At 36.0% G+C, this 64,463-nt stretch overlaps 3 protein-coding genes across 3 annotated transcripts; all 3 read right to left on the minus strand.

Annotated features, from left to right (window-relative positions):
• Window positions 1–1,093: 1,093 nt before the first annotated feature.
• Window positions 1,094–7,022, minus strand: LOC123543517 (uncharacterized). Its single transcript, XM_045329592.2, has 2 exons — window positions 6,698–7,022; window positions 1,094–2,451 (listed from the first exon to the last, which is right to left on the minus strand). The coding sequence occupies exon 2, from the start codon at window positions 2,375–2,377 to the stop codon at window positions 1,217–1,219; it is 1,161 nt and encodes a 386-aa protein (XP_045185527.2). The 5' UTR covers window positions 2,378–2,451; window positions 6,698–7,022; the 3' UTR covers window positions 1,094–1,216.
• A 3,817-nt stretch (window positions 7,023–10,839) lies between these two features.
• Window positions 10,840–32,211, minus strand: LOC123543504 (BTB/POZ domain-containing protein 9-like). The gene is made up of 12 exons (XM_045329576.2): window positions 32,137–32,211; window positions 26,312–26,528; window positions 25,058–25,193; window positions 24,392–24,622; window positions 22,730–22,994; window positions 22,170–22,389; window positions 21,605–21,724; window positions 20,835–20,944; window positions 18,988–19,177; window positions 18,020–18,127; window positions 17,327–17,405; window positions 10,840–16,603 (listed from the first exon to the last, which is right to left on the minus strand). The coding sequence occupies exons 2-12, from the start codon at window positions 26,500–26,502 to the stop codon at window positions 16,283–16,285; spliced, it is 1,971 nt and encodes a 656-aa protein (XP_045185511.2). The 5' UTR covers window positions 26,503–26,528; window positions 32,137–32,211; the 3' UTR covers window positions 10,840–16,282.
• A 5,810-nt stretch (window positions 32,212–38,021) lies between these two features.
• LOC128556850 (equilibrative nucleoside transporter 3-like) lies at window positions 38,022–60,507 on the minus strand. Its single transcript, XM_053542587.1, has 12 exons — window positions 60,380–60,507; window positions 58,783–58,864; window positions 56,085–56,245; window positions 55,499–55,593; window positions 55,013–55,063; window positions 53,131–53,363; window positions 52,527–52,557; window positions 52,031–52,128; window positions 51,648–51,759; window positions 49,542–49,627; window positions 48,918–49,117; window positions 38,022–40,716 (listed from the first exon to the last, which is right to left on the minus strand). Exons 1-12 carry the CDS (start codon window positions 60,436–60,438, stop codon window positions 40,605–40,607), a joined length of 1,320 nt encoding a protein of 439 aa, XP_053398562.1. The 5' UTR covers window positions 60,439–60,507; the 3' UTR covers window positions 38,022–40,604.
• Between the last annotated feature and the right edge of the window lie 3,956 nt (window positions 60,508–64,463).

Raw genomic sequence — 64,463 nt, forward strand, 5'->3', positions numbered from 1 at the left:
ACCCGACATGACCAAGATTCAAACTTGTCCTAAAGATCATAAAGTTTAACATTTTGACTAAGTTTCATGAAGATACAGTCATAAATATGGCCTCTAGAGTGTTAACAAGCTTTCCCTTTGATTTGACCTGGTGACCTAGTTTTTGACCCCACCTGACCCAGATTTACATTTGACCTTAAGATCATCAAGATTAACATTCTAACCAAGTTTCATTATGATATGGTCATAAATGTGGCCTCTACAGTGTAAACTAGCTTTTCCTTTGATTTGACCGGGTGACCTAGTTTTTGATCCTACATGACCCAGATTCAAACTGGACCTTAAGATCATCAAGATTAACATTCTGGTCAAGTTTCATTAAGATTGGGCCAAAATTGTGACCTCTAGAGTGTTAACAAGCTTTTCCTTTGATTTGACCTGGTGACCTAGTTTTTGACCCCAGATGACCCAATATCGAACCCGTCCAAGATTTTATTGAGGGTAACATTCTGACCAAGTTTCATTAAGATTGGGCCAAAAATGTGACCTCTAGAGTGTTCACAAGCTTTTCCTTTGACTTGACCTGATGACCTAGTTTTTGACCCCAGATGACCCAATATCGAACTCGTCCAAGATTTTATTGAGGGTAACATTCTGACCAAGTTTCATTAAGATTGGGCCAAAAATGTGACCTCTAGAGTGTTATCAAGCTTTTCCTTTGATTTTACTTGATGACCTAGTTTTTGATCCCAGATGACCCAATATCGAACTCGTCCAAGATTTTATTGAGGGTAACTTTCGGACAAAGTTTCATTAAGATTTGGCCAAAATGTGACCTCTAGAGTGTTAACAAGCTTTTCCTTTGATTTGACCTGATGACCTAGTTTTTGATCCCAGATGACCCAATATCGAACTCGTCCAAGATTTTAATGAGGGTAACATTCTGACCAAGTTTCATTAAGATTGAGTCAAAAATGTAACCTCTAGATTGTTAACAGTCAAATTGTTGACGACGTACGGACGGACGGACGACGGACACAGGGCGATCACTTAAGCTCACCTTTGAGCACTTCGTGCTCAGGTGAGCTAAAAACACAAGAACTGTTCACAAGCACAAGTTTTCTGCATCTATTGTAAATACCACAGGTTTGACTTCACACTGTCACATAACCCGTAAATGAAATTACACATAAAGTTTTGCTTTAAGTACAAGGCAATTCATGTATCTAAAAACGCACTAGAACAAAACTGTCGTTGGGCATTTACACTTTTCCCAAAACGACTGTCTTTTAAATACATAAATATCACCACATAAATTATACTTTGTCAATTCCTGAGAACATATTGTGAAACCGGTTTCAAATATTGGAATGATTCTTAACTTTTTGAAAAGTGCGTTATTATAGTGGGCATGTTTATTCTTGAACCCCTCATAATTTCCGCCGTTTTTGGTTGTTTGGTGCACAGCAAGAACCGTTTCAGATAGATCAATGACGTCAATGCGCATGTTACATATCACGTGACCAACAATCCAATTATCGTAGGCTAAACGTCCTATAACGACGTCAATAATCTTTTTCCAAGGGAAAGCTGCATTGGTTATAAAATAATCTTCCGCATTTGGATAAAATAACTTGCCTCTTTCTTTTGAAATCTTTTCCAAACTTGAAAATGAATCGGTTTCATTTGGTAAAACATGTTCCACATTTATGCGACGTCCAACAAGAAATATAGGTTTTGACGTATTTTTTATTCGTAAAACTGCCTCTAGTGTATCTGTTAGTTTATTTGTAAACAGAATATCCGCATTTACATAGCCAAAAAGTTTGGAAGAAGGGTGTGTTTTCATAACAGTTAGAAACATCCACTTAAGAACTGGAGCACCACCACCTGCGTGACGCAGGATGGGCAACGTTCTAGCACCAAATGATTTTGCAAGTTTTTCGTCTTCTGTAGAATTTGTGAATACAACAACTTCCACTTTCGGTTTAAGGTTTGCCCAGTTTCGTAATGTTAACGTATGGATATGATCTTTGGAGGCATCTCGTGGCCATGTTGTAAACAGAATTATCACAGGATTTGAAATATTAGCAGCAGCGGTTTTACTACTTTTATTGGTCGATCTACAGAAATCGACCAGCTTTTTTACTGCAGTGTTAAACGATTCTTCTGTGTCCGTTTTGTCTTCAAACTTCCTACACGACTCCGGCAAAGTTTCTTCCAATGAGAGCGCGCCATTTTTGCGGATATACATCGCCGTACCATCTATCACATTGTCCACTGAGCATGCGTAGTACTGACTCTTCTTATGCCAGGTTATTCCAAAAAACGCCATATTGAGTATCGTCAGAACAGACAATATAACTATGAACTTGAACGTCACACTGCTCGAATACATAATATCCTAAAACTACACGTCAAATGACGCCACACTTTCCAGTGCCCTTTTTCTTCTGCACTTACGACATCAGTCTGCAAACAGTCAAAGAAACATTAAAAACATTTTAAAGAAAAGGTCATGGGTATGTAATGTCTGCAGTCTAAAGCAAATGACGAGGATTTATTCATATATATGGTATACCTGACTATAAATCAGACTGGTGCAAATAATTAGAATAATGAAATTGTTAGTCACATTCTTCTCCCTGATAAAAAGACTAAGTCATGAGATTTTAATCACAAACGCGTGATATAAATCGTGATAAAACATCAGACCCCCATGTAGTAGAATGACATAGTCGTGTATAACGAGCCTTATGACCTATACATTGTTCACATCTTCATATATACCTTCGTTATTTTTAGCACACATAGCTCTTAATATTACATCAAATAACGCATCGTCAGATAAGAAAAACGGGTCGAAATTTCATCTAAAAGTCATCAAACTGAACAGAGTAAGACTCTATATTACCTAACCCTTCTGTTCTGTTTGTTGTTTGTGCAAAACTATGTACAGTGTAGACCGCAAAATGAAAGGACAAATAGTGGTCTCCAGAAACACATGTTTTCTTAATAAAACAGATCTGTTCTTTTACTGATAAGGTGGTGTCTTAATGCACGTGGTCTCTTGATAGACGTGTTTTTTTTTTCACCAAGTTCGACCGTATTGTTAACAAATAAGTAGAAAAATGAAGGGTGCTGGTGATGTTGATGTGCTAAGCGGCTTGAATTCTGTTGTGTTCGGCAGTGATATCTTCGGCTATGGGCCATGGCAGTTGATTGTTTACAATTTTATTTCCAACGACAACACAATTGACAGATGCTGCAGTTTATAATTTACAGTTCTAAAGTTACATAACGTTATTTATAATTTCACACAGTTCACCACAGACTCTAACTATTCACAATGTTAGATTATACACTGCCGCGTACACTCCTTTTGCAGAATGACATTGTTGTTGTCAGGTTGCACGAAGTATTTTCCAATTAAAATATGTATCACAAAGTCATAGAAATTAACTTAACACCAATTATTTTCTATTAGAAATAGCACAAATCAATTATTCCTATTTTTCTAAGTTGATATATCACAAAGTAATTATTTTATGTCTTATTTTTTCTCTTTCATTTAAAAAAAATCTGGTTTATATACTGTTCTATTGAGTTAACTTCCTTTTATCTAAAATTGAAATAAGAAAAAGTGTGTTAATGTAACAACAATGGACATTTAGGGAAGAAAGTCATAAGTGACAGGGAAGAATAATTAAGCAATATTGTAAAATAATAATAAAAGTGATAATCATTACTCTAGTACTGGTATCAAACTTAGCAAAGCCAAAAGTTGGAAATATAGATCATAGGGGACACAATTACTTAAAAGGTAGAATTTACTTTTGCTGATTATAAGAAATGAAATATGTTGATGAAAAATAAGGTGTTTATTGAAATATTGGAATCAAATAAAATGTATCAAAATCACAGTCATCGATTCACATAACATGTACATAAATTACAAGATCCAAATAGGCCACATTTAGTTTTATAATTCACATTTAAAAATGTCCAGCTGTTAGGTGATATAACAAAAAAGGCAAAAATATTGATCACAATAGTATTGTAAAAGATAGACAACAGCATACTGAATCTAGTTTAGGCAAGAAAGACACCACAAATTGTCAAGAAACACAGTATATTATAAGCGCAAGAAACGCGTCAGAATTGCTATATGCCACGCAGTGTAATCATTTTACCATTAAAATCCTTAAAAAGTATGCAAATATTTGGTAGAACATTCTCGTTGAGCAATGTGGCTGAAGCTTCTGTGTAAAGAAAATATACGCTGGTATGAATGTTATCCAAATATTGTGCACGCTGGTACCAATGTTAGTATGAAAGTTAACCGGATACAAAGTACAATGGTATCAATATTATCCGGGTACGACGTAGGATGGTATGAATATTATCCGGGTACGACGTAGGATGGTATGAATATTATCCGGGTACGGTGTACGGTGGTATAAATGTCACCCGGGTACGATGTTGGATGGTATGAATATTATCCGGGTACGACATAGGGTATTATGAATGTTATCCGGGTACGATACACGCTGGTATTATGAATGTTATCCGAGTACGGTTCACGCTGGTATGAACGTTATCATGATACGCTGCACGCTTGTATGAATGAATGTTATCATGATAAGGTTATCGTATGGACGTTGTAAGGTTACTGTGCACGCTGGTATAATTGTTATCAAGATACGGTGCACGCTGGTATAATGAATGGTATCCAGGTACGGTTCACGCTGGTATGAACGTTATCCGGATACGGAGTACGCTGGTATGAATGTTATCATGATACGGTGCACGCTGGTATGAATGTTATCATGATACGGTGTACGCTTGTATGAAGGATATCAGGATACGGTGCACGCTGGTATGAATGTTATCATGATACGGTGCACGCTGGTATGAATGTTATCATGATACGGTGTACGCTTGTATGAAGGATATCAGGATAAGGTGCACGCTGGTATGAATATTTTCATGATACGGTGTACGCTTGTATGAATGTTATCATGATACGGTGCACGCTGGTATGAATGTTTTCATGATACGATGTACGCTTGTATGAATGTTATCATGATACGGTTCACGCTGGTATGAATGTTTTTATGATACGGTGTACGCTTGTATGAATGTTATCATGATACGGTACACGCTGGTATGAATGTTATCCGGATACGGTGCACGCTGGTATGAATGTTATCATGATACTGTGTACGCTTGTATGAAGGATATCAGGATAAGGTGCACGCTTGTATGAAGGATATCAGGATAAGATGCACGCTGGTATGAATGTTATCATGATACGGTGTACGCTTGTATGAAGGATATCAGGATACGGTGCACGCTGGTATGAATGTTATCATGATACGATGTGCGCTTGTATGAAGGATATCAGGATAAGGAGCACGCTGGTATGAATGTTTTCAGGATACGGTGCACGCTGGTAAGAATGTTATCATGATACGCTGCACGCTTGTATGAAGGATATCAGGATACGGTGCACGCTGGTATGAATGTTATCAGGATACGGTGCACGTTGGTATGAATGTTATCAGGAAACGGTGTACGCTTGTATGAAGGATATCAGGATAAGGTGCACGCTGGTTTGAATGTTTTCAGGATACGGTGCACGCTGGTAAGAATGTTATCATGATACGCTGCACGCTTGTATGAAGGATATCAGGATACGGTGCACGCTGGTATGAATGTTATCAGGATATGGTGCACGTTGGTATGAATGTTATCAGGAAACGGTGTACGTTGGTATGAATGTTATCAGGATACAGTGCGTGCTGGTATGAAGGTTATCAGAATATGGTGCACGATGGTATGAATGTTATCAGGAAACGGTGCACGATGGTATGACTGATCAGGTTACGGTGCACGCTGGTATGAAGGTTATCCGGTAAAATATCTATTTCATGTGAAAACAATTCCACGAATTCACAAACCAGTAATCAAAGTGACGTATGTTCCCAAATGGGTTGGTGCTTATTTGTATTGCAATTTATTGTACTATGAATGAATATTTCACCGTAATAAACGAATTTTTCTCATAATTATCCAAGAATAACGATAGCGCATTTATTACATGTTTTCAGAGAATTATCGAAATATTAGAATGAAATACCGGTATATCTGGTATTTTCACAGTGATATCAAATATATTTGTACAGGTTAGGAAAAAAAATACGTTCATTTAATCAAAACATGAAATAAAAGGAATTTTTGTTTGTTTTACATATAAGATATCTTTCCCTCATGAACACCATTTCTTAGGCACATTTTTTTTTTATTTCATGTAAATGTATTTTCTTAGGTTATTCCATTCGTGAAGGATATTCCAATGTTTCGCAAAACATTGGAATAAATAAATTTCCTCTATTTAATTAATCGTTTTAACACCACCCCACCAGTCTGGTGTACAATTTTTTTCAGATCTGCATGCGTACAATCAAAGCTCCGAAAGCATTATACCAGTAACTTAAGTTTCAGTGCGTGGGAACATGTTATTGTTCATGTACTTTTGTATTTAATATAAGCAGCGCACGTATTAACGTAGCAATAACATTTACATACTTCTGACAGGCGTAGGATTAAAGGAACAGATAAATTAATTTCAACATGTTGAATGTACATGTATAACGAAAAGCTGCTGTAAATACAGAAAGTATGCCTTATATTACAAAAAAAATACTCAACATACCTATTTTCCATTGTTCTATCATGTCAACAAGTCAAAATGCATTTCATAGTGGCCGCTCCCGCCAGGTAACTTTACTCCCATCCATCATTGTTGTCACAAAAACACACTTGTTGTTGTATAGTTAATTATAGTTAATCCATAGTGGTTCACACTAGTTTCAGAAATCGATTGGAAGCGATGTTGCTTATTGTAGTTTATTTATAGCAGAACTCAGACATCAACCAAGTCTCCTTCTAGCTGTAATCATGAATCATGTACGGAAAAAAATCGACGTAACACCAAGGAGATAAGATAACGTAGCCATTTAACGTTACATGATATTGGGTAAATAGAGTACAGGGGTCATCTCAAAGTCAAAAGTTTTGCGAATGCAGGTAGATCTCAAGTTTAAGCGCAAATAAAGCGCAAATAAAACAGTATCTTAATACTGACATTAAACTTTCGAAGAAACAACATCAACAACGTTTAATTAGCACAGAACTTGCCTTTGGCTAATAAACAGGAAAAACACACAGATAAAATAAAGATGTAATCATACATGACATATTATGTATATGTTATAAGTATATGGTATATCTGTATAGTAGTACGTACTTATTATATGGTGGCAGTATGAACAGAACAAAGTAATAATCAGTGTAAAGTAATGTGTACCGTTCTTAGGTCAGCTTATAGCATGCAACAGCCACGCTCCAAAAAGTTGCTCAGATTCTACTATACATGTTACGCGCAAATAAAGAAGACATATAATTCTGGACGTAGTCTTTCGAAGAAATCTCTGAACCAGTGTACAAAGTTTTAATAATGTAAAATTAATTGGAAAGACAGATTTTGTTCGTGTACTCTTCATTCCCTCTTATTGTTAAACTTAAATGGTAAAGTTATTCTTTTCAAAGTTCTGGGATGTACTGCACTTAAACAGCTTTTAAGAGATAAAGATTGAAATATACGGAAATTATTTCAAATTGCGTATTGTATTGTTTTCCTCCTGATATGACATAAAATCATGTCTTCACATAGCAATAGATCAACCACTAGAGCAACAGAGGTTGGTACTCAGCTGGCAAAATGGTCATAAATTACCCGAAAAAGCAGACTGTCAAGTGCAGCTGGGTTGTACCATTTGAAGATGCCATGCTTGAAGGCACCTTACTCTACTGCAGTGTAACATCTGTCAATGGCATATAAACATGTTGTATATACAATTTGTTATTGTATATACAATTTGTTATAACACAACACATTAAAATTTACATAAACAAAAACCTACAGTTGTTGATTGTTTCAATTCTGATATTTCGAAATTGGTGGGAAAATATGAGAAAAAATGTAAGAAAACATCATATTAAAGGGAGGTAATTGAAGAAAGTTTATATAAAAATATTTTACAGACAGGACAGGAAAATATCATTTTTGACCTTTGACCTTCATGTGTGACCTTGACCTTTGCACTAGTGGTCTGAATGTTGCACATTGCACATTGTCTGATTATGAGGAACACTTGTGTCATCCCTTAATGACATAGAAAGAAAAATAAACCCTATTGACATTTGACCTCTGACAGTGACCTTGACCTTTGAGCTAGGGATAAAGGGTTGCGTAAGACATATTGTCGCATTATGGAAAACATTTGTGCCAAGTAATATTAAAATCCCATTTTGGATGACAGAGTTATTGATCATAAAATAAACTATCGACCTTTAACCTCCAAGTGTGAGCTTGATTTTTCACTTAGTGGTCTGGGTGTTGCGCACGACACATCGTCTTTTCATTGGGTACATTTGTGCTTAGTAATATTAAAATCTTTGACTTCCAAGTGTGACCTTGAACTCTCAGCTAAGGGTTTTGGGCATGACATGTTGTCTCATCAAAGGGGAATATTTGTGCCAACTTATATTTAAATCCTGTTTTGCACGACAAAGTTATGAACCGGACAGGAAGAAAACACTATTTGTCTTTGATCTCCAAATGTGACATTGACCTTTAAGCTAGGATTCTGGGTATTGCGCATTACACGTCATCTGATTATGGGGGACATTTTTGCCAAATAATATTGTAATACTTTGATAGATGACAGACTTGAGCTCTGGACCGGGCACGAAACAGAGCTGTTCATGCCATGTAAACATTTGACTGCCAAGTGTGACTCTTGACCTTTGAGCTAGGGGTCTGAATGTTGTGCATGACACATCGTCTTATTATAGGGTACACTTGTGCCAAGTAATATAAAAAGCCCTTCATAGATGGCAGAGTTATCGAAACTTTGACCTCCAATTGTGACCTTGACATTTGAGTTAGGGGTCTGGGTTCTGTGCACGAAATTTCTCATCATGGGGAACATTTGTGCCATGTAATATTAAAATCCCTTAATCAATGACAGAGTTATGGACCAAACAGGAAATTGTGAACAGATGGACAGATGGAATGACGGACGGACGGAAATGTGAAATCCTATATTCCCTGAAACTGGTTTTCAACCAGTAGGGGACTAATAAACTTGACACATGTTCATATATGGTGCTGCAGACTGAAGACTTGTGAAGATCCATCAACTGGTTCGAATAAGCAGCTAACTACTTAATATGATTTTAGCTTTGGCAAGCCCTGTGGTTAACACATCTATTTGAACATACCAGACAGTTCATTTCTAGTATGTTCAAGACCAAATTCTGTGAAAATACCTTTGTTTTTTGTTGTTGTGTTTAGAGGGTCACGGACAAAATGTAGGTACTACGGCGACTTTTCATGGTGGATAAAACCCAGGTACATCTCACATAGGTAAGGGGCAAGTGATTCGAAGTCAGTGACCTTAAACACTCGACCACAGAGTCTATTGTGATGATTCATAGAGTGGTTCACAGGAGGAACATGTTTATTTTGACCCTAGCATCCACTATGTGTAGTGGTTAAGAAAAACAAGAGCACCGCCTTGCGGGTGCTGACGCTCATCTGATTTTTTTGTATAATAGAAAAATTGTCCTACCCATGATTTTCTAAGTCCAAAAAGGGCCATAATTCTTGCAAAAAGCAGGATGGAGTTATGTTTCTTGATGTACAGGGTCAGTTTATGATGGTGAACAATAGTTGCAAGTTTCAAAGCAATAGCTTTGATAGTTTAGGAGAAAAGTTTACCTAAACATAAAACTTAACCAATAAATCTGATATTTTCTGAGTCCAAAAGGGGCAGTATTTCTTGCAAAAAGCAGGACAGAGTAACGTTTCTTGCTGTACAGGGTCAGTTTATGATGGTGAACAAGTGTTGCAAGTTTTAAAGCAATAGCTTTGATAGTTTATGAGAAAAGCTGACCTAAACATAAAACTTAACCAAGAAATCTGATTTTCTAAGTCCAAAAGGGGCAATTATTCTTGCAAAAAGCAGGACAGAGTTATGTTTCTTAATGTACAGGGTCAGCTTATGATGGTGAACAACTGTTGCAAGTTTCAAAGCAATAGCTTTGATAGTTTAGGAGAAAAGTTAACCTAAACATAAAACTTAACCAAGAAATCTGATATTTTCTAAGTCCAAAAGGGGCCATAATTCTTGCAAAAAGCAGGATGGAGTTATGTTTCTTGCTGTACAGGGTCAGCTATTGATGGTGAACAAGTGTTGCAAGTTTCAAAGCAATACCTTTGATAGTTTTGGAGAAAAGCTGACCTAAACATAAAACTTAACCTGGCAACGCCAACGCCGATCAAGTGATGACAATAACTCATCATTTTTTTTTTCAAAAAATCAGATGAGCTAAAAATGAGATTTGCCAATTTATGGATACACTGGCCTCTTAAATTTGAACAGTGATGTTTGCTTCAAATGTTAAAGCATGTCGTCCTCTTCAAAACCAAGTGTCCAGTGCACAATTTCCACACTTCTTGACATATTTCTATGTTTTTTCTAATCATAAATCTGTATATCGAGGGCTGAGCGCGAAACTATTGTATCTTGTTCTTTATTTATATACAGTTACAATAGTTTCGCGCTCAGCCCACGATATATCAAATAGGGTACATGTATTTATGTGTAACTAAGGATTTCTAATTGACATGAGAATTCCCAGTGAGTGCAAGTCACAAAGCTAGTAATTTTACTTCAAAGCATGTGGCAGACAGTAGTATTACACATTCCAGAAAAAGACAAAAAAAGATGAAAACTTTCACTAAAATTCTTTTATTTTGATTTTTTTTCAACAGAGCAGAGAACCATCAAAATATCAACACAAAATAACAAACATGCTTTTATTTTTCCCAAGTTAGTCATATCGTAAAATACTTGCAAAAATCTCAAAATCACATTTTTTTTGACAGGCTGAATACTTTGAATTCTGAAATATGAGTGTATGATTGTTCATGTACAAGATTTAGGCCAAATAATAATGTTCAATTACAGAAAAAGGTCTGCCATTACTACATTTTCTAATTTCTCTGTTTATAACAGTATTTAGAAGTTGTTAATTCCCTGGTGTCCAGGATAATAGGTAATTGTGTAGAATATAGTGACCTATCAACTACATTTAATGTGACTGGCAAACTATTATAAAACCATATATGAGCTGTGCCATGAGAAAACCAACATAATGGGTTTGCGACCAGCATGGATCCAGACCAGCCTGCGCATCCGCGCAGTCTGGTCAGGATCCATGCTGTTCGCTAACAGTTTCTCCAATTCCAGTAGGCTTTAAAAGCGAACAGCATGGAGCCTGACCAGACTGCGCGGATGCGCAGGCTGGTCTGGATCCATGCTGGTCGCAAACCCACTATGTTGGTTTTCTCATGGCATGGCTCATATGTCTATATCCTACTGCATATAATATACCCTTGCAATTTATATCATCAGCATACTGGGTGAAAATGCAGCTTATTATATGACAATCAGCATAGTTTGGGGACAAATATAGCCACTAAATATACTGTACAACATACATATCACAGACAAAGGCAACAAAAATTGTTCAAATACTTCAGACAATATAAGTCAGACAGTTCAGTATAAAACAGAGACAAGACCTTGATTTTGTAAACTTAATCATTCCCTACAGTCTGATTAATTTTTTTCAACGGTGCAAAACTGATTAAGCAGTTGTTACACCATTTTAGGAAACTATTAAATTAAATTAATTAATTGCTAGATTATCATCAAATATTTTATTCAAATCGGGCAGATTTTGTTTGTTTGTTTTGGGTTTAACGTTGTTTTTCGACAGTATTTCAGTTATGTAACGGCAGGCAGTTAACCTAATCAGATGTGGACGACAAATGATTACAGACACAATGTCTTTTATCAAATCATCACGGAGAACATACAGCCCACCCTGGGATCAAACTCCTGTCCCCATGATCAGTAGATCTGCGCTCTCCCTATTGTGCTAAGCAGGCAGGTTCAAAACTTGGAGAGGTCTTTTTTTCCCCGGTAATTTTAAGTATCTGGTATAAAAATGAAAAAAAAAAATCCAACAGGGATTATGTCAATTAAGTTAACACATAATACAATAGCAAAACTACTTACAAAAATACAAAGTATAATTTTTTTTTTTAGAAAATAAACAGGATAGGAGTTGCTTGAATAACAGAGGTTAGGCTAAGATGATAAATCAAGCAATCAATTAATTATGGCGTTATGGGCACTGTAACACTACTTTACCTACTTCACTGTATCCTAAAGGCAAACAACAAAAATTTTTAGGGGAGATAACTAGTGTTGCTGATAAGGACTTCACAACGGTACAGATTATTTTCATCTGTAATGATATTTTCAAAAAACCAACATGAAAATTAAGGAACAGAAGGATAATAGAAGGATCTTACATGCATACCAGTGTAGGATAAGGTTTTCCTAACCCAAGGGCCAGTGGTGAATGAGAAACCGAGCGCTACCTAGCTTCTTACCCACCCTGTCCATAGGGCTGGGAAAACGCCTGACCAACACAGGCAGACATGTAAGATCATTTTTCTTGTCAACCTTTGCAAAAATTTTTGATACTGTAAGTTGTAAAATTGTGCATGTACTTTCACAGGTGCTAGACACATAATCAAATAATCTACTTAATATACCTATATATATATATATATATACATAAAGATACATGTCAAGCACCTGTTGTACTTTATGACCTCATCATTACGACATAAAAATATGGGCCTGAGCCAAAATTTTCCATTGGGAAATGATGTTTTCTACTACCAGGATATCCTTGTCTTTCCCCACTAGGTTGGCAAAAAATATTTGTCTTTTAACTGATTGCAAGCATTGTTTATATATAGTCTGCAACCATCTATCTCTGATAATCTAATAAGATTGATATCTATTTACCTACCTTTATCACCTAGAGAAATCATCCTTTGCCAGCAGCAATTACTTAATATCAATTACTCAAGGTCACTACAGGATTTCAAAGAATACATATGCTATAATAAAGCAACAATCTAACAGGTTAACAAAGAAAAATGTGAAGTTGTATTTCTTCTCATGACAGCTAATTTGCCTTGAACACTAATCTCAGGAAATATCTGTCACTGAACTATAAATTCAGCTAGTATCAATAAGGACTTTGGGGTAAGAAAGTTACAACATCTTTGAAAATTGTATGTGTGTGTTACAGTCATCTTATAATGATCATGTGACAGATTTGCTTGCTGTAATATGTTAGTATCTAATTAAATGTACATGCCTTTATATACTGTATTCTAGCATCCAATAAAATGAATCAGCATCCATTGTAAACTACAAACAGAAAGCAGCATGTGTAACTAACAGCCAATATAAACAATAGTTTAACCCTTACCCTGCTAAATTTCTATAATGAACTAGTCTGTCATTCAATTTTAGACAGTACCATTAACTGCTAAAAGGGGTGCTTTCCAAAAAAAAAAAAAGAAGATACTGACTGAATGGCGGACAGTGCAGATCATGATCAGACTGCACAGATGTGCAGACTGATCATGATCTACACTGGTCGCAAAGGCAAAATCAATCATGTCCAGCAGGATAAGGGTTAATATAGAAACTATTGAAAAAACTCTCATTATATAAAGAAGGCAATGTGGTAAAAAATGGTCTAGAAACTTATATCAATGCAATTCCTACACAACTTGTGGCATTCCGATACCAGTCTGCCAACAATCTTACACTAACACAAGAACTATACAACTTGTAGTGTACTATTTACCATATGTAACATATCAACTTCAGTGGCCAAATGTACCAGTAAGAGTGGTTGAGAATGCTCCAGTCTCAACCACTGCTCAATGCTACATATACAGTAACTAAAAGGTCAAGGGGAGGAGGGGAGCATCAGGGTTTCATTATAAATAAGGGTCATTGCACATACAAACATGAAAAACTTGTATACATCCAATAAAGTATCATACACAATCATAATCAGTCTACAATATGAGAGTTAATAAAATACCTTATTTATAACAAATTTATTCTAACAGAAGTATTAAAATCAATTTTACTTCTGAAAACAATTCAGTACTGCATGTCAGCTAGTCATTCAACTACAGAGTGACAATTAAGAACTTCACTTGCCCTATTTCATATAACAGCAATTTAACTAATACATAAAACTGTTGTCTCAGTGTTTATCATTCTAGCAAATATTTGACTAAAACAAAACCTGTCACTTGACAATTTGACAGCTTCTAAGTCAAACAAGGGCCATAACTTGACAAGACTTTTGTAACTTAGTATTTTATTAATTTATAACAAATTTCAACCAAATTTTCTACTTCAAAAAAGGGCCATAATTTGAATCGAATTCAAACAAGAGTTACCTTACTTGGTTACTTTAGTAGGTCTGATGACTAGGAAGCATAGTGTGACGTTTCAATCTAAAGTACTTGTAATTGAGAAACTGCTTCATAGTTGCATGCAAAACTTTAACCAAATTTTCTAAGTTGAAAAATGGCCATAATTTGAATTAAATTCAACAAAAAGTTATCTAACATAGACTTGATGACTAGAAAGCCTTGTGTAAAGTAACAATCCAATACATGCAATGGTTACTGGGATATGAACTTGCATGCAAAATTTTAACCCAGGTGGGTGTGAAGCCTACACCTGGGTGAGTAGAACAGCTCTCACTATTCTTCAAATAGTCAAGTTAACAAGAGCTGTCTCCGTAGGATGACACATGCCCCGGATGGCACTTTGAATGAATAGTTATGGCCAATGTTAGAGTTTAGGACCTTTGACCTACGGAGCTGGGTCTTGCGCGCGACACATCGTCTTACTGTGTCACACATTCATGCATAGTTATTTTAAAATCCATGCATGAATGACAAAGATAAGGACCGACATGCCCATCAATGCACTATCATGAAAAATGATCTTTAACGTCTAAGTGTGACCTTGACCTTTGAGCTACGGACCTGGGTCTTGCGCACTGCACGTCGTCTTACTGTGGTACACATTCAAGCATAGTTATTTGAAAATCCATCCATCGATGACAAAGATATGGACCGGACACGCCCATCAATACACTATCCTTTAACGTCTAAGTGTGACCTTGACCTTTGAGCTACGGACCTGGGTCTTGCGCACTGCACGTCGTCTTACTGTGGTACACATTCATGCCAAGTTATTTGAAAATCCATCCATCGATGACAAAGATATGGACCGGACACGCCCATCAATGCACTATCCTTTAACGTCTAAGTGTGACCTTGACCTTTGAGCTACGGACCTGGGTCTTGCGCACTGCATGTCGTCTTACTGTGGTACACATTCATGCCAAGTTATTTGAAAATCCATCCATCGATGACAAAGATATGGACCGGACACGCCCATCAATGCACTATCCTTTAACGTCTAAGTGTGACCTTGACCTTTGAGCTACGGACCTGGGTCTTGCGCACTGCACGTCGTCTTACTGTGGTACACATTCATGCCAAGTTATTTGAAAATCCATCCGTCGATGACAAAGATATGGACCGGACACGAAAATTGCGGACAGACCAACAGACTGACAGACCGACAGACAGACGGTTCAAAAACTATATGCCTCCCTTCGGGGGCATAAAAATCAACTAAAAAGAAATATTTTGAAACAGAAAATTCTGTCCCTATCAAAATCCATCAATTCTACATAAACAAATGCATAAAACCCATTTAAGCATTTTGCCTTCTTAAAAAATATCATTTTTGTCTGCATAATTTTTTTGACAGTATGAGATCCATAATATAAACATAACACCCACAGCTCTCTCTGTGCAATATAACAATATTAGCTACATGGATGAAATACTAGCTTAAATTACATGGCAAAATCTGTCAGTCGGGAAAACAATTATTTTATTGTGTAGACACATTTTGATTCTATGGCTAGCAGTTTCCACTTCTGAGGCAAAAGAGATGATAACCATTGTTTTTAAAACAAAACTGATCTGCAAACTTTAACAACTCTGAAACCTTCATGAGCAAAATCTATTCAACACAAAATATCTAACTGATCCACCGCAATGTTTAAACAGGATGTCACTATATCAGAGTTAAAACATTTAAATTCCCCTTCAACTGTGTCACTGTAAAATAAATAAGCAATGTGAGTATATACAACAGAACATGCAGTGTTCAGCCACATTCTCCTTTCATCTTCTCTCCGACTCAGAAGTCGATGAATTACTGTCTATTTCCTGCCTCTCGGACTCTGGTGTATCCAAACTTTCTCTAACTAATCCTCCACTGACATTCACAGACATACTTGCACCAACCAAGTTGTTCCCGACCCCAGGCTGGAACCCAGCAAGCTGTAGACTGCCTTGGTTCATACTGATTGCAGGCCTGGGTGACAGACTGCGCTCATTCTGGTTATTTCCACTCACTGTACATGGACTGCCAGGTGGAGTTGTTCTCACTGCTGACATTCCAGCAGCTTTTGATGGAGTTTCAAAATGAACACAATGAAACACCTGAAAGGAAAGATCAAGTTATACACAGATAAGATAAATAAGAGCAGGCATGAAGCAAAGGGTATTGTCTAAAATATGATTTTTATTATCAAGACATCTCTGTTGCTTTTTGTCTAAATCATGGTTTTCTGTTTTGTGAAACACATTTTAAAACTTTAAATTATATTTCTGACTTAGTATGAAATTGTCCTAACATTAACATTTTCTATGTAAATGTGAATAGCAAAAGCCCGTGTGCTTCTCTATGAGTATGTATACTTGGCAATTACATTTAAACATCAACCACTGTATTACACTAAGGCTCCCATGTTTACAGAATTTTGTAAAAGTTACAGGATCTTTCAAAGAAGAAACAATACCTTCTAAACGGCCTTCAATTACTGCCTTCGGTCATAAACTAGATTTATGTCCATAGAACACTGGTGGCCCCCACTCCTGTCACAGTAGGCATATTTTGACTAAGTCAAGGGCCATAACTCTGACCTGACTGTGTGAAATTCCAATTCAAAACACAAGGTGTACAACTTCACACGCTTAATTACAATCATATGATGTTTGATGATTCTACAAGAAATACTTTTTAAGATATTAATGACACAAATTCAGACAGACAGATGGACAGACAAAGGTAAATCTAAGTGCCCTCCCCACCCCAACCAACCACAAGGAATGTGTGGATGGATTAAAGTTTAAACTCTTTAGTTTAAGGATGTAAAGACTCACCTCATTTGCTGTGTTATGAGTTCCTACTATTTTAACAAAAGCTATTGGTTGTTTTGGAAATGTTATATCTTGCCAAGATCTGTAAATACAGAAGTATATAATTATACCACAGATGAACTTCCAGATGGTTTAAAGGTTGTACCCACAAGTCTAACTTCCAGATGGTTTAAAGGTTGTACCAACAAGTTTTAAAGGTTGTACCAACAAGTCTAACTTCCAGATGGTTTAAAGGTTGTACCAACAAGTCTGTGACACAAACATCTCATACAACATAGAATAATGAAAGAACAATATTTATATCAAGTGGGAATTAAGACTACATTTATTCCTTTGTTTTTATTGGCTTTTATGTCACACTGACACAATTCAGGTCATACAGAAGACTCCAGGTGCCACTTCAGGCTTTGTTTCAGACACAGTTAAGGACCTAGAACCATCATCCTTCCTTAGCCTGTTGAATAGCTTTCTCACCTATGTAATTTAACAACCCAAACAAGATTTCAAACACAAAGCTGTGAGCTTCAAGATTTAAAGTTCCTTTGAAACTAGTTAAACCTAGTATGGACCTTATTCTGCTTTCATTATTTTAACTCAGTAATGATCACATGTATCAGCAATAATTGTGGTAACTTTTAAATTACATATTTTGTGGTACTGGATAGAAGGGCCCAAAAAGGATTTCAAATAACATACTTGGAAGGTGAGTTCCTTTTATCACAAATCATTTTCCAATTTGTGTTGTCCACAGAGGCTTCTATATAGAAACAGTACGAACGGTCATCACAGTCCCATAATAATATCCTGTAATGTAAAGTCAAATGGTTATGCAGAGTCTGATGGTCTCACAACTAGCTATGCTACTGAATACACACAGGTTTAGCCAGCATATGACAACAGTTCAATCAGTCCTTAACTCACATCCCAGCCTAAAACTGACTTGCTCAGAAACTTGGACAATGCCAACACATTTTACCTTCTAATACTTTCGATTCACTACAATGAAACCACAATAAACCAGGACCCCTGTAAACCAGAACCCTTTTATTCTGGAAAATGAACAATTCTTCGAGTACAAATCTCTATTTATCCACATAAAATTTACCCCTGAAAACCAAACAATTTTAAAAGCAATAAGAAGTTTGACACTTGTCTTAATTTACACAGAGTACCAGAATTTACTCTGTTTGATAGCATATGTCCATAAAATCTTAAACAGATTACTCTGACAAAACCCCTTTAATCCAAAAACCCTTAAATGATTTAACTTTTTGTGTGGGTTTTTTCCCAAACTATGCAGAAAGCCAACATTAATCATATCACTCTACACTGTAAAGAGATCTCCTAAATCTGAAGCAATATCTTCACAAATTTAATGAATCCTTGAGTCAAACAAATGTTTTTCATAGTAAAATCACTACATATATCTAAAAATCTGCAATAATTTTGCTATTTTAACTTTTCACTACTGTACAAAAACAAACCAAATTATCCTGAAATGTTTACAAAATGAAACATCATTTAGTCAGAACTTCAATAACCAATCTCAAAGACTTTTGAAATGAAATGTAGTATCAATAGTACAATCTTGTATTCAAAAGTAAATCACTGGAGTTCACTTTTAAAGAAAATGTTAATCAAACTTTAGTAATATAGTTTTATACCTCATAGAATCTAACATATAAGGCTGTGGTAACTGTATTATGATGTGACCGCTGCCGAGCTGGTGGCAGGTGTAGCCAGAATCCCAGTCATACTGTCGTACATCTCCGTTAAGTAAGGCATTTCTACTGCGACTTACTCCCTCTATGACACATGCATTCTTTGGAATGGTTGCAACATTTTCCTCAGGAACTACAAACAGAAGCTTATGTATATATTCAAAACTTCTGCTAATGCATGCTTATGTAAACAATTACAACAACAGTTATCAGCATTCACATCACATTCTTCTATTTTATGCCAGTTAGTGGAAAGAGACTTAACTGAGGAGAACATAGTCTACAGGGCTTCTTAATTGAGGAGAAAATAGTGGAAAGGGGCTTAATTAAGAAGAAAATAGTTCATGGAAAGGGGCTCAAAGGAGAAAATAGTTCATGGAAAGGTGCTTAACTGAGGAGAAAATAGTTCATGGAAAGCGGTTCAACTGAGGAGAAAATAGTTTATGGAACGGGGCTCAACTGAGGAGAAAATATTTCATGGAAAGCGGCTTAACTGAGGAAAAAATATTTCATGGAAAGGGGCTCAAATCAAGAGAAAAAATTTCATGGAAAGGGGCTTAACTGAGGAGAAAATAGTTCATGGAAAGTGGCTCAACTGAGGAAAAAAATAGTTCATGGAAAGGGGCTTAACTGAGTAGAAAATAGTTCATGGAAAGCGGCTCAACTGAGGAGAAAATAGCAAGTGGGAATTGGCTTAACTGAGGAGAAAATAGTAAGTGGCTTAACTGAGGAGAAAATGAAGGAAACTAGAACTGTCACAGGAGTGACTTATACCCCCACAATACGGTCTTGTCACAGAAGAATTGCAACCATAAGAAATTTTAAAAATACTCAGAATAATATAAAACGTAAAAAAAAACTTAATACTTAAAATTTTTTTTTACTCGTCTTTTGAGTACTTCATCCTGGGCTTCCACGGCACATATAAGTATTACTAGTACATGTGCCCAGGATGAGGGATGAGGTAAATATAAAAATCTCTACTATTAGAGATACACTAAAAATGAACACAGAAAAGTGTCTTACTGACAAATGTTTCAACAGAAAAATATATTTACTTTTTTCATAGGACTAATAATAAAAAAGTTAGAAATTCTAAAAATAGAATTTCTAAAAATAGACTAATTCTTGGAATTTAAGGGGAAGTAACTCAGTACAAAAGTTAAACAAGAGGGCCAAGACAGCCCTAGGTCGCTCACCTGAGAAACACACCATAACAGTGTAAACATGTTTGACACAGTGATTTCATGGAAACAAATATTCTGGCCAATTTTCATTAAGATTGGACCAAAAATGTGGTCTCTTGAGTTTAAGCAAGTGTTTTGTTAGATATGACTTAGTGACCTAGTAAAAGGGGGCATTATTCATGAAAAATTTGTGTCAGAGTTATGCACCTTGTGTCACATGATGCGGGTGATAAGGTGGAACATCTATTTTAAGTTTGAATCAAATCCATTAAGTAATAACTGAGATAATAGATTTCGGGACGCGATGCAACACAACGGGACGTGACACGACAAAACTGACTCCTATATAGCCCCCCCGCCCCCACAAACATGTTTGGTGGGGGGTATAATTATTGCACAGAAACCTTGTGTTTAAAAACAAAGCAGACACACCACTTATGTCAAGTTTTTAAGTCAATCCACTGAACAATTTCAAACTTAGATTTAAAGTAGATGCATATTATATCATTGTTATTCATCATTAAAAAATAGAACACATTACATCAATAGAAAATAAGCAACACTTAAACAAACAAAAAATTGATGTCATAAATCTCTACTCACCAATAAGGCCATCTTCCAGTTTGAAAGGTTTTGTCGTGTGGAAACATTCGAAAGAGACTAGATGAAATACCCTGTTCTGAGTATTATGTGTGCCCACAACTCTTACATATCTAAAAAAGGCAAATATAAATTACACGAGGCTCAGATAGGGCCATGTTGACATCATGAGGAGACTTTGACATTCCAACCTGACCAACTTTGGTGAACATCCATCAGGCAGTTCATTTCAAATTAATTTAAATCTTTTATTTATTCTTTGCTGTGTTGGTATCTAGATGCATAATCATTAGAGCAAAACTTAAGTGGTCCAACCAAGGTTGCTACAGATCAAGTTTGGGCTATCAAGTTCAAAGGAAGAAGTATTTAAAGAGTTTTCTATTTCAGCTGTGGCAACCTGTAAAAGGGGCTAAGGGGAACCACTTAGTATTAACTGAATAAGTTCTATACAAGGATTTAACAGACAATGTTTGGTGAAGATCCATCAAGTGATTCCTGAGAAGTTGTTTAAAGATTTTATTCTATTATTAGCTCTGGTGGCCCATAAAAGCAAATGTATTTGAATAAATTTGAGTGGAGCCAATTTAAGGATGCTACAGACCAAGTTTGGTGAAGATCCATCAATTGGTTCATGAGAAATTGTTAAATGTTTTCTATTTTTAGCTCTGGTGGCACATAAAAAGGGCAAAGAAAAAACAAATGAACAAGCAAATTCAGTGAATGTATATCCCCACTGCCTGTTGACAGAAAACAAAAACAGTATGTTAAAGTACCTGACAACTTTAGCAGGGAAATGTAATGTTTGCTCCGACCTACACCAGTAACGTGTATAATCTATTACTTTCTCATAATCCTTGTCATCCATCGATACCTCTATATAATATGAATATGACCTGAAATTTATAAGTAATACATTCTTATCATTGAACAATTTAGTTTTACTTGTGCTCTGGCTTAAAAATGTTACAATAGGTTGAATTAAATAACTTAACAAAAAATATACCATTTCTAGACATACATTTAACAGAACAGAAAACTGTGTTTTAAAATGATGAATACAAAGATGTAGTAGAATGTTCACCAGTCACTATATATAGTTTTCTCATATATTAAGATCAAGTGATACAAAAATACACCCTTATAGTGTTTTTTTTTAATGTAGAAATAAATGGACAGTCTCTTTTAATTTCAATCTGTAAACCTGAACAACATCCTTAAATTTTATTCTGTATTTATCTGATCGAGTTACACACTTTATTCTATAACACTAAGCATTCAGCATTTTGGTCACTCCAACTTTCACAAGAAAAATATTGTTCTATTAAACTAATATCAAACCTTTGATCTCTGTCCCACAATAACAGTTTTATTGTGTTGATGATGTAAGGCTGTGCCAGTTTTATTACGATACCCTGTCCGTTATTATCGTCAATGAGGTGTCTCGTGAATCCTCGATCAAGGTCATATGTAGATGTGTCACCGTCCAGCAGTGCGGCCTTCATTTCTCCACGTATCACTTGTGCTCCATACCTTGTGGTTGCCACATTTTCCTCATGTACTGTAAGAGCAAAAAAAATGTTTGAAAATGTTGATATCATCATGACCACAATGGCACATGGTATCTTTAAAGTGTGATTTTTTAAATACTAATATAACCAGGAGTTCCCTGACTGGGCATTTGCTTCCTGTGATGATCACACAGCAGACAATACCCAAGATCTTGATCAGTATAACAGTATATGTTTCAAGATGGGAAGATGCAACTGGGGCAGTTCTCCGTCAATTATAAAACTCTGCAACATATATCCAATTATATCAAAGCATTAAAATACATACGAACATGATACAATATACATGCAGCATTAACAGCTAGTTATTATATAAAATCAAATTCTTACTTTTAAATCCTCTGTATTTTAAATCCATATTTCTACATTCTGTTTTAAGTTTTATTGCATCAAGTATGGCATCGGGTGAAACAAACGATGTATTTCTCACTGTATTCAGTAACTCATGCATGGACATGAGTGCAAGTCGGACAGACTCGAGGATGGGGGTGGGGTCCTCCCCCTCATTGTCATCTGCCCATTTCTGAATGGAGATAAATATCTCTATCTCTGGAGCACAGAATGAATCTCTTGATATCAACTCTTTCACCGAATGCTGTAAAAAAAGATGGTATTTGAGATAAGAACAAGAACATCACATGGGGATGCCAGTGCTTGTCTTTAAGTGCTTGACATAAGGCAATAATCATGAAAAGTTTTGGTTCAGATACAAAGACATGCATAAATTTTCAAAGCCATAGTATTCAGCAAATGTGAACATAAGCACAACAAATAACCAAGAAAAACAATACAAATGATGCCTGGGTTTGCATTTTGGACACCTACAACTGCTAATTGCCTTTTGACTTTATTAATATAATTGATCTTACTTTAAATACTGTCATTTTTTAAATTATTGGGAAAACTGAAGAAAAAAACAAAACTTTATCATAATATTAAAGGGGTGTTAACATGTACCAAAAAAAAACCCACAAAGATTTATATGATCATATAGGTCCCTGTAACCTTTACCTAGGCTTCAAATGTGGAATATTTATGCCAAGATATTTGAATATCCATTCCTGGATAAAAAAAGTTTGAGTAAGAAGTCTGGATCTTGCATATGACACATTGTTTTATTAGGGTTAGGTTCCAGCCATGTGACCTAAAACTCAATGCAGAGAGAAGAAATATTGACTAGGCAAGAAAAATGACCTAAAATCTTTTACCTCTAGGTATGACCTTAAGTGTCAGTTCTTAGTTGTGTCTCATAATAGGGAAGATTAGTCAATGTTATATTGAAATCCCTATATAGATGACAAAGTTATGAGCTAGAAATGCGAGACCCATTTATCTTCCACTTACAAATGTGAGCTTGACCTTTCGAGTTAATAGTCCAAGTTTTTTGCATGACTATACTCTCAGGATGTCAAACCTTTGTGCCAACAGCCTAGATATTTCCAAATCCCTCAGTGGCTTGCAGAGTTATGGACTAAGCACTAAAAAGAGTCCTTGTTAACTTTTAAACTTCGAGTGAAACCGTGATTTTCAATTTTGGGGTTTGGGTCTTGCGCACCACACATCTGCTTCAGGTTCACACAGAACATCTTTTTTCAATGATTTTTCAAGTACTTTAATCACATTTTTGCGTATTACTTATCTCAAAACAAGGTCTTAAAATCTTAGTCCGAACAACTTTTATCATCTACATGTATATCAAACCGACACATTCCATCATTTACCATAAAATTAAATATAATTCAAAAGATTACCAGTCCCGTGTACAAAGAATAACATGACTTGTGTCTGCAGAACCCTGCTAATGCCCTGGCTTTCAGCACACATCTCCCAATGATACTATTTTTACAATTTTGTCAAATGACGAAAGGACCAATTTGTTGTGTGCTTTCACCTTGTTTGTATTTTTTCATAGAGTCACGAAGTATGTTTACAATTATATCAGTACAAACATTGTTAATCTTACAGCGGGTCATCAGGACAACTGGAATTTACCTTTGATAATGTGAGGAAAGCATCACTTTGTAAAATCTGTGAGGCATTTCTGTCCATAAATTCCTTGCAGGTCTCACATAAACTGCGTAAACTGTAAATATTGGCTAGATCATATATAAGACACACATTTCGTATGTTGAGTATAGCTTTCAAGTAGTCTGATATTGCTGACTCAAGCTCTGTAAACCCATACCTATGGGCCATACCAAGAATGTCTAGCAGATGCTCCTCCTGCAAGGTAATAAAGTCAGTATCAGAAAATTTAACCTGTTATTAAAAGAGTTAACTGTAATTTCATGTAAAATATGAAAACAAATATGTATACTGAAGTACAAATGTCGAAGGAAAAATATTGCAGCCGTAAAATAGTTTTATGTAATGAGATCACAGATTTTGTTACAATACAGATTATTCTAGCAAGCGCCGTCAACTGTGTGAGCAGAATATAAAAACTAAAACTTATGGAGATACTAATCTTCCTGTTCTTTGCATGTAGTAACTCACTACTTTGCACAATAGCATTTCACCACACTGTTACACAACAATATTCTACCCTATCTAAGCATTTATTTTTAAGAAGTGGAAATTATGTGTAGGTTATTGAAATTATAAAATCAAAAGTAAGTACAGACACATTTGCTATTTAATGTACTACTGTTATTTTACCTTCACTTCCATTAAGTTCATTTTGCCTGTGTACATATATTTGAGAATAGCTTCGAAAGCTTTAGCTGACGTGTCTTGTAGTTTAATTTCATTGGTTCCTGGTCGGGACTCCATCAGTCCACCAAATAACATAGCTCTAAAATAACAAAGTAATATTTGAAATGTGATATCTATTGTAAGGTTTTAACCGTTATCAAACTAAAAGCTACAAATACAGAATGAATTCAGATGTTTATATATTTGAAACTAAAAGACTAACAGCTTAGTTTTCTTTAATTTATGTCTGATTTTCTATCAAAAACACTACACAGAAAACGGATTCCTGCAGGCCATAAAAGTTCAATCAAAACTTCCCAACCCTGCACTCTTACTCATCTACTGCAGTCACTGATAGAAATTATACTGAGTTATTTCAATGAGAAGATTTAGCTTCAATATAATTTCTCTAGTTATGCTCATAGCATTCAAGTTCAAACTGTGCTATATCATAAGCTTTAACTGCATATATATGCAGTTTGTAAAACAGAATTCTGTAAATATCAATATAGCCAGCTACAAAAACTGATAAACATTTTTAGATGTTACCTTTCAGGATAGTTTACTCGCTTTCAATATACTGTTACAGATTCTACATATAATCACAAAAACTAGACACTTACATGTAGTCTACGACCAGACTGCTGTATCTTTCCAACAGACTTTAAAATAAACGCATAAAGCATGCCAACCCATGTGACTTTTGGATACCACACACACGGAGAAAACAACTCGATTAATTTTAGGTAACATTTTACCTGTACATGTATCTTCCTTATTTAAATATTCGACAGATTATCAAAAAATACATGTAAAGTGTGTCAAATACAGCAAAATGAATGCTTTCCTCCACACGAAGTGTCTGCCACCAGTTCTCAGTACATTTCTAAAACACTTCACACGACTGTTTTTCTTGAAGTAACTGTGTAGGTAACATACACAATTTCATAGTTGGACAAGGTCTTGTAGAAAACTACTGAGAACTGATTGTGATGCTCTTTATCTTATGAAAATCTGTCAAGTAATAAGGAAAAAATTCACTTGAATTGTGAGACTTTTTTCCATGTGTATGGTATTAAGTCATGTGAGTTGGCCACCTCATTGCAGGATGTATTCAAACTGCATCAGGACAATTCTTAGAAGCTCATTCTGCGGAAGGACTTGATATCAAAGAACCTGTTGAGCCCCAGTTCATATTAAATGTGTATTAAACTTTACCTGAAATATTCTGATCTAGCAGCTAATATAACTTTATGTGCCTGGAATCTTCGGTCTTCAACAACTAATGTTATGTCACTGTACTCAGAGTTTTCTATCAATTCTCCAAGGTTGTTTGACAAAGATGACACATGGTCAATGAGTCCAGAAGGGTTTAGCCCAGGTGATCTCATATGATTGTAATCACACATCTTTGTTCTACATTATTCAGTATAAACTGAAAATGATAAAATATAAATGTTATTCAAGCAAAGCGTTTTAGTTTGTATATTTTGAATGAGGACGAAATATGTTTTAAAAGCATCAGTTAAACAGCACTGTAACCTTAAATCCAGTATTTTGTTTGAACACAGGTTTAAATGTCTGTAAAGCTAACATGTTTAGAATATATATACATCCAAATGTAAGTCAAAATGCACCTGATTTAAACAAAATTTTATGTATGCCTATCCATACCCTACACAGACTGTGGCAGCTAATGGATGTGATTTTTGTAATCAATTTGACTTCTCTTAATGGATTTTTAAGTGCCATCTTACTTGCTTTTATAAAGAATGAATTTTAGATATTTCTTGAATTATCTGAAGCTAACTGTCAACATTTCAGAAATATGATTAAAATAATTATAACTTGGATACAATGATGGCAATTAAAATTCTGACTCTTATGGCATGTTTTTTTTTTCAACAAGTGTCTGACATTCAACTAACACACTTTTCAGTAAATCTGAATGATTCTCTGTACAACTAAAAGAAAGTAAACTACATGAGCCATGCCATGAGAAAACCAACATAGTGACTTTGCGACCAGCATGGATCCAGACCAGCCTGCGCATCTGCGCAGTCTGGTCAGGATCTATGTTGTTCGCTAACAGGTTCTCTAACTGCAATAGGCTTTGAAAGCAAACAGCATGGACCTTGACCAGACTGCGCAGATGCGCAGGCTGGTCTGGATCCATGCTGGTCGCAAAGCCACTATGTTGGCTTTCTCATGGTGCGGCTCACATGATTCTGATTCATTTTAATCAAAGTTAACTTCGCATCTGGGAGATCATCACCACTGACAAACATCATTTAACTGAATTAAGAGTCATAAACTGCTAATCCGCTGTAAACTGTCACCATGGATTTCCCGGATGCAGGAATGGATCTATTCCTGTGTCTATTATATAACCATAAATTTCATTCTGTACGAGGAAATTCTTTCCACTTGCATCCTGTTGGATGCAGCTTCTTGACCTTTCATAGATGGGGTTTTACCATGTCTAATTTTAGCAGTAAATAATAATAATAAAAGCATTGTGTTTTTATAATCGACCAATTGCATTGTTCCAAGTAATTAAACACTGTCTCTAGAGCTCACAGAAGTTATTGTTATAAACTGAGTAAGTGGTAGAAATGTCAAAGCTAATAACATTTGAGCAATAGAGATGATCAGGATGATCAATTTGCAAATATGCAGCCTCTGACTGTAAAGCTTTGTCCTTGTCAGACCAAATGCCTGCAACAAAACATGAGCATTTTATTTGGCTCAAGAAGTGTGAAGGTTACAATATGAAATAATTGTACGTTCCATGACATCTGCATTTCCACTGAGCATTCAAGTAACGTCGCATTAACTCACAACCAAAAGAGAAAAGTACACAATCATGTCATAAACAGTGTTGTCATTTGCAAAGGACATTTATGGATGAAAAATTAACAAGAGCTGTCCGTAAGATAGCCAATGCTCAACTATTCGAATTATTGTCCCAGAAACAGGAAAATGTTACCCTAAATGTTAAAATATCTATAGAGCTTCAATCTAGTATCTGCATAAGTTTTGGAGATAGTAACTTGCATGCAAAACTTTAACCAGAAGTTTAATGTTCAAAAGGGGAAATAATTTGACCAAAATGCATGTCAGAGTTATGGGACTTGATGCAATTAACTAGTTTTATTATCCCGAAGGCAAAATGTGAAGTTTCAATTTAATATCTGCATTTGTTCTGCAGATAGTAACTTGCACGCAAAACTTCAACCTGAATTTTCTAAGTCTAAAAGGGGGCATAATTTGCCCAAAATACATGTCAGAGTTATGGGACTTGACCCAGTGAGGTTGGTAATTGATCTAGAAAAATAAAAAATAAGTTTCAAATATATATCATTATGCCTTTAAGTAATAGCTGTATATACTTGCACGCAAAATTCAAACAGGATTTTCTAAGTCCAAAAGGGGGCATAATTTGACCAAAATGCAGGTCAGAGTTATGGGACCGTCCGACTTGATGCTATCAGCTAAATCCCGAAGACACATGTGAAGTTTCTATTCAGTATCTGCAATAGCTTTGGAGATAGTAACTTGCATGTAAAACTTTAACCAGGATTTTCTAAGTCCAAAAGGGGGCATAATTTGCCCAATATACATGTCAGAGTTATGGGACTTGATCCAGTGAGATTAGTAATTGATCTAGAAAAAGAAAAAATATGTTTCAAATCTATATGCCTTTAAAGCAGCATGCCTCCAGATTTGGCTAAAAAATAATCTTTCTTTCAAATTGAAGTTTAGTCATATTATGAACATCAGAATATGAATTTTTGTTTATAAAATATTTTAGTTCCAAATCAAGTAAAAAAGATGACCGCATCGGGAATCGAACCCCGGACCGCCATGGCAATATAGACATTTTCTCGTTGTCATAACCAATAGCGCTATAGCTGAAGTACTGTAGTGAACAATGACTTCGAAATATAGATATTTATAATAGAGACAGTTTACCTGGAGTAAAAGCGTGACAAACGCTTTTAGATTTTCATCGTAAAAAGTAGAAAACACAGCAAATTCTCATGTGTTTCTGTAATATAAAGTGTGTCAGTAATTAAGTTTTAAAGCCTTCTTAATAAAATATAGCATTTATTTCAAGATATCTAAAAAAAATTTTTTGTTTTGATGTCGAACGATCTGGAAGCATGCCGCTTTAAGTAATAGCTGTATGTACTTGCACACAGAACTTTAACCAGGATTTTCTAAGTCCAAAGGGGGCATAATTTGGCCAAAATGCAGGTCAGAGTTATGGGACTTGATGCTATCATGTAATAATGACAATTTTGTGACAATTACTAACAGTTTTTTCTCAGTAATTACTTAAAACACCGGTAGCTCTGTACATAACAGTACTGTATGTATATTGATTACTAGATTCTGGGGCGGTGCTGAAAGGGCAAAAGGGCGCTGAAGAAAGGCAAAAGGGCGGCAATTAGGGGCCTTAGGTCAGAAGGGCGCCTGCTATTCCGCTCTAGAAAAATCTCTAAATTCTATAATCCATCAGGGTTTCAGAAATCTGCAAATTTATTGGTAGCCCATTGGGCTACCAAAATTTTAATCTGGTAGCCCAAACATTTAAGTTTATTTGGCAATGGTCATTTCGGTTAATTTACTATGTGCTTCTATACTACAGTGGATGGAATGATTAAATTTCATAATTTTAGCCATACCCATATCGTTATAAATTTTGTTCTCTTAAATAGCAATTATCATTACTCCTTTTTATCATTTTAAAAGATGAAATTAGATGTATTTAAACTGAGAAATATTACAAGGAGCACTCCTGATAGTTAAATTATTGCAACATGGCAATGTAAAAGGAATGCAAACTTGCATATTTTTTTTTAGAGCTGTATGAATTGTGATTTATATCAAAATTATTTAAAGTTGACATAATAATTCTGTCTGATTCTAAACATCTGTCTGGTTTAATAAACGGACTAGAACCGCGTATATAACGTCTCTCAGTTTCTTGGCACTGCATATTCACTTATCCGAAATTATGTTTGTCCAAAATTCTGTATACTTTCTGATATTTTGCTAAATCATGGTCGATTTATTTGCATGTCAGGCAAGTTTTTAAATTGAAAAGCATAAACAATCAGTGTAGGCACTAAACTGCCTCAAAATCAAACATCTTTCCGATCGCTCGATAAAATTTAATATTGAGGTCAGCGAAACCAAAAGTACACTTTGGCAGGTGGCGCTAAAATGAAGTAATTTTAAGACTGGTTTGCATATTGTTTTAAACAATACTGATCAGCGGCTTTGATGTTACTGGATCAGTCTAAAATCACTCGTGCACATGTTTTTGTAAACATTTGCCTGTGGGTACGATTAAACGGTTAATTGTTTGCCGATTGTGACAGTAGGTGGTAAGATAATTAAAGCCTCGGGCATGTATCTCTTGATAAACAAGGGGATTATACACAACTATCAAAATTATATTTGAAGATTAAATTATTGATTTCCGGGCTACCCAATACGGAGTTTCAAGGTAGTCCGGCGGGCACGCTCTGAAAAATTTTAGTAGCCCGACAGAGTTTTCTGGTAGCCCCCGGGCTCCGGACATGGGATTTCTGAAACCCTGTCCATGAACACCACTGTTAACTGTGCTAAAGTCAGGGGTCTAGCTAGGTCCAAATTTTTGGGAGAAGTCACTTCTCCCTCAAGCTGATTTAGGGAGAAGTGGGGAGACTTTAGGGAGAAGTGGGAAGACTTTTTCTACCGCAATATGATGTTGAGTGATTCGAAAGGTGGCTGTAAATTTTCTTGTTTCTTGATAAAAAACATTGATGTGATCATTCATTTTCTTAGTTAGATCATTTCCCATACAGTGGTAATCCTTTCGTTACAAAATTCTGAAAAAAAGTAGTTTTCAAAATTCAAGCCGATGCTTTAAATGTAACCTGCCGAATTTTGGTTATATCTTATATGAAGTGTTTATTATTAACACCGAGCAAAGAAGTAGAAGTGTATTTATTTTTATAGCTCTTTGCACCGAGTTATTCACTAAGGAATGTCAGTATCTCACTCGAATTATAAAACTGAAAGTAAAATGTGTAAACTAGAAATACATAAATTCAAATAAATTCATCAATAGAAGTCAATTTAACGTAGTTAATACATTACATGTCGTTCTTTTATCATAGATAACAAATATTTGTGTACCATATTCCAATTAATCGCATGGTTAATCAGCAGTTTCTTTAATAAAACATTGTGTTGTTTGTTTTTTTTTTTTGCACTCTAACATGTTGACAATTAACGCGAAGTGTCAAAGACATAAACGCGGCACTGATTGGCTTAACACAATCGACTCTGGTGTACCGGATAATTTGATTCGCTTTCACACTTCTCGGGAAAATCTCGCAAGTACCTGAGGTAGGCGGAGCTTAAATTATGCTACCGGCGTGTGTTTGTGTATTCAACACTCATTTATGACACCATGCAAATTGTCAATAGTCCAGGTAGCAGTAATTAGCGAGTGCGGAAGTCAAAGAAAATCGGGCGACTTGCATTTCGCTTTGAGGTTAGATTTGAGCGAAGTTTAAAGTTCTAGAGCGCCTATTTCGCTCAAGTCGCCCACTCGCGAGAGCCCTGCTAAAGTGCAAGAGCAGAATCCTGCTAAATTCAGCAATCAAAATTTTTGTTAAACATATCACTGAAATGCAATAGTTCTATTATTAATGGATTATTTAGCATAAACTTCAAAAATTAAATAATAATTTTGGACAATAATTTTTACACATCAATGCATTATAATTAAATTTAAAAAATTATATCTGAAATTGTCTAGCTGCTAGTAAAATCTTAGCACTTCCTATTCATCATCGTGAATGAATAAAAATTAGAAATACTGCCTACACACAAAATAAACACATCCGAAAACCTTTCCACAAGGTCGTTGTCAAAATCCATTAAAATGGATCTTAATGAACGTAAAAGTTGACATCGGTCATTAAATAATAATTAAATATATTGGATAAATGAGGAAAATGTGTTGTTTTTTCACAAGATACCTTAAAATCCGATAAATTCCTCACAAATTTTCCAATTTTTTTTTCTGGAACCGTTTCAAACGGCGCAGGTCTAAAACTAAACCCAGTATAAACAGTCCTATTTACAATTAACGACTCATTCGCCAGTGTACCGTTATCGTCGTGATTTCACCAGCTATGTGTCTTTCGTTACTAAGGTTACTTAATCTTTGACTTTGGTTATTCAATTCCAGTTGCCAGTGTCATTGTAGATGTTTTAAAGAATCAAACAAGTGTGTCTATTTAACTATCTCTGCATACTGCCAACTTCACTCACCTGAATCTGTAACAGCTACCAGTGTACAAAGAATTTGGACAGTTTTATTGTTTTGGCACATGTACAAACTTGATATACACTCAACAAAATTCCTAATCGGTCAGTTTATATTGTATTACTAGTTTGTTAATAATGCAAGTATTTACACGATTTGCACGTGCAGGGCATGTGCACCAATATGCACGTTTTCATGAACACTTTTGGCATTACTGATGAATGTCCTGCTAGAAAAACACATATTATATGGTAAATTGAAACAACAGCAATGTGCCCGAGCTGTCGTAATTTTAAAACAAAATTCCAATTCGGTCACTAAAATGAATTTTACTTGGGTTAAATTTCGCCAAAAGAGCTCGGATGGTAGATAACCACCGATTGAAGGTTCTTGTATTAAAACGGAAATAAGGATAAAAATGGAAATAATCATAGTAACAGCTACAAACAAATTATAACAAAATTCTTTTTAAATTGCAATAAATATTTACCCACGTGTTGTAAATATGTCCGGCTAGCAACATTCGACAGCTCTATCGCGTTGCTCTCGTGTCAATTTCACCATAATTATGATTTTTAGGAGGACTTTCTTCAGTAATACCAAAAGTACAAGCCCTGCACGTGTAAAATATGCAATATTGGTCAAAACGCTTAATGCGGTTACTTTGGCCGCGAGTCGGCCAGATGTAAATCAATAATTAGCTGCAGTACCTATTCAAATGCCGGTATGTGAAATTTCGTGTGAATACATGCATTATTTTTTAACAAAATAAGTATACAATATAATTTTGCTGAATGTATGTAAAAACACCATGATTTTTTATTCAGCGCCTAGACATTATCTTAAAAGTTATGGACGAGTTTAGCAGATGTAGCAAATTGGACTAAATGCATGTCGAAAATAGATATCGTGAGGTACAGTTTAAAAACTTGAATTACAGCATTCCAATCAGTTTTTTTAAATATTAGGTAATAAGAGGGAACAGGGTAAAAAGCAAAGTAAAACAGACAAATATTGAATATTTACCACAGCCTGCATCAACTTGTCAAGGTCAGGTGTTGCTATGTTACTAGGAAGTCGGTTCCTAAGGGTGATCTACATATGCAGGAGAAACAGGTTCTTGTGATAATCAGTGTTAGTGGAGGCAAATGTCTGGTAACAGTCTGATAAGTGTAATTTGTATGTAAGATAGAAGGTTGATTGAAATATTTTGGTAGATTTTGTAAACAAGTCTGAAGTCTATTCTCCGATGTTCTAGAGCCGCCAGCCCAGATCTCACTAAAAAGAGGGGAACAATCATGCTTTACTAAATGTATGGCATGCCTTTGGACAATTTCAGCTTGGTCACTTATTTTTGAATAATGACATTTTCATTTTTATTGATGTATAAGAATTGACATTTTGAAGAATTGAATTACATGTCTAACTGCTTCTACTTGATCGCCGTTGCTGCAAGGATTGGGAATCTGTAGCAAGTTAAAAGCAAGGTAATAAGGTAAAACGCAGTATCATAAGCAAAGATCTAAGGCCACACATGCTTCTTTATAGGTTGCATAGATTAAGAAAGCCAGCAGTTTTTTTTAACACACACATGTATATTTAAAAGATAAATTATATTAAATATAAATCCAGAAATAAATACATCAGCCTCTTACAGAGCATTTGTTCCATGCCAGAATTTTAAATAATTCATTCTTCTAAGCCAAAAGTTTATGTTATACTAATCTAACCACTACAATTCCTTCAAAATATTCCATACACCTTAACTCTCTAACCACTCTCTCAAACTTGGTCTCATGTTGTTCAATTATCTTATTCCATTTCTGTAAAACATTTTTCTTTCCTCTAATTTGATCTCTTTGATTCAGTCTTTTTTCTAAGCATTTGTTCACGAGTATTTATACATTTCCTAGAACTATCTTGCAGTAACGTGTTTAGTAAATATCAGTAAATAAAATCTGTAAAAAGATCCTTTGGAAGCAAAGAATGCAACTAAAAATAATAATAGCAGACTCAGTTTGATTAAGTCCGTTCATGAGAGGTAATGGAATGTGCAACATCTCTCATGCCCCCTAGGACCGGCTTAAGCGGAACTCTATTACACAAATGTTGAATGAACTCCATGATTCCAAAGGACCAGAAAATATAACAACACAGAATCCAAGTAAAACAAGTAGACAGAAATTAGTATTTCTTGGAAATATTTGAGTTTTCTACAAACTCAATAGCAGATAAAAATACAATAATTTATTACTGGAAAGCTCATATTGTATAACAGAAAGTAAAACTTAGGATTGAGAGACATATTATGGAAGCTAACAAAATAACTGAGAGAGCAGAGAGGACCAAGGACAAAGCCTTGGGGGAGCCTAGAACTGGCTGGTATTTATGTAGAATAGACACTGTATAAGACAACAGTGGCTTCTGTCAATCAGGAAGAAGCATGTCCAGTTTAAGATTTGAGGAGAGATGCTATATACTTGGAGTGGAATGATTTACCTTGTTGAATGTCTTATGCATAGTAGATGAGAATGAAATCAGTTGCCAGAAGCAATGTAGTGAACAAGTATTTTATAATTTCAGGTCATATTATTTTGGCAAATGCTGGTGCTAAGTTCTTTGAGTATTTACCTATTTGTGCAAAAGGTACAAAAACTTATCGACCAACAAGAAAAATTATTCCCTAGGCGTGACCTTGACCTTTGAATTAGGGATCTGTCTCACACTCAACAGGTCTTCAATTACTGTAGAATTCCTATACTAATAGGAATATTCATTCATTCACACAAACCTTTAGACATACAATCTGACTTTTAAGGGATGGGCTTGATCTTTCAGGTTAGGGTCCATGGGTAGGTCTTGCATACAACACATTGTCTAGTCCAGTTGAATGTTTGTGCCTTGAGTAAATTGAATATCTATCAATTCATACAGAAGATATAAATTGCACAGGAGAAAACAAAGTACATGTAATTTCTTTTCCTTACAAGTGTGGCCTTGTCTTGACCATGGTTCTTAAACTGTTAAAACAGGACATGTTTCTTGTCAGGGTGAATGTTTGTGCTAAATTATTTAAATATCCATGTCTGCATAATAAATCACAGAGCAGACAAGTAAAATTACCTTTTATCTTTGACCTTTAATTAAGTTTGATAATAATCTTTATTTAGTGTTACATGACATCTTTGTTATGGTAAATATTCCTACTAAGTTATTTGAATATCTGTGCATCATAGAAAAGTGATAGAGCTGACAAGAAAGATGACCTTCAATCTTTGAGCTCTGAATGCGACCTTGACCTTTGACAAGCAACATATTGTCTTTATAATTATAGTGACTGTGTTAAGTAATACTGCAAAATCTGACATTGCACGAGTTATTGGCCGGAAATTTTTTGCATCAACAGGTCGTCTCATTATGGTGATTATTTGACAAACCTGACAATGCACAATAAAGCTACAAGCCAGAGATGATGCGATATGCCCTACCATGATTGCATGGACAAGAGTAATGCTGTGCTACCCCATTTTCAATTGGAGGGGCATAACAATTCTGTCTATGACCTCCCATGATATTTTTTTAACTTCATTGTGACCTACACTCTTGGTACCTACCACATTCTTGCAAATGAAGTATCAATAACAAACTGCAGATATGAAGAGGAACATCTCATCTAATATTGCAGAGGTATATAACAATACATTAATATTGTCAGAACAAGGAAGTACTCAATGCTGTTTAAGAGCTGGTGTATGTATATATATATATCTGCTTCAAAGACAGAGAGACAACGGATTCTTAAGCTCAGGTATCCTTGTTTTTGCATATTAAAGTACATCAAATAATGCATATTGATATAATAACACTATACTGACTGCCTGCAAAAGGACCAAAGCAATAAGCATCTAGATTTCTTTTTCTAAATATTTTATTGAATTATAACTGGCATATAAAATTATACTACATACATTTTTAGTTTTAAAACATATTACGTGCCACTATAAAATAATATTATGCAGTGTAATAATATGGTGTTATTCTGTTAAACTCTACCTTTTATATATCTGAAAATTTCATTGGCAGGCAAATGCCTATTTCAACAAAACCCCTTAATTATTACATGCACAAGCTGTATTTCTGCAGGTTTTTCAAAATCTTTTTTTTCTTCAATAAAAACAATCTATTTACATGTGTTTTTTCTTTTAATTCTTGTTTCAATTTTATAACCAGATTTTGCTGTTTTGGCATTAACTAACTATAATATTCAAAATGATATAACAGAAAACATGAACATTTTTTTTTTCAAAGATCAAATATCCAAGATACTTTGTAACCATACATATTTTGTCAAGCTACAGGAAATAAACAGTTTTCTAGGATTTAGACCAACTTCAATGTATATGTATTATGTAATATATCAGCAGACAAAAGGCAGGTATGTAACCCACTTTGCTGGTTTGTTAAACAGCATAAACAAGAATGTGACTGCCACATAACATTTTTGAGCATGTGGCAGTTATACAAATGTATGATGGTAGACATACTATGCTGTTGAAGATTCAAATCCTGACTCCAACTTAAATAATTAACATTTCTTACAACCTGTTCAGGCCTGATTGAACAGTAATAATTCATATAGTCTGTAACTACAACAAGAGGGACATGATGACCTTATACAATCTTCCAGAGTTTCACAGCTCAATCTCGTACATGTGTAACAATACAAGAAATATTTTTGCCAATTCACTTTGAAAACTGGATGCAGATAAAGAGAAGATTTTCAAAGTCTATGGAGCCATATAAGGTAAAAAGGACCCCATATAGCAGCCATGTTTTTGATTTACAAATCAAGATGGAAATACTTTTGTATTTATGAAGATGATTATTTAAGTATCTTAATGTTTTATCCATAAATAACTGAGCCGTGCCATGAGAAAATCAACATAGCGGCTTTGCAACCAGCATGGATCCAGACCAGCCTGCACATTCGCGCAGTCTGGTCAGGATCCATGCTGTTCGCTTTCCAAATATATTGCAATTAGAGAAACTGTTAGCGAACAGCATGGATCCTGACCAGACTGCACGGATGCACAGGTTAGTCTGAATGCGTGCTGGTCGCTTGCAAAGCCACTATTTTAGTTTTTCTCATGGCACGGCTATTATCATGTTTTATTTCCACAGAAGCGCTTGTATAAAAAGATTTCAGTAGAGGATTAGCCAAGGAACATTTCTTTTAAATCATCCAAAAATCGGAGCAACATCTGGGACATGTTTTTTCCTAGATTTTCTTTTACATGTACTTTAGCTTTGGTGGCCATCTTTTTTGATGAATCTGAATAACTAGAACAGTCTTGGTGAAGAGTTATCCATAATTAGTGATCACAATAATAACATACAGAGATCTGCAAGTTAACTACAGTTTAAGATATTGCTTTCATGCATCAACAACTTAAAAATATAAATGAGTTGCACCATGAGAAAACCAACATAGTGGGTTTGCGACCAGCATGGATCCAGACCAGCCTGCGCATCCTTTGAAAGCGAACAGCATGGATCCTGACCAGACTGCACGGATGCGCAGGCTGGTCTGGATCCATGCTGGTCGCAAACCCACTATGTTGGTTTTCCCACGGCACGGCTCAAATATACTTTAAAAAAAAACAGGCCCATCAACTATCCCAAAAGTGCATCTGGTCTAAGAAGAAGGCTTGATCAAAAATAAGAGATCGCAGTGACTGAGAAAGCTACAACCTTGCTAACATAGGACTAATACAGCTACCAATACTTCAGTTTTAGGACGGTGTTAAAGTAATGCCCAAGTACACCTATGTCATTGACATTTGAGAGCACCTTAAACTTTTCCTAGAAATTGTGTTGTTATTCAAATATAGGCTATCAAAGTACACTGTGAACCATTAACTAATTTAATGTAGTCAGTGAATGTGTAACTGAAAGCATAAAACTATTTAACTGTCAATAAATGACAACCCTGTTAATATCACATGAATATTACACAACAATATAGTTGAACAATCAGTCAAACAACTGCCTGGAATACAATGCCTGGAATACAGTAAACTAAATACAGAATAGCCTCCCAACTGTCTCTAGTGTTCTTATATCAAAATTACACTGAAGTCAAGTAAAAATTTACGTCAAGTCAACAAAACTTGTCATTTCATAATTCCAAGATAATTTACATATACATGTACATTATTCAACATTAAGAGCCACATTACAAAAAAAGATTACACATTTATGCTTAATACAGCATCACTTTATTAGGGCAATTGTTTCGAGTCTTAATTTATTTTGAGAAAAAAAAAGAAACTCCTTGATCACGAAAATGTAATGAGAACTGAAACAAACGAAAAAAGCAAAGTCTAAAGTTACAGTACTTCAGTGAAACACTGCTCCCTCGAGCATTGATGAATCAAGCACCTGTGCCTGCACATGCAGTTCATGTGTTACTTGCCATTTCATTGCTTATCTTGGCCTATGTTTGGATCACTTGAAACCCTGGCAAACTCAAGCAATTTGTTCGTCTCCTTCGGACATCAAGCAATTGGAGTTTTGATGTAGAGTAATATTTTGGTGTTAAGAAAGGCTGTCATATATACAGCAAATTACAACATCAAACAATATCAGTTTATAATAAAATAACTGAATATAATCATTACTGTACATCATGGAAAATAAAACGTATTTCAACCTCTAGCCTATTATTGCACAATCCACAATAATTTGTGTACATTGTTGTTAAATAATCAATCTGTATATACATCTAAATAATTCACATAATGTAGCAACTTCTATATCAAGTCTATTTATGTAATTACAGCCAGACTGATGACACACAAGTGGACATTTCCTGGACTGTCCTTCAAGTACTGGACAATCATTATAATAAGTCTATAATCAAGAACAACTTGTATTGGGCAAAGTTCAAGTACAATTGTACTTATAATCTATAAGCTATCACTGCTTACATTTGACTTTCATAAAAGACTGCCACTAAATGCATGTTAAAATGTTTTACTTTTGTATTTAAGAAGATGAATATTTAAGTTGCCTAACGTTTTATACATGAAAAACTGATAACATCAAGTTCTGTAGAAGTGTTTGTATCAGCAAGAATCGATAAATTAGGTAATAATGTCTTGTCAGCAATGATACTCCTGTTCATCTAACTATATCAAATCGGTACATGTGTACTACTTGTTAAATGTTTGAAAATTACTGACAACTTCCATACATGTGAGTTTGATGTCCAAAAAAGGTGAAATCATATGGAAAACACTTGCATCAAAGACAGCCCAAAAAACTTGCAGACATGCACATATTGCAGGTAAAAATATTAAATTATCATTGGTGTAAACTGGTGCAAATAAATGACCGATTATACTTTATATTAAGCAACATGTACATTGTATATTTTACAAATATCCGAAGGGAAACAACTGAAGTACTCCCTGGTATATGACACAGTGTAGTTGCTGCATGTATACTGTATACATGTTAAAATATGAACCAGTATTACAATGGCTCATTACAGAATACCAAATTGGAAACAAAAAGTACCAGCAAATCACATATATATATACAGAATAAAACTCTCCTTTCAAAACATTAATTGCTTAAAACATTTTTCAACAGTTCTGCATTAATAATAGTCTTTGAGACAGTACAAATCAAATGAACAATTTGAAAGTGAAACAAATATAAAAACTAGATTCTAAAGTTATTACATATCTTCAGCAAAAAAAAATTTCAAAGCACACAAAAGTTACTATATTTCAAATAAAAAAGCACACCTTAGAAAATTTAACCCTTACCATGCTGGACACATTTGATTCTGGCTTTGCATCTGTGCAGTCTGATCATGATCTGCACTGTTCGCTATTCAGCCAGTATCTTTTTGGTAAGCACCCCTTTTTACACTTAAAGGTACTGTCCAACAAAGACAAGTTCGTTATAGAAATTTAGCAGGGTAAGGGATAAGTCTATACAATTTTGTTATTAGTAAGAGCAAATACTTTATCTGCTTCTAAAATATTGGGAGGTCTGACATACATGAGCAAACAATATATTACTGGCTTTTGGGACAAGTGAATGGGTTTTGGCAAATATAAAACAATATCATTTACATAACAATAAAATATATCTTCTTGTACATCATCACAGAGATTTCATTAGAAGTATGGCTATCAATGATCCAGATACAAGACCAGTTGTCAGAAATGTTGACATCATAGCACCAGTGCTCTCTGCTTTTTCTGGTGGTACACGCCTGTAAATATGACAAAAATAAAATACCCAATTAATAACAGGATCAAAAGAAAATATGAGAGAATTTCTAAAATAACCTTTGGCATATGAATTATTTATTCTCCAATACACTGCTTTGACAAAGGTATGGTAAAATGTTGTTATCATCTTTTGATTTCCAAATGTGACCTAAACTTTTGACCTAGTGACCAGGTTCGAGCACATATTGTCTTGAAGAGGTTAATAAACTGAAGGTAGTTTTATGAAAAATCCTCACCTGTTAAAAAATAAAAGATACAAATCTGACCCAAAATACAGCTGTTTGATCTTTAACCCCTAAATGGGACCTTGAGATTTAGACCTAGTCGCCTGGATTAAAAATGATTCTAAAGTCACCTTGACCGTAGTAACCAGGGTCACACCTTGACTGTAGTAACCAGGGTCACACCTAGTCACCTTGACCGTACACCTAAAGTCACCTTGGCCGTAGTAACCAGGGTCACACCTAAAGTCACCTTGGCCGTAGTAACCAGGGTCACACCTAAAGTCACCTTGACCGTAGTAACCAGGGTCACACCTAAAGTCACCTTGACCGTAGTAACCAGGGTCACACCTAGTCACCATGACTGTAGTAACCATGGTCACACCTAAAGTCACCTTGGTCGTAGTAACCATGGTCACACCTAAAGTCAGCTTGACCGTAGTAACCAGGGTCACACCTAAAGACAGCTTGACCGTAGTAACCATGGTCACACCTAAAGTCACCTTGGCCGTAGTAACCAGGGTCACACCTAAAGTCACCTTGGCCGTAGTAACCAGGGTCACACCTAAAGTCACCTTGGCCGTAGTAACCAGGGTCACACCTAAAGTCACCTTGGCCGTAGTAACCAGGGTCACACCTAAAGTCACCTTGGCCGTAGTAACCAGGGTCACACCTAAAGTCAGCTTGACCGTAGTAACCATGGTCACACCTAAAGTCACCTTGGCCGTAGTAACCAGGGTCACACCTAAAGTCACCTTGACCGTAGTAACCAGGGTCACACCTAGTCACCTTGACGGTAGTAACCATGGTCACACCTAAAGTCACCTTGGCCGTAGTAACCAGGGTCACACCTAAAGTCAGCTTGACCGTAGTAACCATGGTCACACCTAAAGTCACCTTGGCCGTAGTAACCAGGGTCACACCTAAAGTCACCTTGGCCGTAGTAACCAGGGTCACACCTAAAGTCACCTTGGCCGTAGTAACCAGGGTCACACCTAAAGTCACCTTGGCCGTAGTAACCAGGGTCACACCTAAAGTCACCTTGGCCGTAGTAACCATGGTCACACCTAAAGTCACCTTGGCCGTAGTAACCAGGGTCACACCTAAAGTCACCTTGGCCGTAGTAACCAGGGTCACACCTACAGTCACCTTGACTGTAGTAACTAGGGTCACACCACTGTCAGGTCTAAAGTCATCTTGACTGTAGTAACCATGGTCACACCTTAAGTTACTTTGATCTTAGTAACAGGCCTTCCAGCATGGCCTTGCAAAAAAGTAGGAGAAAAGTAGGAGTTCCCTAAACAAACAAGAGGGTCATGATGACCCTGAATCGCTCACCTGAGTAATATGAGCCACATGTTTCAAATGGCAAACTGACGCTAAAATATTAGAAAGTAGGTCAGTAGGTCACATTCATGGTCACTGAAAGTCAGTTTTAAGATTGGTGTGCAAAACTGTACATGTCATCCAAATTTCAAGGCTGTATCTTAAAAAACAAGAAAGTAGGTCAGTAGGTCAAGGTCACAATCAAGTGACTCCTAAATGCTTGGGGTCATCAGGTAATTATAATTAAACAGTCTAGGAAATATGTTCTGATTTTTTAAAGTATTTATTCCTATATAACTCATATAACAAGTGACCCCCAAGGCGGGGCCTCTTTTCACCCCAGGAGCATAATCTGAACAATCTTGTTAGAGATCCACTAGGTAATGCTACATACCAAATATCAAAGGCCTAGGCCTTGAACTTTCAGAAAAGGAGATTTTTATTTTTTTTTCCCTATATAAGTCTATGTTAAATTTGAGACCCTAAGGGTAGGGCCTCTTTTCACCCCTGGGGCATAATTTGAATAATTTTGGTAGAGAACCACAAGGCAATGAAACATACCAAATATCAAAAGCTTGGGCCTTGCAGTTTCAGGCAAGAAGATTTTTAAAGTTTTTTCCTATATAAGTCTATATAAACTTGAGACTCCCCGGCGCAGGGCCTCTTTTCATCCCAGGGGCATAATTTGAACATTCTTGGTAGAGAACCACAAGGCAATGCTTCATACCAAATATCAAAGGCCTAGGTCATGCGGTTTCAGACAAGATGATTTTCAATTTTTTTCCTATACAAGTCTTTGTAAAACTTGGGACCCCCAGGGCATGGCCTCTTTTCACTCCAGGGGCACAATCTGAACTATTTTCATAGAGGACCATTAGATAATGTCACATGCCAAATATCAAGACTATGCCTTGCGGTTTTGGACAAGAAGATTTTCAAAGTTTTTCCTTTTGGTTGCCATGGCAACCAGAGTTCTGCATGGAATTCAATTCTTTGAACAATTTTGAAAGGGGACCAACCAAGGATCATTCCTGTGAAGTTTGGTGTAATTTTGCCCAGTGGTTTTCAAGAAGAAGATTTTTTTAGAAAATGTTGACCCACACACGACGGACGACTGACGACACTAGACTGACGACGGACATTGAGCGGTCACAAAAGCTCACCATTGGCTCATGTGAGGTAAAAAGTAGGAAAAAACAGGAGGTTTGCGGACAAAAAAGTAGGAAAAGTAGGAGGTTATTAACATGAAATTTGCAATGCTTACCTTAACAACTGTTTATGTTACACCTACACCAGTCCCGGACCCAGAAATATTTGACTGCAGGAAGGCACCAGTCTAGAACAAAGACGTCATCGCCAAGGTGCATAGTGAGCACTGAGAGCAGGCAGGTATTGGAGGGGTACCTTAACCCATGTTAGGGGGTCATTTACTAGTAGCTGTACTCGCCTCATTTTAGGGGGGTCAGAAGGCTCTCCCCCTGGATTTTTTGAAATACAGGCAAGTAATTGTGGCTTCTTGTGCATTTTAAGGTCTAAATTTTGTAGTAATGGAGAACATCCTCTATCGCATATACAAGGTTTTTCTTTGATTTGACCTAGTGACCTAGTTTTTGACCCCAGATGACCCATTTTGGAATCTGGCCTAGATTTCATCAGGGTAATCATTCTGACAAAAGTTCATGAAGATCGATTAAAAAATACAGCCTCTATCGCATACACAATGTTTATCTTTGATTTGACCTAGTGACCTAGTTTTTGACCCCAGAAGACCAATTTTCAAGCTTGGCCTATATTTCATCAAGGTAATCATTCTGACCAAAATTCATGAAGATCAATTGAACAAGAGGGCCAAAATGGCCCTATATCGCTCACCTGTTATCATTGCACTTAAGGCCAAGAAGGTCAAACAAGAGCACCGCCTTGCGGGTGCTGACGCTCATCTGATTTTTTTTTGTATAATAGAAATATTGTCCTACCCATGATTTTCTAAGTCTAAAAAGGGCCATCATTCTTGCAAAAAGCAGGATAGAGTTATGTTTCTTGATGAACAGTGTCCACTTATTATGGTGAAAAACTGTTGCAAGTTTTAAAGCAATAGCTTTGATAGTTTATGAGAAAAGTTGACTTAAACATAATACTCAACCAAGAAAATGATTTTCTAAGTCCAAAAGGGGCAATAATTATTGCAAAAAGCAGGATGGAGTTATGTTGCTTGCTGTACAGGGTCAGCTTATGATGGTGAACAAGTGTTGCAAGTTTCAAAGCAATAGCTTTGATAGTTTAAGAGAAAAAGTTGACCTAAACATAAAACTTAACCAAGAAATCTGATATTTTCTAAGTCCAAAAGGGGCCATAAATCTTGCAAAAAGCAGGATGGAGTTATGTTTCTTGCTGTACAGGGTCAGCTTATGATGGTGAACAAGTGTTGCAAGTTTTAAAGCAATAGCTTTGATAGTTTAGGATAAAAGCTGACCTAAACATAAAACTTAACCAAAAAAACTGATTTTCTAAGTCCAAAAGGGGCAATAATTCTTGCAAAAAGCAAGATGGAGTTATGTTTCTTGATGTACAGGGTCTGCTTATGATGGTGAACAAGTATTCCAAGTTTCAAAGCAATAGCTTTGATAGTTTAGGAGAAAAGTTGACCTAAACATAAAACTTAACCAAGAAATCTGATATTTTCTAAGTACAAAAGGGGCCATAAATCTTGCAAAAAGCAAGATGGAGTTATGTTTCTTGCTATACAGGGTCAGCTTATGATGGTGAACAAGTATTCCAAGTTTCAATGCAATAGCTTTGATAGTTTAGGAGAAAAGCTGACCTAAACATAAAACTTAACCAGGCAATGCCGACGCCGACAACCACTCAAGTGATGACAATAACTCATCATTTTTTTTCAAAAAATCAGATGAGCTAAAAATCATTATCAAGATCAATCAAAAGAATTGTGAGAAAATATAGTTGAAATTTTCTTAAAGTTACTTCAAATAAATTATTTTCAAATTAGGCCAGTAGTTTCATGCCTGAAGGATTTCATCAGAGGAGGTTAGGAGAAAAATTCTGACTGATGAAACCCAAAGGACAGGAACAAAAAAGGGAAGAAATTAAAAATAAATCTAAGTCCTCAGAAAAAAATCTAAGTCCAAAGGACAGGAACAACAAAGGGAAGAATTTAACCAAAATTAAATAAATTCTTACTAGGTACAGATATGTCAAAATACACCTAAAAATCGGAGGTACCATCCATGTTGTACCACAGAAAAGTGGTCTCGGTTTTTTCCTATGGCCAATAATAAAAAAGTTTCTTAATAAGCTATTTATAGTAACATAAAAGGGAAGTAATTAAAAATTTTTATTGTAAGTGAACAAAAGGATCTGCCAAATAAAAATAAAAGCACTGCAATCGACGCAAGTGCAGAGCAATATACACACAAAACAAAGTCATATGACCTTCGACCCCTAAGTGTGACCTTGACCTTGAAGTGAGCCATCAGAAACATGCGCTCTGCACATTGTTTCGATGAGGTGAACATTTGTGTCAGGTTTCTTTGAAATCCTTCAAGGGGTTCAACAGTTACAGAGTGGAAGGGAAATTGCTAACCAACAGACATACAGACAGACGGACACCGAGGCAATAACATAATATGTCCCTTTGGGCGAATAAAAAGGAATCAAGATCTTATGGTGATACAAGTTGTGTGCAAGTTAGGTTAAAATCAAATCATAAATGAAGCTGTTATTGTGCAGACAAGGTCAAAATAGCTAATTTTGGCCCTTTCAGGGGCCATAACTCTGGAACCCATAATGGAATCTGGTTTAAGAAAGGAACCAAGACCTTATGGTGACATAAGTTTTGTGCAAGTTTGATTAAATTCAAATCATAAATGAAGCTGCTATTGTGCAGACAAGGTCAAAATAGCTAATTCTGGTCCTATCAGGGGCCATAACTCTGGAACCTATAAAGGAATCTGGCCAGTTGAAGAAAGAAACCAAGATCTTGTGGTGATACAGGTTGTGTGCAAGGTTGGTTAAAATCAAATCATAAATGAAGCTGCTATTGTGCAGACAAGGTCAAAAAAGCTAATTTAGGCCCTTTCAGGGGCCATAACTCTGGAACCCATAATGGGATCTGGTTGGTTCAACAAAGGAAACAAGATCTTATGCTGACACAAGTTTTGTGCAAGTTTGGTTAAATTCAAATCATAATTTAAGCTGCTATTGTGCAGACAAGGTCAAAATAGCTAATTCTGGCCCTTTCAGGGGCCATAACTCTGGAACCCATATTGGAATCTGGCCAGTTCAAGAAAGGAACTAAGATCTTATGGTGATACAAGTTGTGTGCAAGTTTGGTAAAAATCAAATCATAAATAAAACTGCTATTGTGCAGACAAGGTCAAAATAGCTCATTTTGGCGCTTCAGGGGCCATAACCCTGGAACCCATAATGGGATCTGGCCAGTTCAAGAAAGGATCCAAGATCTTATGGTGATACAAGGTGTGTGCAAGTTTGGTTAAATTCAAATCATAAATGAAGCTGCTATCGTGCAGACAAGAAATTGTTGACGCACAAAAATAGCAAATTCTGGCCCTTTAAGGGGCAATAACTCTAGAACCCATGATGGGATCTGGCCAGTTTTCGAAAGGAACTGAGATATCATGCCAATAAAAGTTTTGTACAAGTTTGATCAAAATTCTTTGCAAAATGTGGTCTCTAACTTGTTCACACGAAATTGTGGACGGACGATGGACGGCAACGGACGATCACAAAAGCTCACCCTGTCACTATGTGACAGGTGAGCTAAAAATACAGCCTCTATTGCATTCACAAAGTTTTCTTTGATTAGACCTAGTGACCTAATTTTTGACCCCAGATGACCCATTTTCGAACTTGGCCTAGATTTCATCAAGGTAATCATTCTGACAAAACTTCATGAATATCAGTTGAACCAGAAATGTGTCCATGGGACACAGATCAACTTTGGGAAAACAATACGCGAGACAAAACATTAAAATGACAATTTTTTCCTAGGTCAGGGGCCATAACTCCTACAATACTGAATGAATCCGGACATGAAACCCCAGGTGCACAACTGCACATGCTGACCAACATTCCGGTAAACTTTGGTGACTCTAGGTTAAATACTTCTGGGTCTAGGCACGACACAACATAAAAATGACCAATTTTTAACTAAGTCAGGGGCCATAACTCCCACACGACTGAATGAATCCGGACGCAAAACCCCAGGTGCACAACTGCACATGCTGACCAACATTCCTGTAAACTTTGGTGACTCTAGGTCAAATACTTTTGGAGCTACGCGCGACACAACATTAAAATGACCAATTTTTACAAAGTCATGGGCCATAACTCCTACAAGACTGAATGAATCCGGATGCGAAACCCCAGATGCACAACTGCACATGCTGACCAACATTCCCGTAAACTTTGGTGACTCTAGGTCAAATACTTTTGGAGCTACGCGAGACACAACATTAAAATGACCAATTTTTTACCAAGTCAGGGGCCATAACTCCTACACAACTGAAAGAATCCGGACGCGAAACCCCAGGTGCACAACTACACGTGCTGACCAACATTCCTGTAACGTTTTGTGACTCTAGGTCAAATACTTTTGGAGCTAGAAGCGACACAACACTAAAATGACCAATTTTTACAAAGTCAGGGGCCATAACTCCAACAGGACTGAATGAATCCAGACGCAAAACCCCAGTTGCACAATTACACATGCTGACCAACATTCCTGTAAAGTTTTGTGACTCTATGTCAAATACCTTTGGAGCTATGCACGACACAACATTCTCGGAAGGACGGACAGACAAGGGCATAAAAATACAGCCTCTATCGCATACACAAGCTAAATGTTGACAGACAGACAGACAGACGCTGGACATCGAGCAATCACAAAAACTCACCTGTCAATTCAACAGTCCGAAAACTGTTTAAATGTTCCGTGTCACTGTGACTTTGACCCGTGGCCTGCTGACCTCGAAATCATTAGGGGTCATCTACTGGTCATAACCAACCTCCCTATCAATTTTCAAGATCCTAGGCCCAAGCGTTCTCAAGTTATCATCCGGAAACCCTTTAACTGTTTCGTGTTATTGTGACCTTGACCTTTTGAACTACTAACCTCGAAGTCGAACATGACCTGTATTTAATCATGTTACACTTGTGAACAAAAATTAAAGATCCTAGACCCAAGCGTTCTCAATTTATCATCTGGAAACCGTTAAACTGTTCCGAGTCACTGTGACCTTGACCTTTGACCTACTGACTTCAAAGTCAAACCTGACCTGTATTTCATGATGTTACATCTGTGTACCAAAAATTATGATCCTAGGCCCAAGCTTTCTCAAAGAATCATCCGGAGACCATTTAACTGTTTAGGGTCACTGTGACCTTGACCTTAGACCTAATGACCCCAAAGTCAAACTTGACCTGTGTTTTTAGATGTAACACCTGTGTACGAAAAATTGTTTAAATCAGTCAAGCCTTTCATGAGTTATCATCCGGAAACCAACAGACCGACTGACCGCCAAGCTCACTCCTATATACCCCCCAAACTTCGTTTTGTGGGGGAATAATAAAATAATGTGTATGTATATAACACAAACCTTGGGCCATACATCATAGCTAACGTCCCGAAGTAGCCATTGGTGAGTCCAAGCAAAAGTATAAATACAACAGGGCACCAATCCTTGTTAAACAAGACAGGGCTTGTTCTTGGCTGAGCATTACAAAACATCAGTAGAGGTATAAAAACAACACGCAACACAGAAAACACCAACAATATATTCGACTGTCCATACTTTGGCTGTAAAATAAATATACACAGATTTTCAATATAAAAAATCCCTGAAAATTAACATATGTGATGCAATTGATAAATCAGCTTTCATTGTAAGTAAAATGACCAGCCAACATCATAACAGTGACATGAAGGCTTTTAAAGTTGAGAAAAGCCTCTCTCATCATCATTTCACACACCTCGCACACAGACACACACTGCATACACAGACACACACATAAGTACACAATTAGACAGGCTCTCACATAAATCAATTCAGAACAAAATAAAGTTAAAACTTGTCTAAACAATGTGAAGCAAGAACATAAAATTTAGAACATTTAGATTATTAAAATAATTATTATGAAGTTCTGAAACTTTATGTACACAATACAAGACAATTATCTAATGGCTTAATTTTGTATGTGATGTAGATAATGGTCACACTTACCCACTGTACAGAACCTGCTACAGATCTACCACTCCAATCTCCACAGTTAAACAAGAGAAAACACACCAGGGCAGAGAAATATTTCTCTGAAATACAAATATTTACAGTATATATACCAAGGCAGAAAAAAAATTCTCATTTACAGTATATATATACCATGGCAGAGAAATTTCTCTCTGAAATATAAATATTTCACGGAACACAGGTCAGTAAAACTCAGATAAGGCAGGGTACCAGTAAACAGAAAGCATGATAGTTACATACTGAAATATTGTTTCTGATAAATATTATGGCAGTTTTTTTTAACATAGAAAAAACAAGAGCTGTCAGTGGACAGTGCGCTCGACTAATCTAAGTGCTTGATAGTATAATATAAGTTATGAGTAAAACTTTAACATTACAATAAGCATATTCTAAGTCGAAAAGGGGCCATAATTCAGTCAAAATGCTTGATAGAGTTGCCTCCTGCTTTTTACAGACTGGGGTCATGATGGTAAACAAGTATGCAAAATATGAAAGCAATATCTCAATGGACTCTGAAAATATTTGGGGTGGTACGCAAACTTTAACATTACAATAAGCATATTCTAATCGAAATGGGGCCATAATTCAGTCAAAATGCTTGATAGAGTTGCCTCCTGCTTTTTACAGACTGAAGTCATGATGGTAAACAAGTATGCAAAATATGAAAGCAATATCTCAATGGACTTTGAAAATATTTGGGGTGGTACGCAAACTTTAACATTACAAATTCAATAAGCATATTTTAAGTCGAAAAGGGGCCATAATTCGGTCAAAATGCTTGATAGAGTTGTATGCTCCTGTTTACAGACTGGGGTCATGATGGTTAACAAGTATGTAAAATATGAAAGCAATATCTCAATGGACTTTGAAAATATTTGGGGTGGTACGCAAACTTTAACATTACAATAAGCATATTCTAAGTCGAAAAGGGGCCATAATTCAGTCAAAATGCTTGATAGAGTTGTCTGCTCCTGTTAACAGACTGGGGTCATGATGGTAAACAAGTATGCACTTTGAAAATATTTGGGGTGGTACGCAAACTTTAACATTTGTGTGACGCTCAAGCTAACGCTGGGGCGAGTAGGCTAGCTCCCCTATTCTTCGAATAGTCGAGCTAAAAAGTATACATGAACCCCAGAGGAAATCCCCGACTCCCAAGTCGTAAGGACGATTATGCATATAATACAAAAGCTTCAAAATTGACACAATATTCTAGACATCTAAGTAAAAACCAACACTGCAGATATTATAATTTCTGTTTCAGTTATATCCTAGTGTACTTTTCCTACATATATATGATTTACAACTTTATTAAGAAATACAATATAAATAATATTAAGGTCAAACCTTAAGAAGATTGATTCATTACTGGATTTTATTTTCTCAGACAATGAGTTACTGGCTTTACAATAAAACTCTGTATCACTGCTATCTTCTTTAATACACAAGTACACAGTTTGTATGAAGAAAGGGATATACATATGTTACCGTTCTGAGGATGTTTTCTTCACTGACAGTACTGACGAGGCCAGTACAGGGACACTAAGACATTATGACTCTTGTGGCATTTCTTCAACCGAGACTACTAACAAGCTTATTACAGGGATACATGATAAAGTGACTAAAATATGTTCATACCTGACCACTCTCTGGGAGTTTTCTGTAAAAGACTATTGATGAGGTTATTGCAGAGACACATGATAAAGTGACTAAAATATGTTCATACCTGACCACTCTGTGGGAGTTTTCTCTACTGAGACTATTGATGAGGTTATTGCAGGGACACATGATAAAGTGACTAAAATATGTTCATACCTGACCACTCTGTGGGAGTTTTCTCTACTGAGACTATTGATTAGGTTATTGCAGGGAAACATGATAAAGTGACTAAATTATGTTCATACCTGACCACTCTGTGGGAGTTTTCTCTACTGAGACTATTGATGAGGTTATTGCAGGGAAACTTGATGAAGTGACTAAATTATGTTCATACCTGACTACTCTGTGGGAGTTTTCTCTACAGAGACTATTGATGAGGTTATCACAGGGAAACTTGATAAAGTGACTAAAATATGTTCATACCTGACCACTCTGTGGGAGTTTTCTCTACAGTGACTATTGATGAGGTTATTGCAGGGAAACATGATAAAGTGACTAAAAACACAAAACATACACTGAGACCTTCTTTCCAAACCTGAAATACATATATTTAGATACACTGATTTAATGTTACACCTACCTCAAAAATGGCAGTATTGTTAGGTACACTTGAACAAACTTACTCAGAACAATAAAAGTAATTCTCTTCTGTCTGATGTCAGACAAAATGTTGAATTATGTAGTCTTGAACTTTCAACTTTAAAGCGTTATTACTTTATTAGGAAATCAAAAGTGGTTATTGTAAACCGAGTTTGTTTCTACAATATCAAAACAATTAATGTTTCACTTTAGTGTTGGTGACTGACCTTTTTCAATATATTTATATAGTAAGAACAACCATGATCTGGATCTATGTAATTTACATCATCTTCATGAGAATTGACATCTATGGCTATAGTGCTTCCTGAAATCACAAAAAAACTCATTTAACAGCCAGTTGATAGTATTTCATCTTTAACACAGCAAACAGCTTACTGTTTTTTCAAGGTTAATACTTGAAAACTGTAAATATTACTTCTAGTGTGAAATAAATTCACTGTAACATACTGTGGTCATTAAATTCTAACTTGGATCCATTTATGATTCATGAAAACATGGTATGTCTACAAAGTGTGCTGAAACTCAACATATTCATCCTTCTTGCAGTCAGTAGATTGAAACTAAATAACGTTTAATCTTCAACAAAGACTTCCAAGTAACAAAAATAACTTGATCAATGCTCCATAGCAAATATCAGATAGAGAATTTCACACCAAGGAAGTAATATACACACATGTCATGTGTTTAATAAACATGACTTACCTATTTCTAAAATGTGGTATTTAGAATAACCCTGAAAAGAAAGTAAAATCACTATTTGTTAACAATGAGCAATGATAAAATTTAAGATTTTTCTGTGTTTTAAAAAATCAATAGAAAGAAAAACATATTACACTACCTAAAATCAGATGCTGCTGCACTGAGTATTTGAAATCATCATGTTTTATTTAAGGTAAAGAACTTGTAATGACACTTGGCAATTTCTGATCTTTCCATTTTTGATTATGTACTTTTATTATGCAAAATGGCATTACTGGGACTTAAGTGTAGCTGAATGCACTCACAACATTCCATAAAAATCTGAGAATGCCAAAATTTGCATACTGAGACTATTCCATTTGCCAATTATCATAAGAGGTCCATTATGACTGCATTATTACTATCTTAATTATTATACATGTACATATTATATTAAAAGATTTATAAACTTATTTACACTATGTCAAAAATAAAGTCTTTTAATATGCTTAAAAATTTCTGATCTATTCAAGTTTCAATCATATCACGCAAAAGCTAAAGACATCTTTATCTACAAAATACTCAGAACTTCAGAATAATTACTTTAATAGAAAAATATTAAACTTACTATACAGTACAGACAACCATAGCCTATAAATGTTAGCACAGCCATAAACACCGCAAACATGAAGAACACGAGGCCGCTGTCTACAACATGTGACCCGATGGCCAGAGTGACTAGATTAGCAACTGCTGCAAATACTCCACCCATAGCTTGCCCTGTCATTGTTGCCTGAACATACTGCGAGGGAAACAAACTCGCCAGACCAAACAATGAGGCTCCCAGTATAGAACCACCAGCTGAAATGTGTATACAAATAGTGGTCAAGTGATTTTAAACATTATTCATAATCTGAGCCACGCCATGTGAAAACCAACATAGTGCATTTGGGACCAGCATGGATGCAGACCAGACTGCGCTTCTGCGCAGTCTGGTCAGGATCCATGCTGTTCGCTAATGGTTTCTCTAAATGCAATAGGCTTTGAAAGCGAACAGCATGGATCCTGACCAGACTGCGTGGATGCGCAGGCTGGTCTGGATCCATGCTGGTCTCAAAGCCACTATGTTGGTTTTCTCATGCCACGGCTCAAAATTTTGTACAAATTTCCTCCTTAAGGTCCATATGAAAATGCCATACTATAAACCTCTTGTCCTGAAACTGTAGTAGCCATATTCATTTGTTATTATGTATGCACAAAAACATCTGCTGCTATTCAATTATTCAATGCTTTAAGTCCTCTTTAAAAGAAAAAGTATACGTATCTCCAAAGATTGATAACTGCTTGAACTACAATAATATACTTGTGGTACTTAATACACCTTTCCTAAGTGTGGTTTAATAATATAAAGGATGTCAAGTGACATGGTCGTTTTTTAAATGCTGAAGTTGTGCAGCATAAAATTGGAAGTGCATGTATCAGGTTACTGGAGGGCTACAGGTGTCTAAGGTGTATGTATTGCAATAAATGGGATTCTTTAAATAAAAATACAAATTATACTTCAGGTATCATTCTGGATTCTCATAAACTATTCTTTCTGTATGTGCTTGGTGCGATGTAAAAATGGGATTGAAGGAAAGGATGGGCTATAATTGTATATTATTACCCTCAACCGCAAATCTACTCTTCCTTCTATACTGAAATATGTATACTGCTACAGTGTGTTAAATAGAACTTAACCTTAAACTTTTGTACAGTAAATTACAACATTAATTAACAGAGCGACAACATGGGGAGTTTAATGGAAACTATATGAAGATTCTTTTGAAGCATGTAAAGCCATCAAGCAGACATTTTTTAACTGAGCCTGTGTATGGTAGATCAGACTTCCGGAAAGTCGTCGGTCCGACGGACATGACCAGGAAATTCTGATCCGGTCCGCGGTTTCTTAATCCGGATGCGGTCCGACTGACCGGCATTTATCGTATCCCCGAGAACTGCAACATCTCGGACAACATATCAAAATGGCATCACTTACATATTATGCCGGGGCATAACCGGGAAAGAAACATAAATTAACGCCCAACAATCGTAGTGAAAGGAAACAAATGTATGAAAATAAGAGGGTTGACCGAACATTTAACAAGAAATGGACTAAAAATCACACCTGGCTTGAACATGATGGAGAAAAGCAACATATGCAGTACACTCACTACACTGACAATTTCTTCGGTCTGGCATATTTTTTTTCGGTCTGGCAGATTTTTAGGCATAGTTGGACCAAATGTCCTGCCATTTTTTCCAACTTTCCTGAAGTCTGGTAGATGATGAAATAAATATTGTTTCTTGACAAACTAATCTAAAATTCATCAAGTTTTATTCATTCTGTGGTAACTATTTTGCTGCAGCAATTGAAAACAGAGGCAATAATTACATCCATGACAAAATTCTGAGAAACTACAGGCACAATATTTCTGAAATTTGACAAGAAACATATCTTAAATACTTACAGCTTATTAAAACTGCTGTTACAAGGGTAACAGAAAAGAATACCGACTGCCCTGAAATATATAAAGCATCACATTTTCATTTATGCTCAGAAATTTTTAAACAAGTAAAAGCATCTAAATCCATGTGAAAACTTTAATATTTGATATTAAACTTTTTTACATCATTTTCCTTCTGTTTCAGCTACACTCTAGTCTTGGCAAGTCTTTATATTGTTTAATCTGCTTTTTTTGATTGATGTATCAGGTATATTACCAAGTTCACAAAAACTGCGCAACTCAACAAAAATGGCTAGGTTAAGAAATGCCTTCTGTTTTACCTATATGCAAATGGATAATTATGAATATATTTTTTTTCATTCATAGCAAATGTGAGAAGTAACTTATCTAAATTTAAGAAATACTTAACCATAAAAAAGAAAAGTGGAACCCATGACCAAATGCTGTAATTTTATTTTACTTCAAATAAGAGAAGAGAATTATACATACATGTATCAGTGTCTATTTTGACAAGACTAACAGTAAGCACAAACATCAGTATAACCAACACCAGAGAAAATATCATTCTTGTCTTCAAACATATCCTGAAAATTTAAGACAGTAGACAACAATATGTTGTATGCTTTAAAACAAAGGAGTCTGGTAAGAGATGTATATATCCAGGGTTAACTATTTACCACCCTTAATAAATATTTTTCACAAAGAACGTTATCTTAATTTAGCATCTTGTTCACATCAGCTAATAAATCTGTGTTGCAGGCAAGCAGATATTGCTTTAATGGCCTTCTTTTTTTAAAGATTAATGCTCTTCAAGACATACTAGCTGTTACAAATCACAAGCTTTATAAACATCTGACATAACTATTACATGTCTTGGTTATATTTTTCTTGCTTTTGTAATTTACTAAAATTTGAACAAAAAATAATATTGAGGAAATCTAAAATCAATAAATATACAAGAAACTGACAAGGATGCACCTTTAATGAAGAATAATTTTAATAATTTTCAGATGATAATCCAGATATACGGTATTATACTTTTTAAAAGCTCAAGGTTGATATTTGTTTCACTTACCGCTGTATAATAAGTGCTGTAATAAAGTTAAATGCGAGGTTTGGTATTGTGTTAGCCACAACCAGGTAACTCTCAAACATTGCTTGTAGTTCTGTCTCATAGTGTGGGTCCAGATATTCTGTTTCTGGCTGTGTAGTGTTGCGCAACTTGTACTTGAAATACTAAAAGCAACAAGCAATATTTCATATATCTGTGGCCAGTGTGTCGAATGCTATTCGTGTTCTTTTTCATATTTTAAATGAAATTTAACAAGAGTTTTCACATGAGACACTAGTAATAAAATGTGTATATTTCATAAAATACTTCTTCCTGTGTTGTGGCCATTGTGTCATAGTGCATGGGTAATGATGTACAACAACTGCCTGAAGTTTAATTCAAATTCTTTTAAATAAAAAAGAGATACAGAGCAAGTGCATCATGAAATATATTAGTTGGAGAGTTATGAAACTTGTGTCATACAATGTGGGTGATAATGTTTAACTATAATTTTCAGTTTTCAGAATCAAATTATTCATTGTCAGGCAAGTAATATTAGAGATAGAGCCAAAAAACTTTAACCTGAAATTTTTAGTACATGGCACTTCATTGAACGACACATAAATAATAAAAACAAGGCAGTCTGAAAGACAGCTAAATCCCCCGCCACTGGTATGGATAGTGAAAGAGTACACCTTTGACCTTGAGCTGTGACCTTGACCTTGAAATGACATGGCTGACTTACAAATTCTGCACATAGTCTAGATGAGGTGATCATTTGAACCAATGAAAATCCTTGAAGGGGTTTAGGAGATACAGAGCTCAAACCTTTGACCTTGAGTTGACATGGATGACTCATGAGTTCTTGATGAGGTGATCATTTGACCCAAGTTTAGAGTAAATCCTTCAAGGGGTTTAGGAGATACAGAGTGGACACAAAATGGAAGGCTCAAACCTTTGACCCTAAGTTGTGACCTTGACCTTGAGCCGGCATGGCTGGCTCATCAGTTCTGCACATCGTCTTGATGAGGTGATCATTTGACCCAAGTTTTATAAAATTCCTTAGAGGGGTTTAAGAGATATAGAGCGGACATGACATGGAAGGCTAAAACCTTTGACCTTGAGTTGTGACCTTGACCCTAAGCCGGCATGGCTGACTCATCAGTTCTGCACATCGTCTTGGATAGGTGATCATTTGACCCAGGTTTCATATGAATCCTTCAAGGGGATTAGGAGATACAGAGCGGACACAAAATGGAAGGCTCAAACCTTTGACCCGGTGTTGTGACCTTACTTTGAGCCAACATGGCTGACTCATGAGTTCTGCACATTGTCTTGATGAGGTGATCATTTGACCCAAGTTTGATGAAAATCCTTCAAGGGGTTTAGGAGATACAGGGTGGACACAAAATGGAAGGCTCAAAATTTGACCTTGAGTTGTGACCTTGACCTTGAGCCAACATGGCTGACTCATGGATTCTGCACATTGTCTTGATGAGGTGATCATTTAATCCAAGTTTCATAATTATCCTTCAAGAGGTTTAGGAGATACAGAGCAGACACGAAATGGTAGGCTCAAACCACTGACCTTGAGTTGTGACCTTGACCTTGAGCCAACATGGCTGACTCATGGATTCTGCACATCGTCTTGATGAGGTGATCATTTGACCCAAGTTTCATGATTATCCTTCAAGGGGTTTAGGAGATACAGAGCGGACACAAAATTGAAGGCTCAAACCTTTGATCTTGAGTTGTGACCTTGACCTTGAACCGACATGGCTGACTCATGGGTTCTGCACATCATCTTGATGAGGTGATCATTTGACCAAAGTTTCATGAAAATCTTTCAAGGGGCCTAGGAGATACAGAGCGGACACAAAATGTTACAGAAGGATGGAAAATAGAAGGACGGATGGAGACCATTCCTGTAACCCCCCACCACTTGTGGCGGGGGATTAATAAAACATGACTATACTCCATATAAAACATGATTCACATGATGTATTGGTCACATGATGCACAATTCATGTGACATATGGTCTGCAATAAGCAAAATTACATAAAACATGGTCCCCATGATGTATAGTTTGCATGACATTACTAAGATGACCCATGATTTACATGATACACAAATCAAATGACGCATGACTTGGAACATGATTTACATGACACATGATCCACAATACCTGTGATTCAAATGTAACATGATTTACATGACACATGGTTCATACAATGCAAGACATTACACATGATTCAAATAACATAAAATCTGTATAATTTACATGACACATGATTCATAAGCACATCATTCAAATGATGACTTATTCTCATGAAGTATGGCTTACATGACAAATAATTCACATACCACACAATTTCGTAACGCATGAACATGATACACATGATACATTATATACATATGTACGATACAACATACGAGCCACATGACAAATGGGTCACATGGAACACAATTTACAAGACACATAATTCATATGGAACACAATTCAAATGATAAGTGATTCTAATGAAGCATGACTTAAAAAGACTCACCAGTTACATGATATCTGTTTTCATTCTACTGTAAGTAACATTAAGGAAAATTCACTCAGGATTACAAACAATTTTTCTTCACTTCTCATTTTCTGTATGAAATATACCAGAAACGTGTATTAAAGACACATTTAAACATTAAATGTAAAATGACCTTTAAAAACTTCACCCTTACCTCACTAGCCGTAATAAAGAAATTCCAAGGCGCCAAAGATCCAAGACCCAGCAAGTAAAATATCAAGTAAACCAGGTGAAATCTGAAAAATAATTATATATGCATATTTCAGTTGTGTATAAGAAAATGGGGTTTCTTTAACCTGCTGAATTAGTAAAATGGGCAGGTACATCATTCAAACTGGGCAATACCATTTATTATTCAAAGGGGTGTTCACTGAAAATTTAATGACTGAATAGCGAACAGTGAAGACCAAGATCAGCCTGCATGAACATGCACTGGTCCCAAAGGCAGAATAACTTGAAGTTAATTGTTAGAAGATAAATAAAAATTCCATGCCTACCTATCCAATTTGTATCATGACAGGGGAAACAAAGACATTTTGAGGTTGGCCTCTCTGTGAACAACTTGTGTTCAAATCAGCTAACAGTCTGAATCTATATCATCATCTCTAAAAGTCTGAATCTATATATATCATCATCACTCTATCATCACCATCCTTTTTACATTCTCACTCTTAAAGCATTTGTACATACCGTATAAGTGCTTATTTCTGCGGGCTTAATATTCTGCGATTTTTTCAAAAATGAGGTGTTATTAAATTTCTGCGTACCTTATTTCTGCGGTGTCTTCCTTCTCCCGTTGATTGGATTTATTTCTGCGGTTCTGTATTCACCGGTTGTTTCATTAATTTCAAATAGACAGGTACATATTTTGTTGTTATTTTGACAGTTATGTTGGCTTCCGGATTGAAAATAAAAGTTGAAGAATACTAATGTGGCATCATCATCATCACATAATGTTGAGTTTTAAATAAAAACGCAAGAAAACAGTCATTTTATAAATACAGTCATGCCAAACAGACATGAAAAATGCTTGAATCTGTATTTTGCAAACATTCTCATCTGTGCATTGTAACGGTATGATATTTTTTGTTAATCACGCCTTTTTCAAGTCCCATACAAATAACGGTAAATATGACCATCACCAAACAGATTGGTTAACAATAGACACAAAGGATACAACGGATTGTGTTTGTCACATAATTTAAGAAAATTGAAACGGGCAGCTGAATGTTCAATAGTGAACGAAAATTAAAACAAATTCAATGTTTTTATTATGTTTATTCAACAACAAAACAATAATAAAACAGTTCTATTATATTACCGTACTACTAAATTTTTTAAACTTGCTTCTTCGGCCTTCGGCTACATGCGGGACAAAAGCCGATAACGCTATAGGACATTGTCTTATACTTAACCGGACTATAATGGCGGCTTGTATCATCGAATCGCGGCATGTCAGGATAAAACTTTCTGCGGATTCTAAATCTGCGGTCTTGTTGTCTTCCGCAGAAAATGCAGAAATAAAGTTCCCGCAGAAAACAGTGCTTATACGGTATTCCTGTAAATAAATGTAAGAAAAAAAAAAGTTGAATTGGTTCTGCAATTTTTACTGTTATTAGCTATTTAATCTAAACTCCATCAAATACAGTCTAGATAGCTTCTGGTTTCTTAAGAAACTTGTTTTTCCTGCTGACTGCACCTTTTTAGTGTATGTTATTGTTTGATAAATACTTGACGAAAGATTGCTTTACCTGTCCCTGGGTATAGGTCCATGAACTTGTGGAAGAAGTGGATCTTCTGAGGTATCCATTCTTTCAATCTTCACAAGTCCCCCTCCTTACAATCTTTACTGTAGCTGTATGAAAATCATCTCCTGTATCAAAGCAGACAAAGAAAAGTAAATCAGGTCAACATCATACTGGGCATCAGTGATCATAATGTAGTAGACATCCGCAAGGATATGTTACCAGAAGCCTCGAGAAATTCCCTTGTATAAAAAAAGCAAACTGGCAGGAAACAAGAGATCACAGAGTGATCTTGGTGCCCACCAATGTGCCATTTTTGAGTGTTCCAAATTTCAAGACTTACTGACTAGCTCAAGGTCAAATTTCCTTTCCAAACACAACACTGTGCATGTGGTCCAAATTCGAAAGCTGTAGCTTGAGAAATGTGAAAGTAGGTCACTAGGTCAATGTCAAGGTCAGTTTGTTTTTGGTACACAATCCTATGCATCTGGTCTAAATTTGAAGCCTGTAGCTACAGAAATGTGAAAGTAGGTCACTAGGTCAATCTTAAGGTCAAAGTTCATTTCGGTACACAAAACTATGCAAGTGGTCCAAATTTGAAGGCTGTAGCTTGAGAAATGTAAAAGTAGGTCACTAGGTCAAAATCAAGGTCAAATTTTATTTCGGAATACAAAACTATGCATGTGGTCCAAATTTGAAGCCTGTACCTTAAAAATGTGAAAGTAGGTCACTAGGTCAATTTTAAGGTCAAAGTTCATTTCGGTACACAAAACTATGCATGTGGTCCAAATTTGAAGGCTGTAGCTTGAGAAATGTAAAAGTAGGTCACTAGGTCAAAATCAAGGTCAAATTTTATTTTGGAATACAAAACTATGCACGTGGTCCAAATTTGAAGCCTGTACCTTCAAAAATGTGAAAGTAGGTCACTAGGTCAATGTGAAGGTCAAAGTTTTTTTCGGTACACAAAACTATGCATGTGGTCCAAATTTGAAGGCTGTAGATTAAGAAATGTGAAAGTAGGTCACTAGGTCAAAATCAATGTCAAATTTCATTTTGAAACATGGAACTATGCATATGGTCCAAATTTGACACCTGTACCTTCAAAAATGTGAAAGTAGGTCACTAGGTCAAAATCAAGGTCAAAGTTTTTTCCAGTGCACAAAACTACGCATGTGGTCCAAATTTGAAGGCTGTAGCTACAGAAATGTGAAAGTAGGTCACTAGGTCAAAATCAAGGTCAACTCATGTCAAGGTTCATCTTGCCACTCAAAAATATACATGTGGTCCAAATTTGAAGGCTGTAGCTACAGAAATGTGAAAGTAGGTCACTAGGTCAAAATCAAGGTCAACTCATGTCAAGGTTCATCTTGCCACTCAAAAATATACATGTGGTCCAAATTTGAATGTTGTAGTTATTGACAAGAACATTTTAAAAGCTTTTCCCTATATAAGTCTATATGAACCACGTGACCACCGGGGCGGGGCCATTTTTGACCCTAGGGGGATAATTTGAACAAACTTGGTAGAGAACCACTAGATGATGCTACATTACAAGTATCAAAGCCCTAGGCTTTGTGGTTTGGACAAGAAGATTTTCAAAGTTTTTCCTTATATAAGTCTATGTAAACCATATGACCCCCAGGGCGGGGCCATATTTGACCCTTGGGGTATAATTTGAACAATCTTAGTTGAAGACCACTAGATGATGTCACATACAAAATATCAAAGCCCTAGGCCCTGTGGTTTTGGACAAGAGGTTATTCAAAGTTTTTCCCTATATAAGTCTATATAAACCATATGACCCCCAGGGCGGGGCCATATTTGACCCTAGGGAAATAATTTGAATCATCTTGGTAGAGGACCAATAGATGATGCTTCAAACCAAATATCAAAGCCCTAGGCTCTGTGGTTTTGGACAAGAAGGTTTTCAAAGCTTTTCCCTATATAAATCTATGTAAAATATAGAAATAAACAAAGGGCCATAACTCACTCATTAATTGTTGAACCAGTCTGATTTTCAGGGGGACACAACTAGGGTATTAATATATCATTCTGACAAAGTTTGGTCAAAATCCCCCCAGTAGTTTCTGAGGAGATGCGATAACGAGAAATTGTTAACGGACGGACGGACGGAATGACGGACGGACGGACCACGGACGCAGAGTGATTTTAATAGCCCACCATCTGATGATGGTGGGCTAATAAAACAGTCATTAATTGACTACCACCAGGTTATGACAAACGAAGGTAAATACTCTGCACTAAACACAGAAGAGTTATGGGAAAATTTCTCAAATACCCTAAACAACCTTACAGAATTTAAAATGGATTCCATCCAAACAGTCAACTATAAGAGATCACCTTCCATGGGTCAATCAGGACATTAAGAAACTAATCAGAAGTTTTAACAAGAGATCACAGAGTGATCTTGGCGCCCACCAATGTGCCATTTTTGAGTGTTCCAAATTTCAAGACTTACTGACTAGCTCAAGGTCAAATTTCATTTCCGTACACAACACTGTGCATGTGGTCCAAATTCGAAAGCTGTAGCTTGAGAAATGTGAAAGTAGGTCACTAGATCAATCTTAAGGTCAAAGTTTAATTCGGTACACAAAACTATGCAAGTGGTCCAAATTTGAAGGCTGTAGCTTGAGAAATGTGAAAGTAGGTCACTAAGTCAAAATCAAGGTCAAATTTCACTTCAGAAACAAATCTATGCATGTAGTCCAAAATTGAAGCCTGTACCTTCAAAAATGTGAAAGTAGGCCACTAGGTCAATGTCAAGGTCAGAGTTTGTTTCGGTACACAATCCTATTCATGTGGTCTAAATTTGAAGCCTGTAGCTACAGAAATGTGAAAGTAGGTCACTAGGTCAATCTAAAGGTCAAAGTTCATTTCGGTACACAAAACTACGCAAGTGGTCCAAATTTGAAGGCTGTAGCTTGAGAAATGTGAAAGTAGGTCACTAGGTCAATGTAAAGGTCAAAGTTTGTTTCGGTACACAAAACCATGCATGTGGTCTAAATTTGAAGCCTGTAGCTACAGAAATGTGAAAGTAGGTTACTAGGTCAATCTTAAGGTCAAAGTTCATTTCGGTACACAAAACTATGCAAGTGGTCCAAATTTGAAGGCTGTAGCTTGAGAAATGTGAAAGTAGGTCACTAGGTCAAAATCAAGGTCAAATTTTATTTTGGAATACCGAACTATGCACGTGATCCAAATTTGAAGCCTGTACCTTCAAAAATGTGAAAGTAGGTCACTAGGTCAATGTAAAGGTTAAAGTTTGTTTCCGTACATAAAACCATGCATGTGGTCCAAATTTGAAGGCTGTAGCTTGAGAAATGTGAAAGTAGGTCACTGGGTCAAAATCAATGTCAAATTTCATTTCGGAACACGAAATTATGCATGTCGTCCAAATTTGAAGCCTGTACCTTCAAAAGTGTGAAAGTAGGTCACTAGGTCAATGTCAAGGTCAAAGTTTATATCAGTGCACAAAACTATGCATGTGGTCCAAATTTGAAGGTTGTAGCTACAGAAATGTGAAAGTAGGTCACTAGGTCAAAATCAAGGTCAGCTCATGTCAAGGTTCATCTTGCCACTCAAAACCATACATGTGGTTCAAATTTGAATGTTGTAGGTTATTGACAAGAAGTTTTTAAAAGCTTTTCCCTATATAAGTCTATATGAACCATGTGACCCCAGGGCGGGGCCATATTTGACCCTAGGGGGATAATTTTAACAAACTTGGTAGAGAACCACCAGGCAATGCTACATTACAATATCAAAGCCCTAGGCTTTGTGGTTTGGACAAGAAGATTTTTAAAGTTTTTCCCTATATAAGTCTATGTAAACCATGTGACCCCCGGGGTGTGGCCATATTTGACCCAAGGGGGATAATTTGAACAATCTTAGTAGAAGACCACTAGATGATGTCACATACAAAATATCAAAGCCCTAGGCCCTGTGGTTTTGGACAAGAGGTTTTTCAAAGTTTTTCCCTATATAAGTCTATATAAACCATGTGACCCCCGGGCGGGGCCATATTAGACCCCAGGGAAATAATTTCAATCATCTTGGTAGAGGACCACTA

The sequence above is a fragment of the Mercenaria mercenaria genome, chromosome 1, assembly GCF_021730395.1.
Source record: "Mercenaria mercenaria strain notata chromosome 1, MADL_Memer_1, whole genome shotgun sequence".
Taxonomy (NCBI): domain Eukaryota; kingdom Metazoa; phylum Mollusca; class Bivalvia; order Venerida; family Veneridae; genus Mercenaria; species Mercenaria mercenaria.

What these genes read in the sequence shown, in the direction of transcription:
- LOC123543517 (XM_045329592.2), bottom strand. Translation starts at nt 2,377, where the DNA reads ATGTATTCGAGCAGTGTGACGTTCAAGTTCATAGTTATATTGTCTGTT.
- LOC123543504 (XM_045329576.2), bottom strand. Translation starts at nt 26,502, where the DNA reads ATGTGTGATTACAATCATATGAGATCACCTGGGCTAAACCCTTCTGGA. An exon ending in AAAATACAGAGGATTTAAAA is followed by an intron (nt 22,390 to 22,729) that starts GTAAGAATTTGA and finishes TTGCTCTTACAG; the next exon opens with TACATGAGGAAAATGTGGCA. An exon ending in TTCCCTGCTAAAGTTGTCAG is followed by an intron (nt 20,945 to 21,604) that starts GTACTTTAACAT and finishes TGCCTTTTTTAG; the next exon opens with ATATGTAAGAGTTGTGGGCA.
- LOC128556850 (XM_053542587.1), bottom strand. Translation starts at nt 60,438, where the DNA reads ATGGATACCTCAGAAGATCCACTTCTTCCACAAGTTCATGGACCTATA. An exon ending in ACAGCACTTATTATACAGCG is followed by an intron (nt 55,594 to 56,084) that starts GTAAGTGAAACA and finishes TTAAATTTTCAG; the next exon opens with GATATGTTTGAAGACAAGAA. An exon ending in TAGCAGGTTCTGTACAGTGG is followed by an intron (nt 49,118 to 49,541) that starts GTAAGTGTGACC and finishes TTTATTTTACAG; the next exon opens with CCAAAGTATGGACAGTCGAA.